Source organism: Sinohyriopsis cumingii, chromosome 2 (genome assembly GCF_028554795.1).
Source record: "Sinohyriopsis cumingii isolate HCF-2022 chromosome 2, ASM2855479v2, whole genome shotgun sequence".
Lineage (NCBI taxonomy): Eukaryota > Metazoa > Mollusca > Bivalvia > Unionida > Unionidae > Sinohyriopsis > Sinohyriopsis cumingii.
The window spans coordinates 112,294,207-112,366,295 of NC_142962.1; the positions used below are offsets into that span (position 1 = coordinate 112,294,207).

The 72,089-nt window shown below is 36.8% G+C and overlaps 1 protein-coding gene across 1 annotated transcript; it reads right to left on the reverse strand.

Moving 5' to 3' along the window:
- Nucleotides 1-8,316: 8,316 nt before the first annotated feature.
- LOC149805622 (uncharacterized) lies at nucleotides 8,317-40,619 on the reverse strand. Its single transcript, XM_089950260.1, has 3 exons — nucleotides 40,464-40,619; nucleotides 33,513-33,795; nucleotides 8,317-11,172 (listed from the first exon to the last, which is right to left on the reverse strand). The coding sequence occupies exons 2-3, from the start codon at nucleotides 33,785-33,787 to the stop codon at nucleotides 11,118-11,120; spliced, it is 330 nt and encodes a 109-aa protein (XP_089806386.1). The 5' UTR covers nucleotides 33,788-33,795; nucleotides 40,464-40,619; the 3' UTR covers nucleotides 8,317-11,117.
- Between the last annotated feature and the right edge of the window lie 31,470 nt (nucleotides 40,620-72,089).

The following is a 72,089-nucleotide window of genomic DNA, read 5'->3' on the forward strand; positions in this document are numbered from 1 at the left end:
ACGATATTATCTAAAATGATGCAAGCACAGCAAAAGATCTAGGACGAAGAATAATAGGGAAATTCACTCAAGGTGGAGCGTATGATCATAAACAACATCACAGTCGATTAATCATGGACAAGGCTGAATTGGATCTTGTTGTCGCTGATGCAGCCACGAACAACATGTTCTGTAACCGCGAAGATGTGTTTCTGTCAAACGGGGAAAAGCTAGGGACTGTTTTTAGTTATATCGACGGAGAATCATCTCAGTACACACATTTGAGATCTTCGATGCTCGCTTATGTATCCATAAATTTGTTGTCGATGATTAATAGATTCCCCGTTGACGCAGTAAGAGTTGCAACGGATTCATTTTATATTGATAAAAAACACTTAGCGGTGTTGAATAATGTTATATCGGATGATCCATCGTGGGGCTCGTGGAGAATAAAGAATGAAATGTTACACGGATATTGTGAATCAGCTGACGTTGAAATCGTGGATGAGTATCGCAGCGCAGAAATGTCTTCGACGTCGTTGTTGCCGCCGGTGCACGATCCTGTTACAAGACACAAAACAGTTTATCTGAACGGTCCCGGTGGTTCTGGTAAAACAACTCGAGCGATTGAATTATTTCGCGGTTCTGACTTGGTCGTGCTGACTCCCACACACAGACTTGCCAGGGAGATGAGACAACGGGATGTTAACGCGTGCACGTATCACAGTTTTTTCAAATACAGCGGCGGCACGTGGACACCTGAACGAATGGGAACGAAATATATTCCCGAGAAAATAATCTGGGATGAGATAGACACTGTGCCGTTAGATATATTAAAACAGTTTCTGGATTGGTTGCTAAAGAAAAATACCGCAGTGGTGATGTGCGGCGATCATGGTCAACCACCGCCATTTACAGGTGAATCTCCACACGAGTGGCTGAAAACTTTTGTAGATTATTATGAGGAAATAACTAACGATGTTAGAGCACTCGATGAAACGCTGAAAGAGTTTAAGGCGTTGATCAGGCTACAAACCAATAAAGTCCAGTGTGAGATAATGCGTGAAATAATTCCAGACACGGAGCTGAGCGACTTTTGGGAAACGTGGAAACCAGGTGATCTCATAGTGGCAAGTAGAAAGATAGTCAGGGACACGCTTCAGCAGCAGTTATTTCAGTTACATCAGAAGAAATTTCCCATGTTGCCAGTGCCGTTGTGTTATAGACCAGCTGATACGCGATTGCAGAATATTGATGTTGATATTCCAGGGCGCGGGACTGCGTCGGGTCCGGAGAAACAGAATTTAGTATTAAATGATATTGTCACAGTTGATGTTGATGCTGTTGAACAGGCACTGAAAATGAGCAAATCCCCGTGGACGCTAGGATACGCTATGACCATCCACAGTTCGCAGGGACTAACTATTTCAGATACAACAGTTTGGATTGTTGATGATCGCATCGAGTGGTCAAATTTAGTTTATTTAGCCGTGTCAAGAGTAAGAAGGATAGCTCAGTTACAAAGAATTGTATTAGATGATGTTATCAACGACAGCATCAACAGATCAATCGCTGATGATACAATAAGAAAGAAATTAGCCGGTTACAAACAGAGCGACAAAAAAAATGGTAGAGAGTTTGATCTCGACGAAACATTTATTATACAATTACAACAACAGCAGAATAATCACTGTGCGAGTTGTAATTGTTTATTGCTGTGGCAGTATTCGAAAAACGACCCAAGGCAATTCACCGTAGATAGAATAGATAGCAGTCGCGGTCATACGCGTGAAAATGTAATGCTGACCTGTCTTGAGTGTAATCGACGCAGAGGTGCTGCTGCAGTTATTTAAGTGATCGAGGTGGTAATTGTGTATCCGTGGGAATCACCTGAAGTTGCTCGCGTTTAAATCCACGCTGAGGAGCAGTCGAATCTAATCTGTAGATTGCGTTTCTCCCAGTTGATCTGGTTATGCTGGATATCTTATGTGTAGTAACACTCCATGTGGGATCGGTTGCTCTTTTTTTTCCTCCTTCTAGTTCGCCTGGTTCGTATAAATACCTAACGGTGACATTACCCAGCAGTGGGAACGCTAGCGTCCCTGGCTGCGTTGAAATATGTCCACGTTCGACGCCGGGTATATATTTTTTTGTGATTGCATTTACAGGTCTCATGTTTGTTGTTCTGGTAATTTCATTATTCAGCGCGGCTATCACGTTTGGCAGTCTTGCAACCCATTCACGAGATCTCGTATCGTAAATGAATTCCCTCGCGTACTGGTATCCGAATAATCTCTCAGCGAGTGTTCTATTAAATCGCTCAACAATTGCCTGATCCCGATGAATTTCAGTATGTCCTCGTCGTATAACAACGTTATGCTGCTTTGTCAGTGATGATACCGCGCCCTGAAATTCTTTACCAGGATCAACTTGTAATAATCGTGGCCAGTTTAGAGGTCCTCGTTGATAAATTCGTTTAAACGCAGAGGCAACTTCAGCGGCTGTTTTAGTCGCTAACGGTTCTGCTTCTTTGTATCTACTAGCAACATCAACTACTGTTAGCGCGTATTTGTATGTTTTTCTACGGACAGTATCATGAGGCAGGAATAGTATGTCAGCCTGATGAACTTCATTGGGGGTACTAACATCAAAATGTGCAAAATTGATTTGTCGAGGTGGTGGTAAGTAGATTTGCCATATTGCTTGTTTTGACAGCCATTTTTTGGCAACCTCGCGTGTTACTGATGCCGCGTTGGCGAGTTTATTAATTGCTGAGTTACCTCTCCAGTATCCGATTGGAGAATAATAAATCGCTTGCATTTTTATTTAATTATCCAGCGCCTAATACTAATTTAGATTTCATCGCTGATCTTACTAACCAATTAGCGAGTGACTCCTTAAATGATTTATTTTTTATGGCGCTTAGTGCATGAATTAATTTCACATCCGCGATATGCCTGTCTTGTAGATCTTTACTTCGATAAGCAACATCATGTATGTGACACGCTGCGTCGATAGCGTTTATCGGATACTCTCCCGGTTTTGGTTTAGATTGTTCATCAAGTCTGATATCTAGTCGGGTCCCTGGACCGCAGTAATTGTATCCTGGAAGATGTTTTTCTCCGGGATATTTAGCCCAAGGGGTACCTGAAAGTCGTCCGAGGGTTGCTGCAATGTCACCTCCGCTGACTTTGTCAGGCTTTTTTTTTGAAATCTAAATTTTTTTGTGCCACATCGCGCACACTTACCAGAGAGTGCTTGTCTGTTATTTTTTGTTGTAATGGTTGTTATGTCGTTTGTAGGGGTTCGTGCCTTACACTTTACACAATATAAATCCATAATTATTATTCCTTATATACAAATGGAGATCACTGATTTTTCTGCGACGCGAAGGAAAGAACCAGTCAAGCATAATTCCGTGCTACCAAATTCTATCAGAATGATCATCATAGGACCGTCAGGATCAGGTAAAACGCAACTGCTACTGAACATGATAATGAAGTGGATGAAATGGGACAAACTATACTTGATAGCTCCGTCTGTGGATGATCAACGTTGTTATGATGTTATAAAAGATTTTAATGAGAGTGCAAAAGCGCTGAGTGAAGACGGCGAGGATGTTGTTGAATTTATAACTGATATTGAAGAAGCTCCGTCCGTGGAAGACCTTAACGGGGAAATAAATAACCTAGTAGTGTATGATGATGTGATGCTGGACAAGCAAAAAAATCCTGCAAGAATATTTTCACGAGGTCGTCATAAAAACACTGATGTGATTTATGTTACTCAGCGTTATACACAAATTCCTAAAGTAATTAGAGACAACTGTAATCTTCTTGCGGTGTTTAATGGAGTTGATGTTCACACGCTGAGAAACATTCATCAGACATGGTGTAGCGGTGATATGGACATAAATAAGTTCAAAAATTTCTTTAGTCGCGCTCAAAGAACCCCGCATGGATTTGTGACAATAAATTTACACGACCCGCGGACACGATACCGTATCGGACTTGATACATTGTATGGTTAACGTAAGAAACTCGAAGAGAGCAGCCCCGGGCGGGCGACAACAAGTTGGGGGGGGGGGGTCGCGTTTTTTTGTCTCGTTGCTGTTGTAGAATCCCCCCCCCCCCTTTCTGAAGGCTTATTTTAGCATTTGGAAGTCTCGTTTTGTTGTAGGATTAGCTTTTTTTTAAGGCTTATTTTATCATTTGGTGGTCTCTAGACCTTTGTAGGATTCGCCCCCTCTGCTGCTGCGTGGGTTGCAAAATAAACGTTATTTGTTTTCCGATGTCATTCAAAGTGGTTTTTAAATACCTAACGTGCCTGCAAGATCAATTGTTAATCATCTGTCCTCCATGGCAGAGTGTACTGAAAGGACGGCTCAATGTATTTCAAAAGAAATCACGCTTGAAACAACATGAAACAATCTAAACGACTCCATTTCCAAAAGGTAGATCACTTGCATATTGCGGTGTAGTAGGTGAATATCTGAATCCGTAATGTTATGTAAATAAATTATGAGTAGTGCAATCTTTTTTTTTAAACTTACCAATCTTTGAGTTCTTGTCTCACACACCGATCTCATCTTTGTAATCATTCTTTTTCTTCAAAATCCGCGCTAAATTCGTAAGAAACCAGATTTATCTCCCTTTGCTATTGTCGTCTGCACACGTTCGAACATTATAAAAAACAAATGAAAAAAAACGTTTTTATTTTGCGGAAAGAATATATAAATTTATAAATAACGAAATATTGCGCTGTTCATATTTTGCTTGAGGGGGATGCTTTTTTAAAGTAATATATATATATATATATATATATATATATATATATATATATATATATATATATATATAATTTTTGAAAATAAATAAAGTAGTTAGTAGTCTAAGTTAATGTCATTGAAACATTAAATTAGTAATTCAAAGAGAATTTAAAAATAATTTATTTCGTAACAAACTATTTAATATGTAACACTCAATAGTTCTAAACAACTCTGAAACTATTTATCGCAAGAAGGACATTTATGTACCTTCTTATTAAGTCGTCATGGATTTAAGTCGTCATGGATTCAGGTCGTATTGGGTTTAAGTCGTCATGAATTCAAGTCGTCGTTGATTTAAGTCGTCATAGATTTAAGGTCTGTTTATAGAATATATTGCCTAGAGTGCAGTGTACACATTTCCATCCCTGCATTTCAAGGAACTGGAAAACATACTATACCCTAGACTGCTGTATACAAATAGGCAATTTTTTCCCTATGGAAATATAAAGCGTACTATTAGACAATGTTCAACGGAATTTTAGTCATTAACTTCATTAAATATACATTAGGGCTCTCAAAACGCACTTATTTCGACTGCAAGAACAAACTTAAAGACCCAATAATGTTTCCTACCTGAAATATTCTCAGCATGTTTTTTATACTTTTTAATGTTATGGTGTATGTTTTTGTAATAATATTATTATATGTTTTTTGTATATTATAGGTGTTGTCTAATGTTGTAAAGCTCTTAGAGCTTCTAAAGATTAGGCGCTAAACAAAGTCCTCATTACTATTATACTACACAAGTTTACGAAGTCCGGGCTGTCAGACTGCTAGTAACACTAATACGACACCAATATTAATGTGAAGACAAATACGAACACTAACGAAAGCAGCTTGTGGTATTTAAGAACAAATCCCATTAATGTATAACATGTTAAGTTTTACAGAAATGAAAAAAAGAAAAAAATCACCACAATCAAAAAACCGGAAAGTTGCAGTGTCAGACTTCAATGCCTTCAATTGAACAGTCCTTAACGCGTATAACGTGACAGCAGCACGGCTTGAACTCCTGCAAAATGGATCCGAATCTACTAAGGAAGTCAGGTACATAAAGTCGTATCATATGCAGATACTCCAACCAAACAATGTTTGATTCAGGTATCGAAAAGAATGCACGTAGAGGAATTGCATTCCACTGATTCATGTAAAACAACACAACATTACACGGTGATGATTTCGTGTAAATAACACGGTGTTACATGGTGATGATTTAATGTAAAACAGCATTAGATTACATGGTGCTGGTTTCATGTAAAACAAAACAGCGTTACATGGCGCTGATTTCGTGTAAAACAACACGGCATTACATGGCGCTGATTTCATGTAAAACAACACGGCATTACATGGTGATGATTTCATGAAAAACAACTCGACGTTACATGGTGCTGATTTCATGTAAAACAGTATTACATTTCACGGTGCTGATTTCATGTAAAACAGTATTACATTTCACGGTGCTGATTTCATGTAAAACAGCATTAGATTACATGTTGCTGATTTCATATAAAACAAAACACCGTTACGTGGTGCTGATTTCAGGTAAAACAGTATGATATTTCACGGTGCTGATTTCATGTAAAACAATACAACGTTACGTGGTGCTGATTTCATGTAAAACAACATTAAGTTAAATGGTGCTGATTTTATATAAAACAAAATACCGTTACATGGTGCTGATTTCAGGTAAAACAGCATTACGTTACTTAAACCGACTTTCTGAGTTGTGCAATCTTAGAAATAAGTGATAAATGTGTACGGCACATAGCATCAACATCAAAAGAAGGAAGCAAAACCTAAAGAAAACAAAAACACACAACCCTTGAAATATGTGAAGATGTATATGACCGGTCTAATTTATTCCAAGTCAAATAATGATTATTCTGCATATAATAAATTTATAATAAAAGGATGCGTAATTTATCTTTACGAATCGAAATAAATCACTATTTCAAACGCAATTCAAACAATTGGAGAAAACGAAAAAAAAAAACAAACAAAACAACAACATTCACAACTTAACGTTAAAATGACTTTATCGAAGTGACATCCCGCTCACATTACGCAAGCAAAATCGATATCTCACTATCTTAAAAAGAAATTCTATCGATATTTGATCAATTATTTTTACATCTTTTAATTTTTTCACTAACTTGCGCTGTTCCCTACTTTCAGATAAATGTCCTCTGCCCATTTCAAAACTTCATTATCTTTCCATTACTACCTCATGTGCTATTTTTATTATTTTATTGTACTAAAGTGTATCGCTGCGTATAAAGATTGTTATTGCAATTTATCTCGCTTGAAAAATAATGAAAATACGTTGTGACTTTTTTACAAATTTAATCATTGCAGTTACTGGAGGTTGAAAGACGATGAAGAAAAAAAAAAACGTAATAAATATTGGCCATCTAGAAAAACAGCAGTAATGTAGGGCCCGCTGTAAATCGGCTTCTTCAGTTCTTTTTGACAATACTGATGCTACGTTAACGAGTTTATCCTGGAGAAACATACAGCAAAATCAACATGAAATATGTCGCTTGTATGAGATGTCAAATCGCTTTTAATAATGTAATTTTGAGAAACTGTTTTAATGATTTATCTGGTAATATTTGAGGTGGGCAATATGTGCTTTACTCGCTGCACGGGTTCGATCCTTACTTTGAACAAATTCTAAATTTGTAGTCTGTCTGATTTTATTGGTATATTTCTATATATATTTCTTTCAAATAAACATGTATCCAAAACCTACAGTGATGGATTAGTGGATAAGCACTTTTCACTCTGTTTAAAGCTGTAGGTGAGAATATATCCCTTCAGATAATATGCCTTTATTCAAACGAACTTCTAACTTCGTAGGGTTCTTTTATTATGGGTTTAGACCGTTGCATTTCTAGTAATGTTCATTATATTTTCAAACAATAACTTGTGCTATAGCTAGGAAATATATATTTTTCAACATGCATAAATGTCATCCACGTTTGAAGAGACACACGCACATTCGAGTCTCCTTTATGATTTTTAAACTTTTATTTCCTTGAACAGTTGAAATTTTTAGGGTATAAAATTTGGACAAATATCGATGCTGGACAAACTTTGCATGCATATGACATTTGTGGCTCTCACCTATCTGTCTGTCGGTACGGCTGTATGTATGTATGTATGTATGTATGTATGTATGTATGTCTGCATGCATCCATCCATCCATCCATCCATCCATCCATCCATTCATCCATCCATGTATGTATGTATGTATGTATGTATGTATGTATGCATGTATGTATGTATGTATATATGTATGTATGCATTTATGTATGTATGTATATATGTACACATTTTTATGTGTCTCTCTGTCTCTCTCATTTCATCTGGTGCAATAGGTATGTATATGCTTGGATGAATGTGTGTACGAATACATATATTACATAGCCATACTTTTGTTTAAAAGACTATACAATAGTGGTAAGATAGAAAGAGAGACTGATAAATAAAGAAAACGTACATGAATATTTGTGTATATCCATTTATTATTGGCTTCAATAGCATATTCTTAACAACGGTCTCTTTTTTTAAAACTCATACTGTCTGCAATTTTAAATCTGGTGACGTGGATCAATATTGATTTAAAAGGTGAACAAAAATAATAGGACGGAATCTGTGAAATAATTGGGTCTTTTAAGCTTACATATTTGATGCAAGGGAAGTTAAATCGAATTAATATAATGTTAAGAAGGCTATTCTAGGTGAATTTCCTGGTGGCAATCATAGATGTTTTATAATTTCCCCAGCAAATTTGAGAGTTATTACAACGTGTCAGCATAAGCAAGGAAAAATCATGCTGAAAGTTATTGCATGCACCATCGGATACTTGCTGTTTCAAGTTTTGAGAAAAACAGCGAGGAATGTAAATAATTAAATATTAGGCTGAATGAATCAGGGCTATATTTGACTGGACATAGCAATAAAAATATGTATATTAGGAAATGCTTTTTAATTGTTTTAAGATGGGCGAACCCCTTCCCCTCCCCAAAAAGGAAAACAATAAAACAATTAAACGCCATTGGAAATGATAATTAATCTGAATATTGAATGATATTTGCACCAAAATATGAATAAATATGATATCTGTATTAATTACACTGTTTTTACTTTATTAAAGTTAATGCAATTATTGCTTTATTAAAGTTCCTCTGAATGCATTAATAGACTGTGATCCAGTTTTAAAAACTTTTACCGCTTAAAATATTCAGCAGTACTGATCAGGTGACGTATCGAACTCGTGCTATAAGTTTCTTATTGAACTCGTGCTATAAGTTTCTTATTGAACTCGTGGTGTTAACAAACTACTGACCTTTAGAAAATAATTGAGAAAGAAGGATATATCAACGTATGAGAAATGTAAATTGTTGAGATGATTTTCGTTAAAGTTAAGCCACAAAACAGTGCAATAAATGTTTAACATCGGAGAGCAAAGTGAAATTTTTCTACAAATGTACGTAAAATCTGAATCTGTAATTATGGATAACGAGTCTTTATTGTGTTGTATAATATAACTATGGACAGTGAGTTTAATATAATTATCTGACATAATGTAAGTGTGGACTGTGAATATTATTGAATTATCTGACATAATGTAAGTGTGGACTGTGAATATTATTGAATTATCTGACATAATGTAAGTGTGGACTGTGAATATTATTTAATTATCTGACATAATGTAAGTGTGGACTGTGAATATTATTTAATTATCTGACATAATGTAAGTGTGGACTGTGAATATTATTTAATTATCTGACATAATGTAAGTGTGGACTGTGAATATTATTGAATTATCTGACATAATGTAAGTGTGGACTGTGAATATTATTGAATTATCTGACATAATGTAAGTGTGGACAACGAATCTAATGATCTGATGTAAAATCTGTAATTATTATCCTAGTAAGAAGAAAGATGTTAGAAGAATTTAATTTCTTCATTAATTTAAAACATAACGATGTCTTGTACAGATAAGGTTCGTTTCTAAAGTTCGCTAATACAAAGAGACAGTTTTCATGTTTGCTTCCCGTAATACCCATTTCTTTCTTATTTCTCGTCAACCATCATGCTTATTACGATTAAAGTCAATATATATTCTTGATTAAGTTTATCATTGCATTAGGAAATTACTCTTCTTGAAACGCGTTTGTTTTTTAAGCATACCAATTGCTTATTTTTTTCAGACAAATAGGTTTACACGAATTTGCAATTTGTAATGAGATCCATATCTGCCTTTCACGTAATATGAGCAAGCATCAAACGGATGGTTGGCGATAGTATTAGGGAAGAATACAAAGACTTATTACGTCATTTCAACATGTGCATGCACAAAAGTCTGACACTGAAATAGGATTGATGTACGGCGTTGTATTTATGCACTTGCGTTAGCTTGATAACGATAACGTTGCGCCACAAGATTGATTATAGGTGTCTTTGATATTTGGCACCACACTTTTAGTTCTCTTTTTAAGCCAGAAACAGTCCACACAGAATAACTATACCTTTTCGATAATTAAATATTATTCGGAGTGGAAAGATTTCTATTATAAACCTGAAACATCACAAATAAAACATAGATGATCACAGTACATCCTGAGACTGTATTTATCGTCATGCAGATTAATGACTAGGATGTTTAATAAATGCAGCTAATCCCAATGACATGGCAACAACGAAAAGACTATATATGCAAGATGTGGCGTAGGCAATGTTTTCATTCTGACATTACTGGTATTTTTGTATCATCGAAAGTTTACAGAATTAACGCAGGCAATTATTGCTTAATGTCAAATGGAATCCGTTTCCTTTCCATTGAATATCAGTGAAATAGCACGCAATTAGTCATTCTGCAGTCCTATGTCCTGAAAAGACAGCGATAATGAAGACTTATTATGCTCTTTATCTATCCTAACCTTAACAGTCATGGTACAGAGCGGAGATGGTATAATCATTTTCAACAGACTTTGGATCAAGATTCTATCCATAAATCATGTTATTTGTTAGTGACTCGTAAATATCTGAATCGTGATATTTGTGTATGACTCGTACAAATTGTACTCATAATATTTGTTTGTAAATTGTCCATATTTGAATCAAGCCTTTTGTATGTGACTGGTACAGGTTTAAAAGGGAGAACGTGTTGTTGTAAAAACTAAACCTACCCTTAACAGTCTAACTGAAAAGGAACTTAAAATAAGATAGAACAAAAACTGATAATTCCGATTAAATAATGGGAGGTCCTTTTTATCCTTGGCGAAGATTAGTTACGTCGTCACTCTTCAAGTTCGTAACGGCCAATTGACTGGATATTTCTGAGAACGTCGAGCCTGCAATAAAAACGAGTTCGATATTTAACATTTGATAACATTTCAAATACATTTACCTACATTAATTGAGTTAAAACATAAAACGTGACTGTGCAAACATGCCATAATCAGTATCATTCTCCAGGAAGTAGATATACAAGCAATCAACTGCCGATCCGTACCAGAGGACAATGAGCCACTGGAAATAATATGATGTAGGTAGGCTTTTTCAAGAATTTCATATCTAATTTAAATGTGAAAATTGACAAGGGAATTAAATTATATTCCAAACAGGTCATTCTTATTTATGCTACACTAAGTTTATTTGCATGATATGGTTCTTATGAACGTTTGTACGTACCCTAATAAATGTTCCCATCTTAATGAAACATAACAAAAGCTAGGATAGTTTCACTTTCTAACGATATCAAAGAACAAATTCAACAGTCCCAAAGGAAGCCATCTTGTTGCTTGTATCATTGTGACTACGCCAGTTTAAACTATAAAACCGATGGACGCCCTGAGATTTAGAATAGGGCCAAAACTCTTTTAATTAATTAAATGTAAGAAGCATTTCAAAAGAACTTTGTAATGAAATCAGCTCGAGAAGTATCCCCGTTCATGTTTAAGTAGGTAAGTAAAGAGATACACACTCACAAACAAAACGTTCTTTGTCTCCTTAATCGCTGGAATAAAAGAAGCTATAGTCATACATACTTTGCTTTATTTTGTAAGACTGTGTTTATCATCTATTTATGACTAGCTTGATTAATTTTACTCCTATACGTACGGAGAAAATGTACAGAGACAATTATATATCATGCATTCACAGTTTTGTTTCTTCTCCTACATTCATTTAATGTACGAACTGGGCAGCATTCTCCCAAAGTGCACTGCGCCAAGCCAGAAAGTTAGCAGTGGCATGCGAATGAATATTGACTGAATTATTTGTAAAATGTTTATTTTCTTTTCTTCCGGGAAAGAAAAGAAACTATACTCATTGTTTTAAAGAGTGTTTTTGTTTCCCTTTTTAACAAATAATATATTGCAAATAGTTACATATTTCAATCAATAAATATTTGTTATCGATGCAACAATTCGAAATAATCCACTATAGCGACAGTGATGACGTAGGAATATTACCTCATAATATCATTATTGCTGGTGACAAGTATGGGTCTGAAAAGAGACATTTATAACAAACACTTCGTCACACGTGAATGGAAAATATGGACTTTTTGATGCGCTACTGCATTCTTGACGTTATACAATATCATTCAGAAAAATATTCGTTCATATTTTCCAATGCAAATGAATTGTCATGTATATACTGTAGTCCCCATTAACAAGAGAGTTTTCCATGTACGTTCTCAATGCGCTATGTAATTAAAATAATCCAAACTTTATTTTCGATTGGATTACTAATAATCCAAACTTTATTTTCGGGGGCCCTGAGTGGCCGAGTGGTATAAAGCGCTCTCTGTTACGGATCACTGCCATCTCACCTCTGTCTGCGTGGGTTCGAGTCTCAGATTCGGCCAATGTGGGTATGTGAGAAAGCCTTCTAGTAGCTTCTCGTGGGTCGGTGGTTCTTTCCGGGGGTTTTCCCCGGGTTCTTCCTCCACCATTAATACTGGCCGCCATGTATAGCCCATCGTGTGCTGAAAAATGGCGTTAAACCCTACAACAACAACAACAACCAAACTTTATTTTCGGATCCGATTTTAAAAAACAAACTTGAAAAGGGTCTTCGCATTAAGATGTTTGGTGAAAGATTAAAAAGATAAATGATGATATTGAGTGTTTAACATTTTGGAAATCAATTTAAATAACCACCTCTCTTGTAAAAAAATATTGAATTCATCCTCAAGACACCTGTTAAAGATTTTATTTTTCGTTCTTCTGTTAGATTTAATAATTGATAGTTCAAAAATGGTATATTTTTCTGTTCAGTTGATACTGGAGCAGAACTGGGTGAGATGCATCGTTAGCGAATAATAGAAATACTAGATATTCCGTCATATCTCATTATATTTTTGTCACGATAGGTATAATCTGACAATCGTATACTCATTATTCCAAGTATGAAAACAAAGTCATATGGACAGCGTTCTTTTGCATATCAGGGCCCAGCAACGTGGATAGAATTGCCCACCGAACTTAGACATAAAGACACAGTGATCACATTCAAGAGGGCTCTCAAAACTCACTTATTTCGACTGCAAGAACAAACTTAAAGACCTAATAATGTTTCCTACCTTAAATATTCTCAGCATGTTTTTTTAATGCTTTCTAATTTCATGGTGTTTGTTTTTGTAATCATGTCATTATATATTTTTATCTTATATGTGTTGTGTAATGTTGTAAAGCGCTTAGAGCTTCTAAAGATTAGGCGCTATACAAAGTCCTCATTATTATTATTTTTATTATTATTATAGGGCAGTCGCATTCAGTTCACACTGGCGTAAATAGACAATCATGCTTACTTCCCGTTAGATTTATTCATGACAGGCATAAATAGGTAGTCACGCCTAATGTCCGTTATATTTATTCATGACAGGCGTGAATAGGCTGTCGCGCTCAATTCCACTTAGATTTTCTCATGATACGGGTTCTTACTCTCCATTTCCTATGAAACTTTTCATTGTAGGCTAAACCAGGCATTCACACTCCATGTCTATAATAGTTATTCATGGTAGGCTAAACTAGGGATTCACACTCCATGTCTATAATAGTTATTTATGGTAGGCTAAACTAGGCATTCACACTCCATATCTATAATAGTTATTCATGGTAGGCTAAACCAGGCATTCACACTCCATGTCTATAATAGTTATTGATGTCGGGCTTAACTAGGCATTCACAATCCATGTCTATAATAGTTATTCATGGTAGGCTAAACTAGGCATTCACACTCCATGTCTATAACAGTTATTCGTGACAGGCTAAACTAGGCATTCCCACTCCATGTCTATAATATTTATTCATGGTAGGCTAAACTAGGCATTCACACTCCATATATATATAATAGTTATTCATGGTAGGCTAAAATAGGCATTCACACTCCATGTCTATAATAGTTATTCATAGTAGGCTAAACCAGGCATTCACACTCCATGTCTATAATAGTTATTGATGACAGGCTTAACTAGGCATTCACAATCTATGTCTATAATAGTTATTCATGGTAGGCTAAACCAGGCATTCACACTCCATGTCTATAATAGTCATTTATGACAGGCTAAACTAGGCATTCACACTCCATGTCTATAATAGTTATTCATGGTAGGCTAAACTAGGCATTCCCACTCCATGTCTATAATATTTATTCATGGTAGGCTAAACTAGGCATTCACACTCCATATATATAATAGTTATTCATGGTAGGCTAAAATAGGCATTCACACTCCATGTCTATAATAGTTATTCATGGTAGGCTAAACTAGGCATTCACACTCCATGTCTATAATAGTTATTTATGACAGGCTAAACTAGGCATTCACACTCCATGTCTGTAATATTTATTCATGGTAGGCTAAACTAGGTAATCACACTCCATATATATAATAGTTATTCATGGTAGGCTAAAATAGGCGTTCACACTCCATGTCTATAATAGTTATTTATGGTAGGCTAAACTAGGCATTCACGCTCCATATCTATAATAGTTATTTATGACAGGCTAAACTAGGCATTCACACTGCATGTCTACAATAGTTATTCACGACAGGCGTAAATAGGCAGTTATAATCAGTTCCCAGGATATATTTACATGATAAGTTGTTACACCCAATTTCCAAAAAGTATTCATTATCTCCCTAATTAGTCTGTTATCCTCCATTTTAAAGAAATATAATCTTGTTCTCCCTAATTAGGCTATTACCTCAAATCCAAATAAATGTATTCACGATCTCCATAATTGACTGTTACACTCAAATCCAAATAAATTTATTCACGACCTCTAAAATCAGACTGTTACCTTCAAATCTAAATAAATGTGTTCAAGATCTCAATAATTAGACTGTTACACTCAAATCCAAATAAATTTATTCACGATCTCCATAATTTGACTGTTACACTCAAATCCAAATAAATTTATTCACGACCTCTAAAATCAGACTGTTACCTTCAAATCCAAATAAATGTGTTCACGATCTCTAAAATTAGGCTGTTACACTCAAGTCCCAAGCAACTTAATCATATTCTCCCCACTGAGGCTGTTACACTCAATTCCAAATAAAAATATTCACGATCTCCCTAATTCAGTGATTCTCAAACTGTGTGCCGCGGGACACTAGTGTGCCGCGAGAGATTTGCAGGTGTGCCGTGTGAGTTTTTAAAAAATATTTAAAATTGCTAGCGTTTTGAAACTTTTAACATATCGAAAAATTAAATGATAAATCAATGTCGCAAAAGTTAAAAAGTAACATATATAAGTTCTGAACCAAGTTATTCAAGTTGTAAACTTCATCAAATCTCGAACACTTCAATCTCGACTTTTCTATCAACTCTGTGAAGCGATGGATTCAGACTACAAATGCCTGCTGTACCATACCGACGTTCGTTGGCTTTCAAGGAGAAACGTGTTAAAGCGTCTCGTCCATCGCAAGATTGAAGTGATTTCGTTCTTGGAGGTTGAGAAAACAGACTTTGGATTGTCTCTTCATGACGAAATCTGGTGGCTGAAGGTTCAGTTTCTCTCCGATTTATTCTACAAATTATATTCGCTGAATTTAAGTCTTCAAGGACCATCGGAAAACATCATCACTGCAACATCAAAACTGAAGTCATTTGATGAAAAGTTGTCGCTGTGGCAAAATATGGTCTCGAAGGGAATCCTCGACTACTTTCCTACTGTCACCGAATCTCATTCAAACAAGAAAATCATCCCCGAAATTCTGGACACACTGAGAGACCTACAATCGGCACTGCAGCATTACTTCCCATCACATGCAAGCGAGGAATATGGATGGGTGATCAATCCATTCGGAAACAACGAAACTACAAAATCTTACAACCGAAGAAAAACAGCTCGTTGATTTAAAAAAACGATAATTTTTTCAGTCAGTATTTCTCGAAAAGAGCATGGATGAGTTTTGGATCTCAATCAAGAAGTCATATCCTGCAATCAGTTCAAAAGAAATCAAAATAATCCTGGCATTTGTGTATTCGTGGTTTTTGTGAGTTTGGATTTTCAGCATTGATTGAAATCAAATAGAAAAAGAGAGAGAGAGAGACTTCTTAAAATGGACGATGAAATGCACGCTTGTTTGTCGACTTTGGATCCTCGCTTCAATCTGATTTGCTCTCGAAAGCAGGCACATCCTTCACATTAAATTTAAAATTAAATATATATGTAAATATAAATAACTAATTAGACTGTTACGCTCAAATCCAAATAAATGTATTCACAATGTCCCTAGACCAGTGTTTCTCAAACTTTTTTGCCTTGCGGCGCACAAAAAAGATTTAAATATTTTCACGGCACACCTGAAAAGATTTAACAATTTTTGTGGTAAGAACTTATTTATTTTTTACTTATATATTTAATTTTAAATTTAATGTGAAGGATGTGAGTGCTTTCGAGAGCAAATCAGATTGAAGCGAGGATCCAAAGTCGACAAACAAGCGTGCATTTCATCGTCCATTTTAAGAAGTCTCTCTCTCTCTCTTTTTCTATTTGACTTCAGTCAATGCTGAAAATCCAAACTCACAAAAACCACGAATACACAAATGCCAGGATTATTTTGATTTCTTTTGAGCTGATTGCAGGATATGACTTCTTGATTGAGATCCAAAACTCATCCATGCTCTTTTCGAAAAATATTGACTGAAAAAATGTATCGTTTTTTTTACATCAACGAGCTGTTCTTCTTCGGTTGTAAGATTTTGTAGTTTCGTTGTTTCCGAATGGATTGATCACCCATCCATATTCCTCGCTTGCATGTGATGGGAAGTAATGCTGCAGTGCCGATTGTAGGTCTCTCAGTGTGTCCAGAATTTCGGGGATGATTTTCTTGTTTGAATGAGATTTGGTGACAGTAGGAAGGCAGTCGAGGACTCCCTTCGAGACCATATTTTGCCACAGCGACAACTTTTCATCAAATGACTTCAGTTTTGATGTTTCAGTGATGACGTTTTCCGATGGTCCTTGAAGACTTAAATTCAGCGAATTTAATTTGTCGAAGAAATCGGAGAGAAACTGAACCTTCAGCCACCAGATTTCGTCATGAAGAGACAATCCAAAGTCTGTTTTCTCAACCTCCAAGAACGAAATCACTTCAATCTTGCGATGAACGAGACGCTTTAACACTTTTCCCCTTGAAAGCCAACAAACGTCGGTATAGTACAGCAGGCATTTGTGATCTGAATCCATCGCTTCACAGAGTTGAGAGAAAAGTCGAGATTGAAGCGGTCGAGATTTGATGAAGATTACAATTTGAATAACTTGGTTCAGAACTTATATATGTTACTTTTTAACTTTTGCGACATTGATTTACCATTTAATTTTTCGATATGTTAAAGGTTTCAAAACGCTAGCAATTTTAAATATTTATTAAAAACTCACACGGCACACCTGCAAAACTCACACGGCACACCTGCAAAACTCACACGGCACACCTGCAAATCTCTCGCGGCACACTAGTGTGCAGCGGCAAACAGTTTGAGAATAACTGCCCTAGGCTATGATACTCAAATCCAAATCAGTGTATTCACAATCTCCATAATTAGATTGTTACACTCAGATCCAAATAAATGTATTCACAATCTGCATAACTAGGCTGTTACATTAAAATCCAGGTAAATATATTCACTATCTCCGTAATTAGCCTGTTGCACTCCAGTTCCAAGTAATATAATCATAATCTCCCGTATTAGGCTGTTATACTCCAATCCAAGATATGTATCAGGATTTCCCTAATTAGACTGTTACATTCAAGTCCCAAGAAATATAATCATGTTCTCCCTAATTCGACTGTTACATTCAAGTCCCAAGAAATATAATCATGTTCTCCCTAAATAGACTGTTACATTTAAGTCCCAAGAAATATAATCATGTTCTCCTTAATTAGACTGGTACAATAAAATCTCAAGAAATGTAATCAGGGTTTCTCTATTTAGACTGTTTCCCTTAATTCACTTGTAATGTATTCCTGTTCTCCCTAATTAGGATGTTACCCTCATATCCCATGCTACTTATTCTTTCTTAACGATGGATAAAATACTACTTACAACACACTGTATAAACTACTTTCAACGCACTGGTAGGTATTTGTTTTAATGTATCGGATAATTTTATTATCTATTTGAACAAGTGTATTTATATATTCATACAAGAACGAAATGCCATTGAAATATAATTTTTTACTGATATAGTTCTTTGAAAAACAGGTTCCATTCTTTCACAACATATCCCCGTGCAATAATAGACTGGAGTACTGCTCCTTGCTCATATTTTCATAATAAAGACGCCATTCTTAAGAACAAAGTTAGTTAATATCTTTTCTTTCTTTTTTTCGTCTTTTTTTCTCTTCTTTTGTTTTCATTTTTTTTTTAACACCAGGGCAAACAATAAACCTTGCTCTAGTTTAACTTGTCAGACTGGACAATATATGATTATTAATTTTTTTAAATAACTTTCTAATTACACTACTTTTACTATTGAGAACCAGGCCATAGTCCTATCTGGAGGACCACGTACTATATGTAGAGAAGAGCAAACTAACGGCAATGAAAAGACAGTCTAACATCCACAGTAATATTTCTGAAACGAGTCAATAACTTGCACTTTTTTAATTCTCATTTCCTTTCAACTATTGTTTCGTTACTGAACATGAAATATCACACAGTGTTGTTAAAATCAAAACACAAAAAGTACCAATCCAAAAGTCCCCAGTGTCTCATCGGAAAATATTTCGACAGATGGTTTGACCCATATGCAAATGTTTGTAATCATTCCATTCTATGGCATTTTTTCCCCTTTTCTGACCCGTTTGTATTTCCATTATCGTTTTATGCGAGTTAAACAATGAGAGACGAAATATAAAGGGTAAAGGTCAATGATGTCAATCAGGGAAAATGTAGCAAATCTACATTCTTTAAATACATACTAGTTGTGTTTCTAGTCTAGATCATCTTGCCTGCCATGGATATATTGCGATGTTATGGAGTTATTCAATGTAAATATGCCTGATGGTATCAACGTTTTCAAATCAATAAAGTTTAAAACAAAAGAAAGAGCAATCATGACGCTCACATGGCGGGTTTAACTTGTTTGCAGTTGTGAGAGGACAGATGTAAGTAATTTAGGAATAGACTCTGATAGTGCTGAAGAAATTCTGGCGGAAGATGGAATGGAATCGAAATCATACTTAACAGTGAATATATGACATAGTTTGACCTAATAAAGTAAAGGGGAAAGTGCGGATTACACAGTTTGACATAATAAAATTAAAGTTACGGGTAGTGAAGAGATTGCATAGTGTGACCTAATACAGTTAAAGGGAGCGAGGCGATTACTCAGTTTGACATAATAAAGTTACGCGGAGAAAGGAGATTACACCGTTTGACCTAATAAAATTAGAGTGAGTAGATTACACAGTTTGACCTAATAAGACTAATGGGAGCGATGAGATTACACCTATTTGACCTACTAACGTTAAGGGGAGCGAGGGGATTACACTGGTTGATTAAATAAAGATAATGGGAGCAAGGAGATTATACATTTTGACCTAATAAAGTTAAAGGGTAAAGGGAGCGACGAGATTACTCAGTCTGACCTAAAGAAGTTCAGCAGAGCTACGACATTACACAGTTTGACCTATTAACTTAAGGAAAGTGATGCTACCACTCAGTTTGGCCTAATAAAGTTAAGGGGATTTAAGCATTACACAGTTTGACTTAATAAAGTTAAGCGGATTGAAGGATTACACAGTTTGAACATATAAAGTTAAGGTGATTGAAGGGATTACACGGTTTGATATAAAGAAGTTGCGAAGAACGAGATGATCACACAGACTGACCTAATAACTTTATTAGGAGCAAGAGGATTACACAGACTGACCTAGTAACTCTAAGCGGAGTAATATTAAAATATTTGCTATCTGAAAAGCTCTTTGCTTATTTCACTGTCATGATAAATAAATAATTCCCAGCAATACCAGAGTGTTGATGATTTTTAAACCTTGCTTGGCTCAGTTTAAGGAATGTTACGGCTGAGTGAGGCAGTCCTTACTGGGTTGTGTGGCACCTATTTGTTCATTCATGTAATATGGCCCATTGGGATGTGTGGTACTTATTTGTCCATTCGCGCAATATGTCCCATTGGGATGTGTGGTATTTATTTGTTCATTCATGTAATAATGTCCCATTAGATTGTGAGGTACCTCATTGTCCACTGATGTAATATTCCCAACTGGGTTGTGAGGTAACGCATTGTTCATTCATGTAAAATTCTCCATTGGATTGTGTGGCACCTAATTGTCATTTCATGTAATATTCTTCATTGGGTTGAGTGGCACCGAATTGCTCCATTATGTAATATTCCCCATTGGTTGTATTGTGTGGTACCAAATGTCCACTGATGTAATATTTTCAATTTGTTTGTGTGGTATCTATATGCTCTTTGATGTAATATTCCCCACTGGCTTGTGTGGTAACTTATTTCCTTTCATGTAATACATCCAATGGTGTTGTGTGGTACCTAATTATCCTTTCATATCGTATTCTACATTCGGTCGTGTGGAACCTAATTGTCATTTCACGTAATGAGCCTTTCTTTGGATTTTCTTCTTGTTTGTAGTTTGTAACCATATAATATGTTACTCTGGCTCCTAAGACTACGGTGTACACATATCTGAGTTAACTGGGAATACGGTGTATACAGATATGAGTTAACTAAGAATACGGTGTGCACATATCGGAGTTAATTAACACTACGGTGTACACAGATCTGAGTTAACTAAGAACACAGTGTATACATATCTGAGTTAACTAAGAATACGATGTAACCAGATCTGAATTAACTAAGAATACAGAGTACACAGATCTGAGATAACTAAGAATACAGTGTACACAGTTCTGATATAAATAATAATAATGTATAGACAGATCTGAGTTAGCTAAGAATACGATGTACACAGATCTGAGTTAACTAAGAATGCAGTGTACGCATATCTGAGTTAACTAAGAATACTGTATACACAGAGCTGAGTGAACTAAGAATACAGCGTATACAGATCTGAGTTAACTAAGAATACTATATACACAGATCTGAGTGAACTAAGAATACTGTACACACAGATCTAAGTGAACTAAGAATACTGTATACACAGATCTGAGTAAACTAAGAATATTGTATACACAGATCTGATTTAACTAAGAATACGGTATACACAGATATGAGTTGTCTACGAATAATGTATACATAAATCTGAGTGAACTAAGAATACAGTGTACACAGATCTGAGTTAAATAAGAATACGGTGTACACCGATCTGAGTTAACTAAAAATACTGTATGCACAGATCTGAGTAAACTAAGAATATTGTATACACAGATCTGATTTAACTAAGAATACGGTGTACACAGATCTGAGATAACTAAGAATACAGTGTACACAGATATGAGTTATCTAAGAATAATGTATACACAGATCTGAGTGAACTAAGAATACAGTGTACACAAATCTGAGTTAAATAAGAATACGCTGTACTCAGATCTGAGTTAACTAAGAATACGGTATACACGGATCTGAGATAACTAAGAATACAGTGCACACCGATCTGAGTTAATTAAGAATACAGTGTACACAGAGCTAATTTAACTATGAATGCAGTGTATATAGATCTAGGTTAACTAAGAATACAGTGTGCACATATCTGAGTGAACTAAGAATACGGTGTAAACAGATCCTAGTTAAATATTTGTTAAAATATATTCATCGCTGAAAGTTCTACTGAGATTGATGACGTGCAATATCATTGCCAGAGAGATACATGATTTTAATTTGAAGTCATGAGCATTACAAATGTAAGAGTCCCAACAACACAGTTAATTAGAAAATGTAAACAATTAAAGAGTCCCAACCACACAGTACAGGTTAATTATAAATTGCAAACAATTAAAGAGTCCCAAGCGCACAGTATATGTTAGTTATAAATGATAAATAATTAGAGTCCCAAAACCCCAATACACCTTCCTTATGAATTGTAAACAATTAAAGAGATGCGAGACACAAACCTGCCATATACTGGGCATTGAATGTAAATGTGATATAACATTTAAGACACACAGTAACTAAAAAAATTAGACTATTTGTCTAAGGTATCCGTTATATAAGGTGGCAAATATAATTTGTTTAGCTTCAGTTCGCAAAGAAATAATTCGATGACAAACACTTGTGCGAGCAGTGTAAAATGTAATAGAGCTACCAAAAGATACAGATCAGCGATAAATGGTATAAAGCTAGCAAAAGATACAGATCAGAGATAAATGGTATAAAGCTACTTAAAGATGCAGATCAGCGAAAAATGGTATAAAGCTACTTAAAGATGCAGATCAGCGAAAAATGGTATAAAGCTACTTATAGATGCAGATCAGTGTAAACTATTACAGAGCAACTAAAATATACCGATCAACATCAACAGAGATCGACATTTTGCATTGTTTCTGGAAATTTAGCCAAAGAGTAACATAACACTACAAAGATTGAATCAGAGTAAAAAATATACATATTTTGTTTTGCCATTCGTTAAACTTATGCATCCTTGAATACCCAAGGTTTATGAAGTCGCATGTGTTCAGATCGTATAATAAATGTTTGCAAGTTACAACATGCGATTTGAATGCGAGACATCAGTAAGCCTTTATGCACTGGTATAATATCGAAATCGTATATGTACGAATGCCGGGTCAATCATGGATAACGGAAAGGTTTTCTATTATCATCATCATTATTATTAATACTATTACTACTACTACAACTACTACCACTGCTACTACTACTACTGCTACTACTACTACTATTACTACTACTACTATTACTACTACTACTATTACTACTACTATTACTACTACTACTACTACTACTACTACTACTACTACTACTGCAGTTCCAGGCAATCGCAATATTACCACACATTCGGGGAATAGCAGTATCGCCATAGACAGAGGAAAAATATGACACCAGCTTTACGCGAAGGTGGAAGGCACTTTAGTAAAATAAAGGAATAATAAAAATGGTTGAGTTACCAATATAATATAAGGTCCTATTTCAGTAATAAACTACAAGAAAATAAAAGCGCAACATCAGACAAATAAGAGGAAAATGAATGAAAAATGGAATCAAAGACTCAAATAAAGGATTATTTATCTTGCAGTGGTATTTGTTCAAGGCAACCTATTATGCTTAACTATGCCACATCAATATTATTCGTGTTGTGCTCAGATTTCATTAATACATTTATTGTTGGTCATTTGTTAGCAAAATAAGTTTACTTAATTATTCATTTTGGTAATGCTCTTATTGGCAGGCAAAAATAATAGGTTTTTCTTCCTTTTCTAATGAGGACAATTTTGCCACCTGGATGATTGCGGTTCTTTATTGAAGTATATCTCCCCATAGTTCAACATGCATACATGCTTTTTAATAGTTTCACATCATCGCATGACTCACGCATGTTTTTCTATCTTTATGGTTGACACAGGATACTCACTGGATGAGCGTAAATATAAAATGTTTTTCGCAATCAAAAAATAAATGTGGTAAGGAAGCTACCACGAAAAAGAGAAATGCATTACAAATACTAACATGGAAAAGAGAAATGCAGTACGTTCGCTACCACACAAAAGAAAAATGCAGTACATATGCAACCACGCGATAGAGAAATGCAGCACAAATACTACCACGCAAAAGACAAATACGGTACAAATGCTACCTTGCAAAAGACAAATACGGTACAAATGCTACCACGCAAAAGACAAATACGGTACAAATGCTACCACGCAAAGATAAACGGAGAACAAAAGCTACCAAGCAAAAGAGAAATGCGATACATATGCCTCCACGCTAAAGGGAAATGCAGAGCAAATAATACCAAGCAAAAGAGAAATGCGATACATATGCCTCCACGCTAAAGGGAAATGCAGAGCAAATAATACCAAGCAAAAGAGAAATATAGTGCAAATGCTACCACGAAGAAGAGAAATGGAGTAAAAATGCTCCCAAGCAAAAGGAAAATACGGTACAAATACTACCACGCAAAAGATAACTGCAGTACGTTCGCTATGACACAAAAGAAAATGAGTAATATGAGACAAATACGCTACAAATGCTACCACGCTAAAGAGAAATGAAGAACAAATGCTACCACGCAAAAGAGAAATGCAGCACATATGCCTCAACGCTAAAGAGAAATACAGTACAAGAGCTACCTAGCAAAAGAGAAATGCGGTAAAAATGCTACCCCGCAAATGCGAAATGCGGTACAAATGCTACCACGCAAGAGAGAAATGAGGTACAAAAGCTACTACCCAATAGAGAAATGCAGTACGTATCCTACAAAGCAAAAGAAAATTGCGGTACAAGTACTACCACGCAACAGATAAATGCGGTACTTATGCGTCCACTCAAGAGAAATACAGTACAAATCCTGCAATGCAAAAGAGAAATGCAGTACAAATGCTACCACGCAAAGGAGAATACAGTGCAAATCCTACCAAGCCAAAGAGAAGTTGAGTACCAATGCTACCACGCAAAAGAGAAATGTGGTACAAATGCTACCACGCAAAAGAGAGAAATGCGGTACAAAAGCTACCACCCAAGAGAGAAATGCAGTCCGTATGCTACCACGCAAAAGACAAATGCGGTACAAATGCTACCACGTAAACAAGAAATGCAATACATATGTTACCACGCATAAGATAAGTGCGGTACAAATGCTACCACGCAGAAGAGAAATGAGGTACAAATGCTATCATGCAAACAAGAATGCAATACATATGTTACCACGCATAAGATAAGTGCCGTACAAATGCTACCACGAAAAATATAAATGCGGTCAAAATAATACCACGCAGAACAGAAATGCGGTAGAAATGCTACCATCCAATAAAGAAATGCAGTACGAATGCCACTACGCAAAGAACAAATGCGTTACAAATGCTATCACGCAAAAGAGAAATGCGGTACCTATGATACCACACAAAAGAGAAATGCAGTACAAATGCTACCACGGAAAAGTGAAATGCAGTATATATGCTACCACGCAAAAGAAAAATGCGGTACAAATCCTACTACGCAAAAGAAAAGTGCGATACAAATGCTACCACGCAAAAGTGTAATGCAGTAAAACTGCTACCACGTAAAAGAGAAATGTGGTACAAATGCTACCACCAAAAAGAGAAATGCAGTATTTATGTACCATGCAAAAAAGAAATACAGTACATATGCTACCACGTAAAAGAGAAATGCCATACAATGAAATCACGCAAAACAGATATACGGTACAAAAACTATCACGCAAAAGTGAAATTTGGTACAAATGCTACAACGCAAAAGAGAAATACAATGCATGTACTACCACGCAAATTGGAAATGCAGTACAAATCCTACCACGCAAAAGAGAAACGCAGGACGTATGCTACCACGCAGAAGAGAAACGTAGTACAAATGCTAACTCGCAAAAGTGAAATGCCTTACAAATTCAACCACGCAAAAGAGAAAAGCAGAAAAACTGCTACCACGCGAAAGATAAATACAGTACAAATGCTACTACGAAAAAGAGAAATGCAATACATATGTTCCCACGCAAAGGATAATTGCGGTACAAATGCTACGACACAGAAGAGTAATTCGGTACAAATGCTACAACTCAGAAGAGAAATGCGTTATAAATGGTACCATGCAAAACTAAATGGGGGTACTAATGCTACCACGCAAAAGAGAAATGCGGTGCTAATGCTACGACGTAAAAAGAGAAATGCGGTACAAAAGTTTCCACGTAATAGAGAAATGCGGTAAAATGCTACCATGCAAAAGATAAAGCTGTACAAATGCTACCAAGCAAAAAAGAAATGCAGTACATATGCTCCCACGCAAAGGATAATTGCAGTACAAATGCTACGACGCAGAAGAGTAATGCGGTACAAATGCTACCACACAAAAGATAAATGCTGTACAAATAATACCATGCAAATGAGAAATGCTTCCACCCCCACCCCCCACTCCCAAAAAAATGCAGTATGGATGCTACCACGCAAAAGATAAATACAGTGCGAATACTACCACGCAAAAGAGAAATGCGTTACAAATGCTATCACGCAAAAGAGAAATACAGTACAAATACTACCATGCAAAAGTGAAATGTGGTACAAATGCTATCATACAAAAGTGAAATGTGGTACAAATGCTACCACAGAAAAGTGAAATGCAATATATATGCTACCACGAATAAGAGAAATGCATTACTTATGCTACCAAGCAAAATAGAAATGTGGTACAAATAGTACCATGCAAAATAGAAATGTGGTACAAATGCTACAACGCAAAAGAGAAATGTGATATAAATGCTAGCGTGCAAAAGAGAAATGCAGTACAACTGCTACTAATGCGAGGTTTAATAATTCACTCGTGTCTAAAATCGAGGAGACCACACGAGGAATTTTCTCATTTGCGAAGTCTGTGGACTTTGGTCGTTGTGCATTATGAAAAAAAATTGAATTTTTAAAATCGCCTTGATCATCTATCAATAAGCATCCTTCCTCTCTCTTCTTCGTATATATATATATATATATATATATATAGAGAGAGAGAGAGAGAGAGAGGGAGAGATAACAATATATATATATATATATATATATATATATATATATATATATATATATATATATATATATATATATATATATATGTACAAACACAAACATTTTGGCAAAAAGAAGGTCTTCACGATGAAAGAGATTAATATCATAATTAGTGAAAATATTGACAGTCTATTTCTTGTTGGTTTTGTACAATTTATTTATTTTCTTATTTTACAGAGTTGTCTTTGTGCTGGTATCGATAAATAATTGGCTCATATTTTTGACTGAAATACATGGCTTACCGATGTACTAGAAATAAATATGTCTTATAGATGCAATCTTTTAGCAAAATGATTTAAAAAGAACATAGTCTGTGTCTTTGAAAATTTGGTGAAAACATTTCAGCTAAAGTGAAATATTTTTCTTGAGAAATTTCAAGTCATGTTGGAACAAGCCTTGTATAAAATAACCACTGTTGCCTCTAACTTTTCTTAGGTGTGTTTAGTGTATTAAAACACTCATGGCCTCCAGCAAGGACCTGATGGAGTCTGTACAATATTACGTTATCATCTAGCCTGTTAGGAACAATTTCGTAGCATGAGAACTCTAAAAACAACTTGTAATCATATTATCCACTTACACTGGTTTCAGCTCCAGTTCCTATTGCGCTGAAAAATTTAATCAGGAACTAATTTCAAGATTTATTATTGGGAAAGATAATTCTCGACAAATTTTTGCTGCTAACCATTAGTAATACGCAAATGTATCTTTAAGCAGGAAAGGAAAAATTGCATATCGTGAAAGAATTCCCATTTTCTATGAACTGTTTTCAATATTCTTTCTTAAAAATGAACAGTAAGGCCCGGAGCTTTCTAATTAAGAAGCTGCTGAACTATTTATGTTCGGTTGGGTGCGTGCCTGACAATACTAGATAGGTAGCTATATTAGGAAAGAGTTGGGTAATAGAGTTGCTATTCTAAGAGGATAGCGGCAATATTTAACAATTGGGTGAGAAGGCTGATAACTCAAAGGATCCTGCTTTAGTAAATAACTGGGTAAGATGGTTGATAGTTTAAGGGGGTGGGGGTGTCTAAATTAGTAAACAGTTGAAAAGACGGTTGATAGTTTAAGGGGGGTGGGGTATATAAATTAGTAAACAGTTGAAAAAGACGGTAGATAGTTTAAGGGGGTGGGGTATATAAATTAGTAAACAGTTGAATAGGATGGTTGATAGACTGAGGGCGGTAGATACATTAAATGGGTGAAACAGTTGACAATTTACGGGGATAGACACATTAGAAACACTTTGGCAAGACGGTTGGTGAAGGCTGATGTTGAATAGGTGGATAGTGATAAAACATTTTCTGGTTACGACGACAGTTTTAGAAGTTAAAAGGTAGATATAAATAGTTTTTTTCACGATCCGTACATACATACATACCAAATTTTCCGCATCAATTACGCTAAATTAGGTCTCTAATACCGCAGAGTTTGTGATAGTACCACTTTTATCTGCTTGAATTGAGTTATATTATTCATTAGGCTAGCGCATGATGTGTGTTAAATACACTGAATTTCGAGGTCGACCACGTTTAGATTGAAATTTGATGGATGGTTATGCGATAGTGCAACAGTTACTATGTCAGCTGTGCCTCACAAAGGTAGCGAAAAAAACTATTTGGGGTTCCAATGAGTAAAAGGGGAACGCAAAACGAAGCAAAACAAAACAACCCATCCCCACACACAGATAAGCAAAACCTTGTTTTTGTTCTTTATGTTTTCAACGATATCGTACTAAGTCATGATTGTGTTTATCACTTAGTTTTGTTTTTGTTCTTTAATCTTGTTTTTCAACAGATCAGCGGAAGCTTTGACGCAATTTTAATTTAATTAGTTGCCTTCGTTCTCTTAATCTATACTATGAAAGCATACCCAAACCGAAGTGATTATCTTTGTTGCTATAGTAACAAGCTATTTCTGGATAAACACAGTTAGAAGGAAAAAAACTCTTTTTAATTGTTTGATTATCGGCTCTATCATGCCCTTTCAAGACTGTATCTGTCCCATTCTTATCTCGTCTCTTTTGCTCAAAATAATGTTGACTACTACACTTATACTGCTGACTAATATATTCATACTGTTGACTAATACAGTGATAATGTTGACTAATAAACTAATACTTTCAACCAATACACTATGACTGTTAACTCAACAACTATAGCTTTTGACAAATACACTGATACTGTTGACGAATACACTAATACTGTTGAATAATACTCATAATGTTCACAAATACACTCATACAGTTCACTAATACACTCCTAATACACTCATACTCTTCACTAATATAATCATACAGTTCACTAATATACTCATAGTGTTCACTATTACACTCATATTGTTCACTAATATACTCATACTGTTCACTAATATAATCATGATGTTCACCAACACACTCATACAGTTCACTAATACACTCATACTGTTCACTAAAACACTCATATTGTTCACTAATATTTTCATACTGTTCACTAATATACTCAAACAGTTCACTATTACATTCATACTGTTTACTATTACACTCATACAGTTCACTAAGATAATCATACTGTTTACTAATACACTCATAATGTTCACTAATATACTCAAACGGTTCACTAATACACTCATACAGTTCACTAATATAATCATACTGTTCACTAATACATTCATAATGTTCACTAATATACTCATACGGTTCACTAATATACTCAAACAGTTCACTATTACATTCCTACTGTTTACTATTAGACTCATACCGTTCGCTAATATACTCATACTGTTCACTAATACACTCATACTGTTCACTAATATACTCATACTGTTCACTAATATAATCATACAGTTCACTAATACACTCATACTGTTCACTAATATACCCATCCTGTTCACTAATATACTCAAACGGTTCACTATTACACTCATACTGTTCACTATTGCATTCATACTGTTCACTAATACACTCACACTGTTCACTAATTCACTCATGCTCTTCACTAATATCATCATACCGTTCACTAATACACTCACACTGTTCACTAATATACTCATGCTGTTCACTAATACACTCATAATGTTCACTAATATACTCAAACAGTTCACTATTACACTCATACCGTTCATTATTGCACTAATACTGTTCATTAATATCATCATACTGTTCACTAATACACTCATGCTGTTCACTAATATAATCATACTGTTCACTAATACATTCATACTGTTCACTAATATAATCATACTGTTCACTAATACACTCATACTGTTCACTAATATACCCATCCTGTTCACTAATATACTCAAACGGTTCACTATTACACTCATACTGTTCACTATTGCATTCATACTGTTCACTAATACACTCACACTGTTCACTAATTCACTCATACTCTTCACTAATATCATCATACCGTTCACTAATACACTCACACTGTTCACTAATATAATCATGCTGTTCACTAATACACTCATACTGTTCACTAATATACTCAAACAGTTCACTATTACACTCATACCGTTCATTATTGCACTCATACTGTTCATTAATATCATCATACTGTTCACTAATACACTCATGCTGTTCACTAATATAATCATACTGTTCACTAATACATTCATACTGTTCACTAATATAATCATACTGTTCACTAATACATTCATACTGTTCACTAATACACTCATACTGTTCACTAATATAATCATAGTGTTCACTAATACACTCATACTGTTCACTAATACACTCATACCGTTCACTGTTATAATCATACTATTCACTAATACACTCATACTGTTCACTGATACACTCATACTGTTCACTAATACACTCATAATGTTCACTAATATACTCATACTGTTCAGTAATATACTCAAACAGTTCACTAAGATAATCATACTGTTTACTAATACACTCATAATGTTCACTAATATACTCATACTGTTCAGTAATATACTCAAACAGTTCACTAAGATAATCATACTGTTTACTAATACACTCATAATGTTCACTAATACACTCATACAGTTCACTAATATAATCATACTGTTCACTAATACATTCATAATGTTCACTAATATACTCATACGGTTCACTAATATACTCAAACAGTTCACTATTACATTCCTACTGTTTACTATTACACTCATACAGTTCGCTAATATACTCATACTGTTCACTAATACACTCATACTGTTCACTAATATACCCATCGTGTTCACTAATATACTCAACCGGTTCACTATTACACTCATACTGTTCACTAATGCACTCATACTGTTCACTAATATCATCATACTGTTCACTAATACACTCATACTGTTCACTAATATACTCATGCTGTTCAATAATACACTCATACTGTTCACTAATACACTCATGCTGTTCATTATTGCACTCATACTGTTCACTAATATCATCATACTGTTCACTAATACACTCATGCTGTTCACTAATATAATCATACTGTTCACTAATACATTCATACTGTTCGCTAATATAATCATACTGTTCACTAATACATTCATACTGTTCACTAATACACTCATACTGTTCACTAATATAATCATAGTGTTCACTAATACACTCATACTGTTCACTAATACACTCATACCGTTCACTGATATAATCATACTGTTCACTAATACACTCATACTGTTCACTAATACACTCATACTGTTCACTAATACACTCATACCGTTCACTAATATAATCGTACTGTTCACTAATACACTCATACTATTCACTAATATACTCATGCTGTTCACTAATATAATCATAGTGTTCACTATTACACTCATACTGTTCACTAATATACTCATACTGTTCACTAATATAATCATAGTGTTCACTAATACACTCATATTGTTCTCTAATATACTAATACTGTTCAATAATATACGCATACTGTTCACTAATACACTTCGTTTTAAAGCTCTTAGTCTTAGCTCACTTTTCTCAAAATGCCTGTACTTTGAAAATGACTCCTACTTTCCACTAACGCCAGTCCAACACAAATAGTACACTTTATCGACATGGAAGATGTTGACAGTGTACTCATTAGAGAATCACAAGTCGAGAAGTGTACGACAGATGCATTGTTTAAATACGCACAGGTCTAGACGTGTATGACAGTTGTATTGTTTAAATACGCACAGGTCGAGACGTGTATGACAGTTGCATTGTTTAAATACGCACAGGTCTAGACGTGTATGACAGTTGTATTGTTTAAATACGCACAGGTCGAGACGTGTATGACAGTTGCATTGTTTAAATACGCACAGGTCTAGACGTGTATGACAGTTGTATTGTTTAAATACGCACAGGTCTAGACGTGTATGACAGTTGTATTGTTTAAATACGCACAGGTCGAGACGTGTATGACAGTTGTATTGTTTAAATACGCAATGGTCGAAACGTGTATGACAGTTGTATTGTTTAAATACGCACAGGTCTAGACGTGTATGACAGTTGTATTGTTTAAATACGCAATGGTCGAAACGTGTATGACAGTTGTATTGTTTAAATACGCACAAGTCGAAACGTGTATGACAGTTGTATTGTTTAAATAAGCATAGCTGCAGGAACTGTGTCGAGATTTTCAATTTCATTGGGCAACAAGCTTTAAATAATCTATCCTAAGCTGCGTATAATCACTTCAAAAGCAGACGCTCTAAGGCATTTGTGCACTAGCTGCTTATTATTGTACTGTATTGTTTTTTTCTCGCCTTCTTTATCCATCAATATTAGAATAAGCTTGCTTGTCTGATATATTAAATTTCACGCCAGACCCATTGGCTTTCATTTCTTCCATGGTGAAAAAAAAATAATCTTGAATGATACCACCTGCTAGCGTATTGCCTAATATTTTGTAGTTGCTATTGTCGGATGAAGGATTGGTTTAAATAGCTCACATAAATTATTGGTGAAATCGTATTGCTAAATTGTGTGAATTTTGTTTTTTAAAATTAAAAAATCAAGGACCCACCATTGAGTCGTCTTTAAAATACCTTGAATGAATAACATGTTGAAATGACGCTGTATTATAACACAATGTTTTGGATTATCTTCATTATTTTGGTATCAGTGTTATGGCATATCAACATGGACGCATTCCATTTTATACGGACAACAACTTTATCATTGTTCCAGCATATCAACATATATGCATCCAATAGCTACGGACAATTGTATCATTGCTATGGCAGATCACCGTGTATGCATTCCAACTAATACGGACAACTGTATCATTTCTATGTCATATTAACATGTATGCATTCCAAATGATACGGACAACAACTGTATCACTGTTATAACATATCAACATGGAGGCATTCCATATGATACGGACAACAACTGTATCAATGTTATGTCATATCAACATGTATGCATTCCAGTTTATACGGACAACAGCGGCATGTAGTCGACATAAATTTAATATATATGCAGTTTTAGAATCCATTACATTTTCTGGAATTGTTTTCTTATAACATTAGTCACGTTTATTTTGATTAAAACCACTTACCCCGATTCGTCATATCTTTCTTGAGATGCGAAAGGTAAATCCCGTTTTCCATATCTAAATGGCAGACGGGCGGGAGAACGCGTTCGATAACCGTCTGGTGTTCTTTTACCCCATTCCAATTTGTCTGTGTTGGAGCACTCGCAATATACTGGTTTTCTGTATTTCTGCACCATGCATTCTACAAAACAGTTTCTGCGTGAGAAATCCGCCATGACAGTTTCCATAACCACTGCAATGGCAAGTCCACAGAGAAAACACAGTGTTAATGTTCTCATTTTCAAACCTGGAAATGGAGCAATGATAGAATTTGAAGTGTTACTTTAATTAATCTATACAACCTTCACGACTATTGTGAAATTCTAAAATCTCTCAGCTTGACACCATTTTATAATAATCGTTCATCTAAATTTTTAAGTTAAGCATCTGAGATAAAACAAATCAATAACACAAATATCATACATGTAAATGAACACTTTTGGTATTACTACAGATACTAACCTAGTTCTCGGGGAAAATACTAATACTAGTATTATGTATAAAATAGATATGGATACATTATAATACTAGTATGATGTATAACAATATGGATACATTATAATACTTGTATGATGTATACAAAATATTGATACATTATAATACTAGTATTATGTATAAAAAGATATGGATACATTATAATACTAGTATGGTTTATAAAAATATGGATACATTATAACACTAGTATGATGTATATAAAATATGGATACATTATTAAACTAGTATTATGTATAAAAATATATGGATACTTTATAATACTAGTATGATTTATACAAAATATGGATACATTATAATGCTGGTATGATGTATACAAAATATGGATACATTATAATACTAGTATGATGTATAAAAAAGATATGGATACATTATAATACTAGCATTATGTATAAAAAGATATGGATACTTTATAATACTAGTATGATTTATACAAAATATGGATACATTATAATGCTGGTATGATGTATACAAAATATGGATACATTATAATACTAGCATTATGTATAAAAAAGATATGGATACATTATAATACTAGTATGATGTATAAAATAACGTATGGATTTTTTATAACACTAGTGTTGGTACAATGTGTACAATACCATATGGATACATTATAATACCAGTATTATGCATAAAATATGGTATGGATATAATATAATATTAATACTAGTATTATGTATAAAAAAGATATGGATATATTATAAAACTAATACTGGTATAATATGGAAAATAAAAGAAGGAATGGATATATTATAAAAACTATTATTATGTATAAAAAAGATCTGGATGTAATATCATATTAGTAGTAATAATAGGCACATATAACATTTAGAAATATTTTCAAAGTGTGCGATCATACGCATGGTGTTTAGTTTAAACTCATTTTACTTCAGAAATTTGTAATTAGACAACACAAGAAGTACAATATAGATGGCAAAGGATTAGAACGGAAGCCAATGGTTTATGACGTTCTTCCGCTCCCCTTCATGGTATTTTGTATCCCAAAAAAATGCGTACATTTGTATTGTAAAACACTTCCATTTTATTTTTCGCATTATCTCCCCGATTGTAATTAGTTTAGAAAAAAGTTTTGGTTGTGTGACAAACATGACACAAATACATGACTCTGTATAATTGGAATGATGGCTATATATGCATTACCATAAATTCCTTACATGTATTTGGCATTCATTCAATAATAAATTCTCCAATTGCCCCTATCTATCATCAGCGTGCATTGTGACTGGCTAATGAAGTAAACATTGTGTCGGAAAGGTAATGAAACCTATACTAAATTCTCTAAACTAGCTATGATCAGATCAGCATGCAAAACGTCAATGCCACATGATTACAAGTGATACATATTTTTACGGAACTAGTCTGAATTATATGTGCCTCGGACGCTGGGGGTCAGGGGTTCAAACCCCAGCCGAATTATACCAAAGACTCATATAACTGGTACTTTCAGCTGTCTCGCTTGGTTCTCAGGAGTAAGAGTTTAGTGTTAGGGCTGGTCGCCCTGGTATCAGGATAATGTGACTGGGTTTGACATTGATGATACATGTCTGCAGCCCAGTGCTAGACATCACAGTAAACTGCCTCACTGCAGAAATCGTAGCGATATGACTTTGTTAAAGTTACGTTAAAAATCCAAATCACACCTGTCCACCCTCACACACAGGCACACACATACACACAGACAGACAGACAGACAGACCCCCCATATATATATATATATATATATATATATATATATATATATATATATATATATATATATATATATATATATAGCATTACTCTGCAATATGCATATTAAATATGATTACATAAATATGTGAATACATGTATTTGTAAATACAACACGGGCAATTCCATGCACTTATCAATTTGACCTGACATAAAAATTATGTGGGACATGCCTTTCATTGTTACATTTATGCGACAGTGTATTGGTATGAAAGACAGCTATGTGGACGAGTTTCTCCAGAAACTTGCACCACTTGGCATAATTTGCCTTTTGAAGCTAATGAATGTCAATAAATCATCCCCCACCCCTAAGTCTATACCCACAACAAATAGTGATACAATACAGACAACGTTTCTACCAGCGATAAATAAGAAAACATTATTTTCTGACTAGCTCTCCTCAGTACAAAATTCATTGCGCCGGCCTCTCAGATACTTCTTTTTAAACATCATCGGAGACACCGCGTACTCGATTTCATTCCATCCCACCTGTAGTCAAACTCCATTTTTGCTATGAGATCAACATGTCTTGTTTACGTTGTCACTGGACTGCTGCGTAGATGCACCATGTTCGCCATATCCCATCCGTCAAGCATATATTTTTTCAAACATCGTTATGAAAGTAGAATTTTACCTCAGTCATTCTCTAGTACTATCTGCTTACCTAGGGGTATCCACCTGTATGGACATGGGTCACGGTTCAGTTACCACGAATGTACTGCATGTCTATGTTTAGATCATATTTCCTCTCTCGTTTTGGTGTTGATTTTGAAGGAAATTGTTTTTGTTGTTTTTTGTTTTAAGAATTTGAGCATTATAGTTTAGTTGTCTGTTTGTATTTCGGCGACATTGCACATTGTTTAATGAGGCATAAACGCTGATCCGGAAGTGAAATATGTGACCCGTTACACGGTGCTTTATTTACAGTCCATGCTTTCAACAAAAAAAGTACGGTTAATCTATGATACAAATTTCACAGTGAGTCCAAGCCGCGGACAGGGTAGGACAATTTGGACCAAATTTCGGAAGCCCGCAAAGGTCAGAGAGCACACCGCCATCACCATTTGTAATTCAAAGGATCTACAGGAAAATTTTTCCCAGAGCCAACAGATCATGTTCGCGGCCATGCCGAGAGTCCGTCTTCCGGCCATGCTGAGAGTTCGTCTTTGAAGGTATTTTAGATTATTGTATGACTTTTAAGGATTTGGACAAAGTGGATATTTCAGTACTACCAAACAAATGTTGACACCATATGCGAAAACAAATTGTGATTTAAGTCCATTATAAGCATTATAAAAAAAGTTTTGAAAATGGTACTCCAAGTTTATTAGTAAGGCTAGACACATGCCATTTTCACATGTTGTGTATATTGACATTACAAATAAAACTATCAATTACAAATTAAAAAAATTAAATTGAAAAACAAACTAAGTGAATTTTAATTTATGCAAAAGATTGGACATGTGTAGAATATGTATGATTGATACTCATTATTATCGGTATGTAAGAATTGCTAAATCTTATACAAGATGCAATGGTGGATATTTGTGAAATTCTGTCAGAGAACTAATTCAAAGTCAGAATGAGGCCTTTATTAAAAACACAGGAAGGCTTATTTTTGTAGATATGGTTATTTAGACTATTTATACTATTTATTATGGGTCCACTCAGTTAATTTATACGTTTATGATAGCGTTATTATACGGTTATGACATGTACGTTCTATTGCTTTCAGTAATTGTTCTCACACATAGTTGTTAGGTACATAATTTGAGCAAATGGACAACAATTCTGTAGCATAACCCACTCAGGCTGTCTTCTAAGCTATTCTAAACTGTCAAAGAATAAAAAATGTCAAAAAGACATAAAATTTTAGGGATAAAATATAATTCTCCCAAGTGTATGTACCCCTGGATGTACGAAAACAGGAAAATGTTTAAATGTTTTGCTTTATTTATTAGCAATTAATTAATCATTATTATTATTTATCGTTAATTACTAATAATTATTGTTTATTGACACTCCAAACATTGCACCCGATACTTAAATTTAACTTTGTACATATTTATCTTCGCCACATCTTTTAATATTAAAATACTTTGGATACAGGAATAACACATTGTACTATGTCCGACGTACATTTGTAGCTACTAGCAATACATTTTATGTACCTTCGTTTATATCCGGATAATCTAGAATGGTTCGTAATTTAGCAATACCTGTAGTTAATTATCGGGTCACATAACACGGTAATGTTATACCATTTGATGCTGAGTCAAGATGATATGGAGATTTTTGTCGCACAAGCAAGTCGATTGATGCCGCAATCAGTCTGTCTCTCTCTCTCTACGTCTCCATGTCTCTGTCTCTCTTTCGATCTCTGTCTTTCTTTCTCTCTATGTATGTTTCTGTCTCTTTCTCTGTCCATCTGTATCTCTCTTTCTCTGTCTGTCTGTCTGTCTGTCTGTCTGTCTGTCTGTCTCTCTCTCTCTCTCTCTCTCTCTCTCTCTCTCTCTCTATATATATATATATATATATATATATAAAACTGGCTTCCAAAATATTTATTTTTTTACTAAACAAAATAAGACACACTTCGCCTTCATGTGAAATTTTCTAAATGTCCAAATATTTATTTAATCAACGGATCGCATTCCCGTTTTATCTAGAAGGAACATTTATGAAAAGTTGCATCCCTCTTTCTGCATGCAGTTTAGGCTTGTCTTTCCTCCCAAACGGTTATTGAGACTTTGCTAATCAAAATGTCTTAATTATTAGAATATATAATAATAATAATAATAATAATTTATAACTTAGTCCACCGGCCGAAATTACAAGCATGTATTAAATTATTACAGTGTATTATTATTATTATTATTATTATTATTATTATTATTATTATTATTATTATTATAAGACGAAGAAGAAGAAGAAGAAGAAGAAGAAGAAGAAGAAGAAGAAAAATAAAGTTGATAATTACTGAGATTGTATTTTATGAGCCCAAAAAGATCATGATGCTAGCCTGTTGTTATTATTAAGAATTTTTTTGGCGTCTTACATCCCGCTATTGACTTTCAGGCTTAGAAATTTGCATTGATTTCAATTTCATTGTTGATGAATAATGCAACATTATTTCAAACGAAATTGGAAAATGCTGATTTTAGCCACATTCCGTGACGTTAACGAATTCGATCTCTTCTCATTCGTTTCTTCTTCTTCTTCTACTTGTTCTTCTTCTTCTTCTTCTTCTTCTTCTTCTTCTTCTTCTTCTTCTTCTTCTTCTTCTTCTTCGTCTTATGATTATTGTTATTATTATTATTTATCAGTTACAAATTGTTCATCGTGCGTAAGACTATCTACCAGAATTAAGGCTTATCCATGACATAAGCGACTGTTGTATCAGAACCATTGACATCAATCAATCACTACTCCCCAGAGGAAGTCTGTTAAAGCTGCCGTCATAGACCGAAGATCTTATAAATGTTTGCAAACCAATTGACTGCAGCAATATAGGATCTACTCCGGACATTGAGGGATATTCGGAAAACCCGGATTAATTACAATGTAAATAACGTAAAGGTTATTTTAATGCACGTGTCTTACATTACAAAATGTGCGGTGCATGCCTTAACGTTGTTATACATTAAAGGTTATCCCATCATATAATTACATGAATGTTTGCATTTTCCACAGTAACCGCGTGTAGCCTTTATTAGTATCGCTCTGTAACATGTTACATTTAAACGTAAAACGAGTATTGATAGTGTCTATTTATATTTTTATAAATATTAGCCGATTTTCAAAGTTAAGGTTAAATGTAATGAATGACTCTAATTGAATGCCTATTTATAATTCTTTTGAAAAATGCAGCTTTATATTATTACAAATATTAAAAACAATTGTTAAATGTTTATTTATTATGAAGGTCACGTGCCGCATTAGTTATGACTACATTGCATCAATAGGAAGCAGTGAAAGTACGCATTGGTGCGTCACAAGTTAGATGCTTGGTTGTAATATGGAGAGAAGTGAAAATTACATGATAAAATTGCATTTTTAATCTTATATACAATTAAAATTCTAACTGCTAAATGCAGTATTGCTCTAAGGTGCATGGAGGTTGTAAGATTAATTACGGTTTGTTTAGTGAAGCGTGGTTACGCCAATATTTAGACAAACCACCCGACACTGCCTCCCCACACCACACCCACCTCTGCTAGCAGCAGTGGCATGTGTGACTCAACCACTGAAGTATTACAAACGAACAATTTTATTCTTGAAGAAGTTATGAAAGTGTTCATTTTGGTATCATTTTATTGCTTAATTTCTTTTTCCATATTTTGTAGAATTTTAGTTCATAAATAATAATGCAATTCAAATAAATGTGAAAATATTTTCACCAATTGATATGTCTATATATAATCATAAAAAAAAAATTGCATAATGGTATCAAATGGGTATTTGAATTAATGTTTGGACTGTGATTTCTAAGTTTATTTACAGTTTGGCTGTAAATAAATAAGGCAGACTTTCAAATATAACTGAGTGAAATTATATATATATATATATATATATATATATATATATATATATATATATATATATATATATGTCTCTCTCTCTCTCTCTGTGTGTGTGTGTGTGTGTGTGTTTGCTTGTGTGTCCACTTACCTAAAACGCAAATATCTTTTTCAGCTGGTGAAAACAAGTTTCCCTAGTTCTTCCAGTTCTACAGTTTTGAATGTATATCACCTTTTTCCAATACGCCAACTGATCCAGCTACCGCTGTTTAGCGGTTATGTTTATAAGCCTCACTCTAGAAAAGAGGCGGATGAGGATGCAGGTGACAAATTGTAAACGCCCATTACATCCGCGACAATATGTAGTGCCGTCATCTTAATTAGCCATCTAAAGAGCGATGCCGTGTGCGTTAACCGCGCTCTATTTTTAACTAGTCTCTGAGCCATACAGTTAAAGAGACCGCAGGTTTGATTATGCGTGACCCCCAAAGTTATACATTTATACGCTGTTGTTGCAAATACTGTACTCTTCTAATCAGTGAGAAAATAGTCCATGAATTTACAACAACGTACATCCATAGAAAGACTGACAGTATGTGTGTGTAAATGCTCACAATATTCAACGTAAATTCAACATCGAAAAACACGATTCAGGACACTGTCTCATTCTTGTAATTCTTTACCAGGCACTAACATTGGACTGTCATTAAGTCTCATTCGAGGCTGCGGTATGCCGTGATTTTTCCATTGTTCGTTTAGTATCGAATTTCATGTATTTCTTGGTTGCCGTAGAGAATAAATTTACGTTGATTATTATGTGCTAGTGGAAAGGGCGCTCTTTCTCATCCACCAATGCATATTGCGACAAATAGTTAATTGTTCACAGAACATGAAAAAATTATATTCATGAGGATAGTATTTAAACAACGGTAGGACAAGAAATTCGAAGTTTCCATCTAAACACTTTCCGATTAATTATTCTAAAAGCAATTGCCTTACGTGGTAAAATAAAACTTTCAATTGTATTCTTGGTTAAGTAGTCAATCAGATCTCAGCAATTATCTCTCCTCTAGGGAAATCTCTCCTCTAGGGAAATATACATTAAAATCACCCACAGTTCTTAAGATTAAATATATTTTGATATCCTTTGTTACTGGGGTTGGGTTTGGGATGGGCAAACAGATTATTCCTTGCCCGAGGGTGTGGTGCAGGCGCATTATTACAGGGGTATACAACTACTACAGAGAAATAACTAAATATCCAAAGTTCTATAGTAGACATTGAATATACTACAATGGTTTCACTACTGTTACAACTCTATGGTTTTAAACCAAGTAACAGAAAAGTATGAAACCCAAAAAGCAATTTAAATTCAATAAAAAAATTTCTTCCTTAGGTTACAAAGTGAAAAATAAAAACGAACTTAAAGTATTGACAATTAAATCCCAAATAGTTTTAAAAGTTATATTACAAATCCAAAAGTATCCAGTATTCCGAATGAAGACCAGCGGTGCCTTACATTTATTCCTATCTTGATCTACCAATATCCTGGAATTGTGTTGATGTGCTAATAGTTTTGATGTATCCCACTGACAAAATCCAAAATCACCTTAAATTAATTCACAATAACCCCAAATAGCGATTTAGTCCTAAATCAAACAGCATTTTGTAATTCCAGTGAAAAAATTAAATAAATAAATAAAATACTATAAACTGAGCAGAACTAATATTGGTATGTACAATTAATTTAATTGTTTGTCTGTTAGTTTTAATTTTTTTAATATTACATTTCATGCTATTGTAACGTGGCATTGCTTACTGGATTTGACATTGTTTAGAATTTTTTGTTGTTGATTGTAAACAATTAGTAATATAAACATTGTATCTAGTTGCTGGCCTTGTTCTAAAATCAGTGACAGATTTGGTAAACAACTTATCTTTTTTTTTTTCTTATCTTTCTCAGAGTAAGAATATTAAGCTGAGTAAAAGTCATAACTGGACTATGTGTGATTATGCATGCGTCAATTGGTAAGCAAACTTCCATTTGTTCCAGAAGGACGAACTTTAGACCCTCATCCGAGAATCTGTTTAATGTCTTAATTATATGTATAACAGATTTTCTGATAAAAGTTCTATCATTCCTGCTTTAACATCTGACACGTTAAGTTGTATAATGTTGTGATCAGTTTGGACTGAATATTATTTCCTTCAGATTATTAAATTCTCGTGATTATTGTCTTTGGAAATACAAAAGTGCTCAGATAATTCTTGGACAAAGACATTTACTGGAATTTATACGGAATTCAAAAGCTGGAATAATATTTTCTGTGATTCAACAAGACTACCGTTGACACATCAGCCCAATGTTGACTATTACAAACGTCATCGTCCTCCATCTTGAGTTTCATCTGAAATTAAACTGAGATTCACTTAGAACTTTTCATTGGTAGGATTTTTGGTTTAATTCTTGGATTACGAATTGGATTTAATTCGCAATACCGTATGCTAATTTTTCTTAATTGGCTTACTTTGTAGTCTAGGGAAATACATTATTTGTTAAAAGTTACACAGCTTGTTGTCTTCACTCATTTTTGTTACTTATTTTAAGAGCATAGACTCGTAACAGAAGATTAGGGGCCCCTCCTTGGGATACGAATTTTTGTGTATATATTTCAGAAAATTTTGATTTTGAAATTTAAATTCCCCTAGTTTCAGACATTTTTAATCTCAAGTATTATTGTGCGTTTTAGAAAATCTTTAGTGAAATCAGCAGACTTTTCTTTTTACAATGTCATCAAATGTGGGATCTTTCATTTCCTACCAGCTAGCAGTTAGTCTGTTTGAGAAAAGATGAATTGATTCAGCTTTCCAGAAAATATTATCTTTCTGTGGCAAAAACATTTGTAACGAAGCAAGAAATAAAAAATATTTTGGTCCAGTATTTGGTGGAAATGAGTGTTTTAATAAAAGTGCTCTGGTTTCGATCAGTAAGTCTCTAACAGACTCTGACATAAAAGTAAAGGAATTAAAATTAACATACAATCTGGAATTAGAGTTAAGAAGGCTTGAACTTTAGAAAGACAAGGAGGAAAAAAGATGCAGTTGGAAAAAGAGGAGAAAAAATGCAAATGCAATTAGCTAATGCAGAAAGAGAGACAAATGCAGTTGCAATTAGAGAAAGAGAAAGAACAAACGCAGTAACAGGAAGAAGATACACAGATGCAGTTGCAGCTGGAGAAAGAGGAGGGAGAGAGAAACAAATGCAGTTAAAATCGAAGAAAGAGGAGAGAGAGACAGATGCAAAAGCAAATGCAAAGAGATAAGGAAGAAAGGGAATTTCAATTTAGAATAAGAGAATCAGAGCTGGCAAGTGAAAAGCACGTTCCCACTTTACAAACAAATTCAAGTTTCGATGTCACTAAGAATATTAGGTTAGTGTCCACTTTTAGAGAAAAAGGAGTAGACAAATATTTTCCACATTTTTAAAAGATTGCTGAACATTTTAAATGGCCGAGGAAGCATTGGACTATTTTATTAGAGAATACACTTTTTGACAAAGCCCGATACATATATGCATCCCTGTCAGTACATCAAAGTGCTGACTATGATCTGGTTATGGAATGCCTCTTAAAGGGTTATTAGTTAGTACCTAGGCTTATTGGAAAAAATTAGGAACTTTGAAAAGGAAGCTGGACAAAACCATGTCGAATTTGCAAGAGAAAACGTGCAGTCATTTGATAGGTGGTGCTTGGCCAAGAAAGTTTATCAAGTATCCGAGCATCGCAGACAAATCTTGTTACTTGAAGATATAAAGAACTGTGTCCATAGTGACATTAAGCCTTATCTTGATGAGCGTAAGGTCGAAACCTGGGAAATGCTGCTGGTCCTGATGATGAGTGTTGTTTAGCTCATAAAGTTTCCTTTGTAAGTAAGTCTTCCACTCAGCGGTCTTCTGGTAGAAAGGCATTTCAGCCTAATAATGCCCTTCTAAATTCCCATCTGGCACAACTTTGAGAAATCAAGCTTGTGATAAACTTGATCAAACATTATTGTCTCCTACGTGTACCTATTGCAAAAAGAAAGGATATGTTAGTTCTTAATGCTACAAATAGAAAAATAAGAACAGAAGCAAAACAGACCTATTCCAAATGCTACGACTTATGCAAGGTCAAGGTCACTTTCCTGTATTGAAAGCAATACATATGTTGGGTCTAATAAACCTCAGTCTGATTTTATTATCGAGAATTATTAACCATTCATGTCGCAGGGTTCTATATCACTCAAAGGTGATTAAGCCAATCCCTTCCCTATTAAACTTTTTAGGGACACAGGAGCTTCTCAGAGTCCTTTATTATCAGGTACTTTGCCTTTTCTGAGAAGTCTTCTCCTGATGATTGTGTTCTTTTCCAGGGAGTGGAGTGCGGGTTTGTAAATTTTCCTCTCGATTATGTAAATTTGTCACCAGACCTACTCCCAGGACCTGTGATGGTCGGAATAGTGTTTTCTTTACCTGTTGAGGGCACTCATTGTTTATTTGGCAATGACCTAGCTGGATATAAGTTTGTGGTTAATCCACTTGTAACTGGCAATCCTTGTCTGAATTATAATGTCGATCCTATTGAAAACAAATTCCCTGTTTTTTACCCAGCTTGTGCAGTTACTACAGATATGGTAACGAAAGCTCTTGAGAATGATGTTGAACAGGAAGGTATTCCTTTAGCTGACACATGTATTGGTCAGGCTTTTGAAGAAGTCACATTCACTCCTTGTTTAGGTCAAACAAATGATATTGATCACAGTGATGCTATTTTAACTACGTATTCTCTTTATTTTAATCAGGGTGACAAACGACAATCACTTGTCGTCAAACAGAAGAAAAAAATAAACATGAGATCTCCTCTTTGTTTTAAATGGCCATTACTGTAACTTAAGCCACAAAAGTACATGTTTAATATTTCATTACAATTGGAATTCTTATGAGAAAATGGAAACCTCCCAAGGTAAGTGCTGGTGACGAGTGGTCAGTGAACTATCAAATTGTAGTTCCAAAACCATACAGACAGGAAATACTTATTCTGGACGATGAACTCCTTTTGTTGGTCATTTAGGGATTAATAAGACTTATCACAAGATCTTGAATCATTTCTATTGGCCAAAAATCAAAAGTGATGTTTGTAAATCCGGCAGATATTATCATTACTTGCCAAACGATAGGAAAATCCAATCAGAAGATACCTAAGGATCATCTGCAACATATTCCTGCATTTGACGAAGCGTTTAGCAGAATATTAGTAGACTGTGTTGGTCCTTTACCTAAGATCAAGTGAGGTAACCAATACTTGTTGACCATAATATGTGCGTCAACAAGATTCTCAGGGGCACTTCTTTTGAGGAATATTGAAACTAAAACTATAGCAAAAGCTTTGATAAAGGTTCTGTACTCAATTTGGCCTTCTTGAGTTTATCCAATCCGATCCTGGGTCAAATTTTATGTCTGGAATTTTCCAGCAAGTTATACTTGAACTCGTCGTCCAGCAATTCAAGTCAAAAGTGAAATTATGGTTTGACAGAACTTCACTGGAGAGGACTTTTGAGTCTGGTAATAGAGTTCTGCCTCTCTTACTCATTCATCAAAATTTTCTTCGTATTAGGTATTACGGCCCTTACAAAGATAACAAGAAAACGAATGAGTTAAATTTTAGTAACAGTACTTCTGGGATGTAAATAAATGAATAATCTGGAACAATAACTTTCACATTTGCTACAAGTAAAAAGGAATGAACATAAACCGTTATTACTTAAATATGAGCACTTACTTCCAGATGTTCCCACAAGAAGAAACAAAATCTTTCACGATGTTGAAAATGTAAATTCCACCCTATGAAACAACACCCGTACATTATGAAAGCTCTCAAACAGGAATAATTGAAAAAGGAAATTTCATGTTTTGCTGCAGGATGATTTCATAGAACCCAGTAAAATTGATTGAAGTTCACTATGTATACTTGTTCCGAAACCAAATAAAACAGATTATAGCAAGGTAAATAGTATGACAAAAACAGATTCATTTCCATTAACAAGAATCGATGATTGCATTGAAAACATTGGAAATGCGAAGTAAGGCACCAAATTTGACTTTGTGAAAGGATTTTGGCAAATTCCGCTGACGGAAAGGGCAAAGGAAATTTCGGCATTCGAGACACCAGATATCCTTTATCAATATAAAGCGATGCCGATTGGGATGAAGGGCTCGCCACGTACTTTTTAACATTTAATGAACATGATTACATCTGATCTAGATAATTATGATATTTACATCGATGATGCCATCATATACAACGACACATTGAAAGAACATTTAGCGACAATTCGGAAATGTTTTGACTCACTCACTGATGCATGTTTGACAATCAGTTTATCCAGACTTGAGTTTTGCAGGGCTTGTCTAACATTCCTGGGACATATCGTTGGATATGGACATGTTAAACCTATACATGCTAAGGTCAAGGCTATCTCTGAATTAAAATGAAACTGATGCGATTTTTGGGCATGCTACAGCTCGTGTAAAAACCAAGTATTTCATTTTCGATGTGATCGACATTTCGATTTTAATAATGCATGTCATTAACAAGTCTAACACCAGCAGCCTAATCTCCAGCTAAGTCATTGCCTAGTAAAAAAGGAATACCATCGATGGTTACAGAAACAATGTTCCGACTGTCGCTGTTCTTGAGACTAAATCTGAAAACAAATTTACTTAATGGAAAGGAGAATTAATAAAACCTTAATCTACTCCTGAATAGGAAAAATGTCACAAAAAACAATTTCACTGATCAAGGCAAAGGAACTGATAAGAAAAAAAAAACTCTGAGAATATCCCGTGTCGCTTAATAGTTTGAAAGGAATATGCGCTGCCGAATCACCAGCAAGTGATACAGAATCTTTCGACATGAATGGTTCATAGTTTTTCATAAACAGTCAGACTGGATGATCAACATCATTTTATCATGATTTATGAAACATTATCTTCTTGAATGACCGCTCCGTTGGCCTAGTGGTTAGAGCGTCCATCTCGAATTCGGGAGGTCGTGGATTCGATCCCCGGCCGAGTCATACCAAAGACATACAAAAATTGTTCTAACAGCTGCCTCGCTTGGCGCTCAGCATTAAGAGGACTGGTCGGCCTGGAGGTAAGGTAATGTGACTGGGTGGGACATCTTGCTACATGTCTGCGGTATGATGCCCCAGTGCTTGATATCACTATAAACTGTCACACTGCAGACATCGTAGCATTATGACTGAAAAATTGTTAAAGCTGCTTTAAAAATCCAAATCACACAAACATCTTCTTGAATCCATAATGCTCCAATCCAACATTACTTGCATCAATTTTCGGTTTAAATAAATGGCTTAAATTGGAGGCTTTAAGAACTGGTGTACTCCTAAGTATGGCCTTTAACTGATCAAAAGCCTTCTGATAGTTTTCAGTCCAACGAAACTTGGTCTTCTTGCTCAATTAAAAATTGTCAGGGGTTCAGCAATTATATAAAAATTGGAACAAAATTTCCGATAGTATCCAGCAATGCCGAATCAGACTTGGGTTTGTGTGACCCAACATATGCATTATAACCAACCGTGATATTGACCTCTTAGAGAATGGGGCATTTGCAATAGCTTTGTCATTTTCTGTCGTTTACTTGTCAATATGTAACAGTCATAAAAAATGTGATATTTTCACTTGCAATAGATGCAGGTTGGACGAAATAAGCTTGCTTCCTCAAAGTTGTGCCAGATTGAACTTTAAACGTGCTCGTTGAAGAATGAGTTGTTTTCCTTTGCAAAATAAAAACAATTCTGAGGGGAGGACTTACCGGAAAGTGAAACTTTGTGGATTGAAGAATAAATGTCAGTTATACGAGCAGCAGTTTCTAAAATTTAGACCTTTTGCTCAACAAGATCGGTTATGACGTCACTAATTCTTGAACTCATCGACTAATATGGGTTATCTGACCCTGATGAACTCTCTGGGCTGAGCGACACCTATTCAAATTGATATTTTCCCCATTGAAAATTCAACATTTGCTTGTCTAGTTTCCTTTCTACAGTTCCTAAACCTCTGCTGATATGGCTCAGGTACCAACTCATAACCCTTAATGATACTGTTCTTCTCCACATCATTATTAGTTTTTTGTTGTACCGACAGTGAAGAGCAGAATTTACGACCTTTGCCATGAAGTGCACATTACAATAAAAAAAAGTACGTTGTTTTCTTGGCCATTGTAGAAATTGTCTCAAAATCAGGAAAATATTTTTAAACTTCGGATGCTTTATAAAGGGTGCTAACATAACATTTATGGTAGTATCTAAAGATGAACTTGTGTGTAAAGGGGTGACGCTTTCCGTTTCGTTTACTTTCAGTTACATTTAACATTCTTTGGTTTCTCTTTCTGTCTGCATTTGCCTCTCTTCTTTTTGATTTTGGATTTCTATCCCTTCATTTTTATTTTGGATTTCTATCCCTTCATTTTGATTTTGGATTTCTATTCCTTCATTTCGATTTTGGATTTTTATCTCTTCATTTTGATTTTGGATTTTTATCCCTTCTATTCCATTTTGGATTTCTATCCCTTCATTTTGATTTTGGATTTCTCTCTCTTCAGTTTGATTTTGGATTTCTATCGGTTCATTTTGATTTTGGATTTTTATCCCTTCATTTTGATTTTGGATTTCTATCAGTAGTAAATGGGGTCACCCTAGGGACAATAGGACTTAGCATTAAAAACACCCCTGGGTCACTCTAGGGACAATGGAAATTTAACATGGAGAAAAATCGTGGGTCACTCTAGGGACAATGGGAATTTAACATAGAGTTTGGGTCTGTCTAGGGACAAGGGAAATTAACATGGGAATAGAGTTTGGGTTTGTCTAGGGACAAGGGGAATTGAATATGGGATTTTTTTAAAAAAATTTTTTTAAATTTAAATTTAAATTTAAAAAAGGGTAGGCAATTGAAAGGCTATCTCTTTTCGAGAAATATGGCTGGCCCTGAAAAGGGCCTTTGGGTTTATGTTAATATTAATATTAACATAGATGGCATCTGTCACATCTTCTTCTTCTTCTTCTTAAACTCCTTCTAACTGCCGGTCCATACACAAGTACCCTCTTGAGACATCCTTGTCTTTCTATGTAAACTGTCCTCATCCATTGGCTAGTATCTGTCCTATCAACAACAGTCCACTTGGACCTGACATACATGAGCATGTCCGTCCTAAACATCATGGAAGACACAAGCGTAGAAGATTGCACATCGGTCCACATCTTGAAGCAACGAGAACAAGTGAATCAATGCACTGAACTGCGCTTATTTATAGGTAGAGGTAGGATTGAAACGGATTGAGTTCATTCACCAATCCAAACACGCGTTACAAAATTCAGTCAGCCCGCATCCAATCCGGAGAGATTAGTCTGTGACGTCAGTTGGTCTATATAGATTCGCTAGCGCTTGTGTGCAGTCAATCTATGCGACAGTGATTCAACATGACGGAAATTCAGAAAACGATCCATTGGGGTGCACCAGCAGGGGAGACCGCCCAAGGGAACCCGGACTTACTTTCAGAAGAGGTACATTGGGATTTTGTGGATTTTCTTACCTCGCAAGAATTTGTTCCGGAACCTTCGTCTCATTCTTCATTACCGCAAGTGGAGAATTTTAGACAGAGACAGAAAGAAGAATTGGAGAAATTTATGCAACGACAAAAGGAAGCGGAACAAGCTTTTCTCCTACAGCAACAGCAACAGCAACAAGAAGAGGTAAGAAAAAAACAACAGCAACAACAGCAAGAAGAAGTAGCAGCAAAGAAACAAGAGGGTGAAAATCAAACGGCTACGGTACTGTTGGACATTTTAGCGGAGTTAAGAAGTCTGAAACAAATGTATCAGACTTCTTTATCACGACCGAAGAGAATACGACCTTCCCGAGCTAAACACGCCAACCCTGTGACTAAGCCTATCGTACCACCCTTAGTGATTTCAACCCAATCATCAGAAGTAGGTCTTGGCCGTGGCAAAGGCTTAAGGCAGTTAAAGTTGATTGGTTAAACTCACTCCTACACCATAAAGAAAAAAGGCCCTTTTCAGGGCCACCCACATTTCTCGAAAAGAAATACAATTTCAATTTGCCAATAACTCAAAAAAAAAAACCACCCATTTTACCCTTATAGTACGTGTCTGTGTATGAGTGCGTGAGTGTAGCTTCTTATTTTAAAATCACAACTCAAAGACACTTACCTTGTATCATTAATGTATTCTTTTATCCATAGTTACAATCCAATTCACAATTCACAACACTTCAATTAAAAGTTCATTGACTTCTTCTGTTTCCTTGTTTAGTCTCTCTGTTTTTTGAATTTTTTCACCGTCACACTCTTTTCCTCTTCTTCCTCCTCGCTTTCTTCCCTTCTTCTTTTTTTTCTCCTGTTTCTTTTTCTTCACCTGTCTTCTTTCTTCCTCAGAAGAATCCCTCTCTTCCTCTGAAGAATCCCTCTCTTCTTCTGATTCCTCTTGTTTCTTTTTTGGGCAATCTGGAGACCAATGTCCTTTTTCTTGACAATAATAACAGGTATCTTTACTTTTGTCTTTTTTAGCCCCTGTTTTCTTTCTTTTTTGACGGTCTGGACACTCTGAAGACCAATGCCCTTTCTTCTGACAGATATAGCAAGTATCTTCACTTTTATCTCGAAAGGAAGGAGAGTAGTCCGTCGGCTGGTCTGAAGAAAATTTTCTAATGACCCCTCGTAAAGCTCTGATGAAACGTTCCATCTGGGTAGTCTCTTCCATCGTTGTGCTCAGCTTGAGAGTGAAATGAATAGTGAAAGGACAAGACACGCACCCTTTTATATACGCTGGTCTGCCATGACTATAAATTAGTTTATGCTGTTTACACTTGAGTCATTTGACGTTTTGCACTCAAGATGAAACGATCCCATTCATTCGAGAAGAAAGAAGAAGAAGAAAGTAAGAGGCAGAAACGTGATCTATCGCCTCGTACCAGAGCTGAAATCTTGGCACAAATTCATGCCAGTGATTTTGAAGAGGACATGAGTGAACCAGAATTTGAAACCTCTAAACCAAGTTCGTCACCCTTAGTCAACCCTGAAAAATACTATTCCATTCGAGAGACGGAAAAGCGCTCCTCTAGAAAATTTAGAACCACGGCTTACACCTACACGGTGAAGTTTAAAGATTTCAAGGCCGACGTACCATTGGAGAAAGCAGAAGGGTTTATCACCGAGATGTGGGATTCTTTGCTCACCGCACTCAAGCGACAATGTCAACCCAAAGAAGACGATCGCTTGACACTATCCATAGATCACGACGGTTTGAAATCCCCTGTTTGGATCGAGTTTAGCAGACCCGCAGAACTAACCCCTTCCAAAATCATGGACAAGATTCAACACGTACAACAATCTAATGACCAGTTTGACATCACCGATGGTAAAGCCACACTGAAAATGGCTCACGTCTCTCTTCCTCAAGGGACAGGACGCAAAAAGGTCTTATTGGTGGACGACCTTCGCAGCACCAAAACAAGTCTCGTCCGAATTAACAACCCTCATGACCAGATGTGCTTAGCCCGTGCCATCGTGGTGGGACGAACCTATGCCAACAAGAACGACGCGGTAGAATGGAGAAGAACCTGGGAGAACATTCGAAAATCGAACCGAACCAAACAACGAAACGAAGTAGAACTCCTGTTGCAACAAGCTGGCCTGTCCAATGACACACCCTGTGGCATTCCTGAGATGCAAAAATTGCAAGATGCCCTAGCTCCACGCTACACCTTGAAAGTGCACCCTCAAGAAATGCGCGGGCCTCTGTTGTTTCGAGGCCAAGATTTTAAGGACGGAAAATACATTCATGTCTATCATCACGATGAACATTTCGATACCATTACCAGTATCACTGCATTCCTGGGATATGTTTATTATTGTGAGAAATGTGACTATGGTTATAATAATCGAGAACAACACAAACATTGTGGATGGAAATGCCCAGGATGTTTAGCCTCTCCACCCTGTCTGAGCGAAGAACCAGTGCCTTGTTCAACTTGTCTGCGCACGTTTGTCAGTCCTACCTGTTACCAACAACATTTGAAAACACAAGGTTCACAGAAGAAATGTGCTTGTCAACTGCTGAGAATGTGCCCTACCTGTGGATAAGGCATACGTACCAATAGTACCAAGGCACATGTATGTCGAGGAAAGAAAAAATGTCACATTTGTCACCACATCGTGGACTTGGAACACGAATGCTACGTGCAAAAATACCACCCCCACCAGAGAAAGAGGACGGTCACAAGAAGAAAGGCAATTTCATCTTTTTCGATATCGAATGCATGCAAGAGACTGGCATTCACATTCCTAATTTCTGCTTGGCTCATCGAGCGTGCGAGAAGTGCATTCAAGAACCTATCTTCAGTCATCGCCCTCACTGCAGCAAGATTCCTGGAGGACGTGAAAAAATCTTTCGGGGACCAAAGACGCTAGACGATTTTGCCCAATGGATCTTAGACCCCATCGACAAGACGTGGAGCCAAGAGGACATCGAACGTTACGGAGATTGTCATCGTCATGCCACGGTGATGGCTCACAATTTCTCCGGATACGATGGACAGTTTCTTTTGAGATACTATACGGAACAAGGCACCGAGCGTCCTAAAGTGACTTTGAACGGAGCCAAAATCATTTTCATGCAAGTGGGACAAGTACAGTTTAAAGATTCGATGAGCTACTTGGCCATGCCTTTGAGCCGAATGCCTAAAACGTTTGGAATGACAGAAATGGCTAAAGGGTACTTTCCACACTTTTTCAATGCGGAAGCCAATCAACACGCCGTTCTACCCCATTTGCCTGAGGCTCACTATTACGACCCCGACAACATGCGTACCGAACAACGAGAAGCTTTCTACGCTTGGTACCAGGCTCACGCCTCGGACCCTTTCGACTTTCAGGAAGAAATGCTAAAGTATTGTTGTTCCGACGTGGACATTTTACGACGTTGCTGTGGAAAATTTCGAGAACTGTTCATGGGACACGGAGGGGTCGATCCTTTGAAAGAAGCTTGCACCATTGCCAAAGCGTGTTCCTTAGTGTATCGACAACGATTCATGCCTGAAAACACCGTCGCTGTCATCAGCCTTCAAACGACCCACTATGTCAGGCGTCAATACTCGGTCAAAGCCGTACGCTGGTTACATTACTTGTGCGACAAGGAAGACAAATGGATTCAGCATGCCCGCAACGGAGGGAGTGAAAAGACCATCGGAACGTATTCGGTCGATGGCTGGGACTTAGAAAACCCCAAGATCGTGTACGAGTTTAACGGCTGCTTATTTCACGGATGTCCCGTCTATTACCCTGACCGTAGCACTAAAAATCAGTTTTTACAACGAACCATGGAAGACTTGTACCAGGACACTTGTCAGCGGCGCATAAAGTTAGAACAGCAAAGGATACCAAGTGGTGGAAATGTGGGAACACGAGTACGATCACCGTATGAAAACCGATCCCGAGTTTAAACGCCTCGTGGAAAGTTACCAGTTCATGGACCCGTTGAACCCGAGGGATAGTTTGTACGGAGGAAGGACCAATGCCACCTGTTTGCTGTACCAAGCCGACGAAGAGAAAGGAGAAGAAATCAAATACTTGGATGTGTGTTCGCTGTATCCCTACGTGTGCAAATATTGTCGCTTTCCTGTAGGGCACCCGCGATTGATGACGGAACACATCGACCTGAAAAACATTCGACAATACGAAGGCTTGATCAAGTGTAAAGTTTTGCCTCCCACGAACCTATACCATCCCGTCTTACCTCACCATTGTCAAGGCAAACTGATGTTTCCCTTGTGCCGTACTTGTGCCGAAACGTGCAACCAGGACCAACCTTGCCATCACAGCCAGGAAGAACGTGCCTTGACGGGAACCTGGGTCAGCGTGGAATTGTTCAAAGCTCTGGACATGGGATACCAACTGTTAGAAGTGTACGAAATTTGCCACTTTCCCAAGACACAACAGTACCACAAGGGTGACCCTACTCAGAAAGGCATTTTCGCCGACTACGTGGATGCCTTTTTGAAACTGAAACAAGAAGCCAGCGGCTATCCTTCCTGGTGTCACACTCCCGAAGACCAAATACAATTCAAAGAGAAATACTACGAACAAAAAGGCATCTCTTTAGACCACATCGAAAAAAACGAAGGCAGGCGATCGTTTGCCAAAGTGATGTTAAATTGCTTGTGGGGTAAAATGGCACAACGACCGTGTTTACCCAAGATGGAATATTTGACAGAACCTTCTCGCTACTTCCAGATGATTCACGACAAAACCAAATACATGAAACACGTGGACGTCGTTCGAGAGGATTTGATCTTGGTCAATTACGAAGAAGATCTGGACTTTGTACAAGACGACCCTTTTGGAAATGTCATCATTGCGGCTTACGTGACAGCTCATGCTCGCTTAAAATTGTACGAAGCTTTAGAACTGTTAGAAGAACGCGTCCTGTACTTTGACACGGACAGTTGCATTTACATCCATCACCCGATTCAACATCACCCTGACATCGCAGGAGACCGTTTAGGAGCCTGGACAGACGAGCATCCCGACGACAAGATTCTAAGTTTCGTCAGTGGCGGCCCCAAAAATTACGGCTACGAATACCGGGACAAACAAGGAGAAGTGCACACGACGTGCAAAGTGAAAGGACTGACTCTGAATCATCGTACCAGTCGAGTGGTCAACTTTGGGGTATTGAAAGAAGCCTTGCAATCGGGAGAGGATGGAAACTTTAAAGTGACCACCTATCAACCGAACAAGATTGTACGTTTACCCACTCACCACATCGTATTTCGACCCTTGGAAAAAGTCTATCAAATTGTATACCAGAAGCGAGTGCGACTTCCCAATCACTTTACGTTGCCGTACGGTCACGTCGGTATTGGTCTGTATATAAAAAGGAACCCTAGGCAAGATCGATAGTTCATTGTTCATTGAAGTAACTTACCATGTCGTTGACGAAGAAGAAACCAGATTGGTTTGGCTTGGACCCAAGAGGTGGCCCAGTATGCACGAGAGTTATTCAAGGAAAAAAGTTACTTTTCAACCCGTGTTAGTGACGGTGCCAGAAGAACCCGTCACCCAGGACGGGACTGTCGTGGACAGGCCCGAAAGACCCTTTCGGGAGGACACTTGTGTGACATTACCCCCTACTATAGAACTGGTTAGAACTTTACCCAAAACATGTTGTACAGACACTTGTGTTTATTCCACGTTCATGGTTATCATGTGCCTTTTATTCTTGTACTTAAGCCTTTGGCTTTATGTATTTTTGTCTTTCGTATTCATGTTTGAAACATTCAATAAACGTGTTCTGAAAAAGTATATAAACTCTTGTCTTGTTTGTTTTCGTGTCACAAGTGACATTTCTCACACAATGGCTACCTCTGCTGTCTCTGCTCCCTCTTCCTCTACTGTCAAAGTCATCGACGAACACTTAGATCGTGCCAGTTGGGAGGCTTTGTATCTTCGCCATCCCTTTAACATGCTCATTGCTGGACCTAGCGGTTCAGGCAAAACCGAATTCGTCAAACGTTTGATCGAACATAAACATCATTTGATCGATCGGCCACCTCAACGGATCGTGTGGTGTTACAAAGAGTGGCAATCGGCGTACAGCCTCTTGCGAGAAAGTCAAGGAGATTCCATCGTGTTTGTGGAAGGCATTCCTAAAGAAGACGACGGTATGGTCTCTGACTCCCGTCAAACCCATTTGGTCATTTTCGACGACATGTTAGGAGAAGACGAAGAAGAAATTAAACTGTGGTTTACGCGCAAAGGGCATCACCGTAATGCCAGTGTCGTTTACATCACCCAAAATTTGTTTCAACAAAGTAAAGCACATCGCACCATCAGTCTCAATGCGCATTACGTGGTCTTGTTTAAAAGCCCTCGAGATAAATCGCAAGTGCAAGTCTTAGCCAAACAGTTAGGAACGCCTTGGCTGACTCAGGCGTACGACGATGCCACTCAAACTCCACACGCCTATTTACTCGTCGATTTGAAACCTACGACTCCCGAGGATTTGCGATTTCGTACCCACTTGTTTCACCACTGGTGCCAAGACGGAGGGCCTGTCCTGTACACGTCTCCGTCCTCGACTTCATTTCACTCGCCATAAAAAAATCTATAAAAACCTCAGACCCTTTTCGTCTGTCTCACACAGTGTGAACATGACGTCCCTTCAGTCGCATCTTCCCGTCAAATTGATTCGTGCCTTGTATGACATCAGTCGAGAAAAAAATCCACAAACACGAGCTCGTGTCTTAGAAGCTAGTCTCAAAGAAGTCTTACGATGATTCACGGTGACGGCACGTCAAATACTCCAAGGAATCATTCAGATTCCTCATCAAACCAAACGCTTTTTCGATCGAAACAAAGTCGCTTTGGTCCAACTGGCTGATCCCCGCATCGACACTCAAACCAAAAAACAAATCATTTTGAAACCTGGAGGGAGCGGTACTCTAGGAGGGGTCATCATTCGCTCTCTCTTAAGATGGGATCCTAATGCCCCCAAAGTTATCCCCAAGACAAAAGTCCAACGAAGCCCCAAGAAGAAAAAGACCAGGTCCCCAAGGACAACTTCTCCAGTGGCAGGACCCTCCTCTGACCAGACACCACCACCCCGGAAAAAGAAAAGAAGCCCCCAGAAAAGAAACAGAGAAAAAGTCCCCAGAAAAAGAAAAGTCCACAGAAAACTAGTCGCAAGAGAGGCACTTCGGCCAGAACGCAACCTTACACTCGCAAACCACGACCTGCCACGGCGGTGACTGTGTCTCCGGCAGCCTCACGTTTGTCCACTTCTCCGTTAATGACACCCAGAACTGAAGAGTACTTGGAGACGTTGATCACACCAAGAACTTCTCCGTTGATGACCCCCAAAAGAACTTCCCCAGTGGCAGGACCTTCCAATTTAGTGGCAGTGGCTGCTGCTCACAAAGTACCTTCTCCCAAAATCAAAGTTCAAGAAAGATCGGGCATGTTACAAAGTTTACTGGATTTGTCCAAGCAAGAACTGGCTCGATTTAGTCCGTTACGTACCCCTGCACGACGTGTCATGCCTGTCCTCAAACGAATACGACGTAAAGACAATCAGTGGCGACGCGTTCCGGTATAAAAAAGGCCTGTGACCAAGTCGGGTATCAGTGTTTTTTGGTGCTCCTGAAGACTCAAAGATGTCACCCTCAAGAAAACCCCAAGGAAAGAAAAGGAAAGGACTGCCACCACGTTTAGCCAAACATGGGGACATGTTATCTGTCCTGTCCAAAGCTTCTCCACCCCTACGACAAAAACTCATTCAAACAGCCTCCAAAGAGGTCATCGATACCGTGTGCGAATGTTGTTTGAACGTTTTGAAAGGCACGATCCCTTTGTCCAAACACCAGAAACAATGCTTAGGCAAACATCGTCACGTTCTTCGCCAAATGGTTCAAAAGAAAATTCCCATTCGTCAAAAAAAGAAGATGTTAGTGCAACGTGGAGGTATTTTACCTCTCTTGTTAGGCCCCATACTGAAAGGAGTCTTGGGAACCATGTTGGGAGGACTGGTGGGAGCAAGATAAAAAGGCCTCGGAAGTTCCAAGATCTCAGAATCGACCCCTGACAACCGCATGGAAGGACGAAAACTAGCTTTAGTGCCTTACAAACGATGGATGGAATACCATCGGTGGCAAGAACAACACACCCCGCATTTACCTCCCAATCCCAATTTGAGCGAGATGTCCCAGTTACAACACGAATTGCAGTCCTTGATGGATCGCCAAGATTTGTCCGAAACAGAAAAATCGCAAAAGTACGGTCAACTCTTGCAACGACTGCAACTCTTTCACCAGAAAGCTTTAGACGAAACATCTCTACCCACTCTGAAAGATTTTAAGACCTTGATGAAAAGTCCAGCACCATCACCAGTACCAGTACCAGTACCACCAGTACCCGTGACAAAGACAGAAAAAGGAGAAGAAGAGGAAGGGTTTCAAACTCCACCAGAAAATGTACGCAAGTTAACAACACCACCTACCTCCAGAATTGGATGGATTAAAAAGATGATGGCCACCCCTTCTTCATCACAAGAGAAAAAGAAAGTGAAGACAGAAGTGAAGACAGAAGTGAAACAAGAACCGATATCCCCCGCTCAGACATCCTCCTCCTCTTCAACACCTATTGCCGGTCGCACACGCAAAGCATTGCAATCCAAGAAAATACCCCAAGAGAAAAAGAGTAGCATCCTCCAAGAGTGGGTGCCTTATTAACACACCAACCAACACAAAAAAATGGAAAAAGTCTTAGCCAGCATTTAGTACGATCCCTCCCATCCTGCAGGTTACGCAGGAGTTCAAAAATTGTATCGTGCTGCCAAAACGCGACTGAAAAGTCTCCGTTTACCTCAAGTGCAACGATGGTTACAAGAACAAGCTACCTACACTTTACACAAACCCATTCGATGCAAGTTTGCCAGAAGTCGCACCCGAGTGGAAGGCATCGATTATCAATGGCAAGCCGATTTAGCCGATGTCTCTCATTTGGCCAGCTACAATCGTGGCTACAAATATTTGTTTTGTGTCATCGACGTCTTTTCCAAATTTGCCTGGGTCGTGCCCTTGACTTCCAAATCGAGCAGCGAGTTAGTGCGAGCCCTGTAACGAGTGTTGAAACAAAGCGGTCGTCACCCTCATCGATGGCAAACGGACAAAGGCACCGAATTTCTGAACCAAGCTTTCCAAAAAGAATTAAAGAAACGTGACATTCATTTTTTTACCACCGAGAATCCCGAAACCAAAGCCAGCATCGTGGAACGTTTTCAACGCACTTTGAAAGAACGCATGTGGAAATATTTTACGCATCACCACACTCTGAAGTACATCGACATCTTACCGCACCTGGTGCAAGCGTACAACCAATCTTACCATCGAAGCATCGGACGTGCCCCGCAAGACGTGACTCCCGACAACGAAGTGTTGGTGTTTGAGCGCCTGTTTGGTACGTCCCCGACGAGGGCTGTCCCCAAGAAAAGTGGAATGTTGGCCGTAGGAGATTGGGTGCGCATTGGCAAAACCAAACGCACTTTCGACAAAGGTTACTTACCTAACTGGACGACCGAAATGTTTCGCGTCACTGGACGAGTGCATGGCCGTCATCCTGCCGTCTATAAATTGGAAGACATGAACGGAGAAGTGCTCAAAGGAACGTTTTATTTGCCCGAGTTACAACGTGTCACCAAAAAAGAAGACTACGTGTACGACATCGAAAGCATTCTCGAACGCAGAACCCGTAAAGTGGGCAAACGACGTGTCAAAGAAGTCAAAGTACGTTGGAAAGGATATCCACCCAGTTTTGATTCTTGGATCGACGCTTCGCAAGTCATCGACTATAAAAAGAAGTGACCATCATGCCTTTTCACACAGACGCAGCTACGTCGACCACTCCTCCTTCACCTAGTTCTTCTGTGCAAGATTTACAAAAACAACCCTTGTGGGTGTGGTGTGGAGAACGTGTGCCTAAAACGTAAATCGTCTTTTTCTGCCAAATCTTCGTGGTGTATTGTGTCATCGTGGCAGCCATCGCCAATTTGAGTTTGCAACAAGGAGACAAACAATTGTGGACCATTTTATTCAGCAGTTGCATCGGTTACCTGCTTCCTAATCCCTCCCTGAAATTCACCTCGATCGGGAACCCCGGGAACCTTGTGTCCAGTGCCAGTGCCAGTCACCACTTCAACCACAACCAGAACCCCATTTTAGACGGAGACACGCTTCTGACGTCCACTAACCCCTCGGACAGCCACAGAACTCTGGAATTATGAGTCACCAAAGCCAATTTTACTTAACTTTACCCAGTGACAGTTCCATGGAGGTGTTTCCCAAGAACACGTTGTGCTGTTACACGGCCAAATTACCTCAGGCCATCCAGTTAGATCACGAAGCCCATTGGGAAGTGGCTTTAGTAGAAATGATTCACCCGACCCAAGTCCTCAATGTCCTTCCCAATCAAAATTTTTTTGATGTGGATGTTCATGACGAGCAAATGCAACAGTGGATGGATAGCAATGTCAAATATGACAATAAAACCCGTACACAAAATCAAAAGTACACCACCTATCACTTGTTCATTCCCCAGGCTATTATTTTAGTGGTCAACATTTGGTCAGCACTATAGCCTCCAGGTTTAATGTCGTGTTTCTGAAAGCTTTGGAGCATGTCAACAAAAGTGTCACCATGGAGTACCACAAAGCAGCTCGTCGCTTCTTGATGAAATTTGAACGAAGTAAAATCATGTCCATTTTATTTTGTCCTGAATTGTTTGACATGTTGGGCGGAGACATGGACCTGAGAAAGGCCATGCTCAAGAAAAACGAATTACCCATCGTTTACGACAACGAGTCTTTTAGCAAGTTATTTCGTGCCCCGGTAGAACTGAACCAAGGACTGAATTTGATGTTCGTGTATTCCGATGTGGTGGAGTACAACGTGGTGGGACACACCTCCGTACCGTTACTGCGTGTCATTCCTTTCAAAGTGGATTCTGCCACGAACGCTGACGAGGAAGGTGGAAACACTTACCACGTCCACCTAGAATTTGTCCATCCTCACTATTTGCCTGTCAGTAAGTCGTATTTGGACACGGTCAACATTGCTATAAAAGGAGATCTGGGACAAAATATTCCATTCACCAAAGGAAAAGTCACGGTGAAACTCCATTTTCGAAAACGGTTCTCTCACGACTCGTAAGTAAGTCATGTATCCAGTGTACCGAGGGGTTGCTCGACATCGAGGACACGGCTTAGGAGACATGTTAAAATCGGCCTTTCGTTCGGTGGCTCCGGTGTTGAAACCGATGGTGACACGCGGATTGCACGCCTTGAAAGATGCGGCACTGACGCAAGGCAAAGAATTTCTCCAAAATGTCATCATCGACAAACAAAACCCTAAAGAAGCCTTCATGAGGGCAGGCAAAAATGTCTTGCTGCAAGCGGGCAAAGACATTTTAGGCCAACGAGAGACACCTATAAATGCCCTGCACGCTACCGAGTCAGGCATTCAGCAAGGACAAGGCAGAAAGAGACGACGAAGAAAACACCCTTTCACCAGACTTCAAGCGAGAAAGGCCAAGAAAAGAAGAACCGTTCGAGACTTAGACGTTTTCGATTATTGAGAAAAGAGACAAAAAAAATGATGCACCGAGAATCTTGTGCTTGTTCCAAGACGGAACTGGACCTGTTTGCCATGCCCCCCACGATGATGACCATGCAAGAATCCCAGTGGGTGGAATTTCACCCCGTCTCCTCACTGACCGATTCCACTCCCATCGAGTTTGAAATCAAAGGACAGCCCGAAGATTACATCGATCTGAATAGCAGTTACTTGTACCTGAAAGTCAAAATTCTAGATAAGACTGGAGGTGCTATAGACGATGAAGCAGTAGCTCCCGTCAACAATTTCATGCATTCCTTGTTCAGTGGAGTGGACTTGTACTTGAATAACAAACTGGTCAGTAGCAGCATGGATACTTACCCTTATCGTGCCTACCTGGAAAATCTCTTGACGTACGGAATAGATGCCAAGAACACTCATCTCAATGCCTGTGTGGTATGGGAAGCTGACGAACCTACCAAGTTTGAAATATTGGAAACTGATGAAAAGAAAGACAACAATGATGGATTTGTAGAACGAAGAAAGAGAATCACGGGAGCCGACACAAGTTTAGAACTGATGGATCGTTTGCATTTGGACATGTGGTTGCAAGAAAAGTATTTGCTGAACGGGATGGATGTCCGCCTGAGACTGAATCGTAGCAGTACCGCTTTCCATTTATTGGCTGATAGTGACGGTTACAAAACCAAAATCCAAGAAGCCAGACTCTACGTACGCCGTGTGGAAGTGTTACCTAAAGTGGGAAACGACATCAGTCAGACGTTGAGCAGAACGACTGACAAGTATCCCATACGACGCGTGGAAGTGAAAACCTTCACCATTCCCAAGGGACAGCGATCCATGATCGAAGATCATCTGTTCCAAGGACAGTTACCCAAACGTTTGATCGTTGGTATCGTCGAGAATACAGCCTTCAACGGAGCTGCCGAAAAAAATCCTTTCTACTTTCAACACTTTGGCGTGTCCAAAATCGAAGTCAGTCGCGATGGCAAGACCTTGTGTACCCGACCTTTCGAACCTGACTTTACCAAGAAGAATTACTTGAGATCGTACTTGTCCCTGTACGAAGCCACCGGACAGTTAGGAACCAATACCAGTCACGGTATTACGTACGAGGATTATGCAGGAGGTTACGCTTTGTGGGCTTTCGATTTCACTCCAGACCAAGGCAGCGACGAGGGACATTTCCACCCTATAAAATCCGGCCAGATTCGTGTGGAAATTCAGTTTAAAGACCGAGACCCTGATGAAGCGGTGAACGTCATCCTGTATGCAGAATTCGATAATACCATAGAAATCAACACTTTGAGAGAAGTCATCCTAGATTACTAGAAATCATGGAAGACTGTTATCCCTCTTTACCTAGTGGAGAAACTTTTAGTGTTGGATTATTGTTAAAAAATGTTAGAGTTGTTGTTGTTTAGTGTTAAGTGATTTTTGAATAAAAAATGTTGTGTTTTGAAAAAATTGTTTGATGTTATATTGTTGGATTATTGTTAAAAATGTTAGAGTTGTTGTTTAGTGTTAAGTGATTTTTGAATAAAAAATGTTGTGTTTTGAAAAAAATGCCTTTGTCTTTTGTTTAGCTATAAGAATGTTGGATTGATGCTCTTTCATTTCTTACTATCCCTCTCATGACACTCACTAAACGTTGCGACTCAAAAACCGTGTGGGGGATGTTTTCCTTCACGTCCGCGCTTTGACTTTAAGAACCGGGTTGTTTCCAGTCTAACCATCCATTTTCGACTCATCCTCCTACGAAGATGTGCTCCAAACTAGCTAAGATCAACGAAGCCTACGTGAATTTGCATAGGGTCAGACACAGTCTGATACCGAAGCCAGAAGAAATAGAGAATGTGAGAATGCTAAAAATCACTGAAGACCTGATAGAAGAGCTCTTCAGAGAAGAAGTGAACAGGGAGAAAGAAGAATGGACAGAGAAGTACAGACTTCAGAGACAGCAACAACAGCAGCAACAGCGGCAACAACAGCAACAGCAGCAACCTGAAGCTGACAGAGGCTTTGTCGATTGTCGTATCGACACCAAAGAGTTCTTCTTCTCTTTCCGAAGAAGCAGACCTATCGCCAGAAAGTCTATCCTCAGAGGACATCGCATTCTTAGAAACTAAAAAAGAATGCCATAGCAAACAAAAAAAAAAACAGCCCTTTTCAGGGCTACCGCAATACTCTAGAAAAGAAATAACGATCGATTTGCCAATGTGTGTAGGTAGAGTAGTTTGAAAATAAACACTAACTCTTTTCTTAAAAATTGTGAGGGTATGTGTTTGTGTGTTTGTGTTTGTAAGTGGTTAAGTAGGTTGGTATGGATAGTAGATTAAAATGATGTCTTTTTTTTTTTTTGGTGTTTGAGGTGTAGATTAGGAGTTAGATTGGATTGCTTTGCTTATGTGGATAGTCTATTGAAGTGATTTATAAAAAAAATTTAAAATAGTGATGGGTATCATAAAAAAGTGAGTGAGTGTTTCTTTTAGGTCCGCGCGTTGTTGTTTTTTGGTTATGATCTAGGTAAGATCAATTTTATGTTTTTAGGGGGATGTTTTCCATCACGTCCGCGCTTTCACTATAAATTGAAACTCGCTGGGCAGTCTAGCTACCCTTGTTGATTGATCAACACAAGAATGAATAGCAGAATAAGCAAACTTCTTGAACTCCAGATACATCTGGAATATGTCAGGCGCCTGTTAAATGAACTGGCCGCGGAGGCTATAGTAGAAGAGGAAAGAATGAAGAACGAAGAGGAGGAGAGAAGACAGAGGGAAGAGGAGGAAAAGAAACTAGAAGAGAGGATGTCGTACAATATTCCCGAGACAGAGGATTGGGGTGTTGAAGCGAATCATCCTCCCTCTGCGCTCCCCAGAAGAAAGGTGAAAGGAGACTGGGGAAGAAGATGCGTGTGTGGCGCCAGGCCAGGAAGATGTAACCATTAGATAGGTGCATCTGGAGTTAAAAAAAAACAGCCCTTTTAAGGGCTACCCAATACTCTAGAAAAGAAATAACTATTAATTTGCCAATGTGTGTAGGTAGAGTAGTGTGAATATAAACACTAACTCTTTATTGATAGTGAGAGTGTATGTGTTTGTGTTTTTTGTTTGTAAATGTTCAAGGAAGTTTGTGTGAATAGTAGATTATGGGTTTCTTTATTGTTTCTTAGCGTATGTGGAGAGTATAGTTTGGGTTTGATTATATGAAATGAGAAAAGTGGGGGATGTTTTCCTTCACGTCCGCGCGTTGCTTGGTCATGATCTAGGTAAGATCAATTTTACGTTTTTAGGGGGATGTTTTCCATCACGTCCGCGCTTTCACTATAAGAACCCACCACGTTCGTCATTAGAACCATTCTACGGAATAATAAAAAACGAAGATGGTGGTTGCAAGTGACTTGTTCAACAATTTGGTACATATATACAACTGGATAATAGATGGTATCTATGTAGTGGAGAGACTAGAAAAAGAATGGAAGATAGCAGAGTACCTGGACCACGCTAAATGTCTAAACATAGCAAAAGAACTGATAGCAGGAATGATAGAAGAGGAGGAAAAGAGATTGAGAGGTATGATAAATCCCACCTATGTCAGAGTGGGAAGCCTAAAGGAAGCACTTGACAATGCAAGCAAAGTCAGGTGTTTTCTTGAAAAAAATGTCACATGGGACAGAGTGCTCTTATGTGGAGAGAGGTCAGGAAAGACTTAGGAAAGGAGAGGAGTTGATGAGAAAAGTGATGGAGGTAGAGGTAAAGAAGATTAAAGAGAGATGGTATAAAGAAAGAAAAGATCAGGAAAACAAAAAGAAACAGGCTGATTTTGATAGGCTAAATCAGAATTGGATCAAAGTCCAGGAAAAGTTTAGAGCCTTGGGCCATCCAGACTGGATGCCAGAGGAGAAAAAGAAGAAGAAAGGAATAATGGAAAAAGTGAGGACTTGGTGGAAGAAGTTAAGGAGTTAGAAGAAGAAGAAGAAACCCAAAGACCCTTTTCAGGGCCAGCCATATTTCTCGAAAAGAGATAGCCTTTCAATTGCCTACCCTTTTTTAAATTTAAATTTAAATTTAAAATTTTTTTTTAAAAAAAAATCCCATATTCAATTCCCCTTGTCCCTAGACAAACCCAAACTCTATTCCCATGTTAATTTCCCTTGTCCCTAGACAGACCGAAACTCTATGTTAAATTCACATTGTCCCTAGAGTGACCCACGATTTTTCTCCATGTTAAATTTCCATTGTCCCTAGAGTGACCCAGGGGTGTTTTTAATGCTAAGTCCCATTGTCCCTAGGGTGACCCCATTTACTACTTCTATCCCTTCATTTTGATTCTGAATTTCTATCTTTTCTTTTTGAAAGTGAAGCCTTCCTTACTATATTTCTCTCCACATTCCTAACTTCAATTCTTTTATTTTCTTATTTTCACCTGACACTAATTAAACCCACTGCACTTTAATCAAAGGAATTCCGTTCCAACAAATATTGGACCAAAATAGTTTTATGTTTTGCTTCCTTAAAGAAGACAACGCGTCAGAAACGTATTGTCTGACAAGCAGTTTTAACAAAAGCTTTCTCAAATATCTAAAAATAAAACACCAGAGATTAAAAGAAGTCGGAAGACAAGCAGTTTTAACTAAAACTTTCTCAAATATGTAAAATTAAAACACCAGGGACTAAAAGAGGTCAAAAAAGCTAGTTTGAGTTTTAAGAACAAATTGAACTTTTCTGAAGTATTTTAAAGAAATTCATTCCTTGGACGAGCTTAAAGTTTCTGTAACGAGTATATGGTTTTGAATTAAGTAACATGAAAGAGCGAAAACCAACAAGTTTTGTAAACTTACATAAATAATTTACTTCCCGGAATATAAAGTGAAAATTAAAAAGAAATTAGTGTGTTGTGAATTAAACCCCATATAGTCCAAAAGTAAAAAAGCATTCCGAATAAATTCCAGTGGTGTTCTACATTAATTCCAATCTTGAAAGTGCTGATGTACCAATAGTATCGAGTGGTTGTGATGTGCTAACATTCTTGATGTACGACACTGATATAATCCAAACGTTCCTTGAAGGAATTCACGTAAAACTAATGATTTAGTCCTAAATCGATGGACACTTTGTAATTTCAATGAGTGATTTAAATAACTGTATTAAATCCTCTCAGCTGAATACAACAAAAACGTATTTCATTATGACTGATTTCCAAATATGGAATTAAAAATTATGGGTTTACTTCAAAGATATGTACATTCTGTCACCTGATTTATGACGCAAGGAAAGGCGCTGGACCTGGGTCATTTACAATGAAATTTGCCATCAAACTGAAAACAAAATTCGTTTCTTTAGTATTATAATCCTTAGAATCAAGACCGTATTTAAAACTCGGATCTACCATTAGGCGTGTTGGCCATAAGTTCAACCCTCAGAATGTGCATAAAGCCCATGATATATTAAATATACCTTATACATAAGGATAAACATCAACCAAGACACAAGACCAATTTACATGACGATATGTCAATGCCATTGTACTATATCAAGCAACGCGTAATACATTCTCACCCCAAAAAGGAATCGAAATCTTATCAAAAATAAATTATTGCACTAGCGTATATTAGATACCAACTTCTGACTGTACTCCTCGTTTCTTCAATTACACATGACTATATTTCAGGGAAAACACACAGCAAACACAGCTGACATTTTCATTCAGTGTAAATGCAAATTTTGTCATTGTCAAAGAAGACTGAGTTACAAAGATTTTTTTTTTAAAATCCCAAGCTGGCTGTGAAATATAGGTTTTACAAGTTTGCATATCTTTAACATAAACAGATATGAACGGAAGAAAATCGACAGTTTGTATTTATTTAAACAGTTAAGAACGGGTATAAAATATCAAATTTTGTTTCGTAGAGAAATCGTACGTATGAACATATGACAAGCTTTACTCCATATATGTGAGTCATTTGTGTTCCACAAAGACGTATACTGCTCCTCCACAAATCCCGTAATTGAATTCTTCAGCAATCCGATTTTAAACAGAGAAATGGACAAAAACATTAACAACGCGTTTAGCATCAAGATGGGCAAATAATAGAAATAAACTCAACTTCGCTTTCCACAATCTTCTCATTGGCCATTTGTATTGCTAGAAACATAAAAGATTAAAACCTCGGACAAGAACTGGACATACTATATTAGATTAATATGGCAACACTGTTAACTAACTTTTGTCTATTCAAATCATTTGTTTTAATGTTTTCTTGCATTTTTGTCTTCCTTTATTCCCATGATCGCCGATGTCATCACTGTCGTCATCAACAACATCAAAATAATATAGCTTTATCAGCCAAACCAACAAAAGCAACGAAAGACAACAAGAAAACCCAATGCAAGCACTCGTCTTAATTTTAGCGTTGTTTAGCAGCATATTTTATCTATACGGGGGCGAGTGGGCGGAGACAAATGATGGTCCCCACACCTCAGTGGAGAACTTATAGAATGACCTGCACAATGATGTGGGCTCCTTTTCTTAATACGTGACTTTGTCTCATCTTATGAAGTAAAATCAGTAATAAAAGAACTCTAATTGAAGCAGGTAAGAACTCTAATTGAAGCAGGTAAGAACTCTAATTGAAGCAAGTAAAGGACCATAGCTGGATAACTACATTTTACATAATATCCTTTTCTAAATAACACATTTCATTTGTTGTAAATGGGCGGATCCATTGCAGACAAAATGAACCAGTCCGCGTGGAGTCCGCTAAGAAGGGTTTTGCCGTATTCCGACAGTAGTGCAAAAGCATTAGCTAAAATGAGAAGATAACTCCTTCTGTTTCATCATTCTCTTCTTAGATCCCCATGTTACTGTGCACTGTAGAGGTCTTTAAGTGCAGATCTTTCCATCTTCCCTAACCCAAGCTTAATTAGGTGCTTAGATCGTATTACAAGAGGTTTTAGAAACTGATGTACACACCTTAATAGTTAATAGCGTTTCCTTGTAATACATTTGATGTATTTCAAAACACTGTAAGTGGCTCGTTGGCCAAAAATAAAATGTATGCAGGCTGTGAAATATTTGACATATGTCACTGTTACCTAAGCCATATTTATAATACCTGTTTTGTGTTAACACTGGACCTATTTATAGGAAATCCTCGGACGTCACAATGCAGGTAGTACTAGAATGGTATGGTTGGATTAAAACCAGAAAACATAAGTAACTGCCGTTTGTGACATTTTAAAAACAAATTTTCCAAAAGACTTTGAAATTGTTAGTAAGTGAAGCGATGTTGTCTTATGGTCATATTCATATTCATCTACATCTACATTCATAGTCATCTACATCTACAGTCATAGTTATCTTCATCTACATTCATAGTTATCTACATCTACATTCATACTCATCTACATCTACATTCATAGTAATCTACATCTACATTCTTAGTCATCTACATCTACATTCATAGTTATCTACATCTACATTCATATTTATCTACATTCACAGTTATCTTCATCTACATTCATAGTTATTTACATCTACATTCATATTTATCTACATCAACATTCATAGTTATCTACATCTACATTCATATTTATCTACATCTACATTCACAGTTATCTTCATCTACATTCATAGTTATTTACATCTATATTCATATTTTTCTACATCTGCATTCATATTTATCTATATCTACATTCATATTTATCCACATCTACATTCATAGTTATCTACATCTACATTCATATTTATCTACATTTACATTCATAGTTATCTACATCTACATTCATAGTTATCTACATCTACATACATAGCTATATACTTCTACATTCATAGTTATCAACATCTACATTCATAGTTATCTACATCTTCATTCATATTTATCATCATGTACACTCATATTTATCTATATCTACATTCCTATTTAGCTACATCTACATTCATGGTTACCTACATCTACATTCATAGTCATCTACATCTACATTCATATTTATCTTTATCTACGTTCATTGTCATCTACACCTACATTAATATTTACTACATCTACGTTCATAGTTATCTAGATCTACATTCATAGTTATCTAGATCTACATTCATAGTCATCTACATCTACATTCATAGTCATCTACATCTACATTCATAGTCATCTACATCTACATATTTCCTAGGTGATATACGGTTAAAATTTTCATAAATCAATAACAAATAAAAATACTGAAATATGATATGCCTTAACGTTATATCAATTTTGTGACGACAAGATGGCAAATAAAATGATGCAACTATTAAAAGAATTGTCATAGAAAAGAAACTAATATTTTAACCAGGAAATGACGAGCGTCTACAGACAGATAACATCATTTTTCAAAACAGAATCAGACGTAAGAAAAACTTTAAAAAGAAGTAATTATTATCTACACAAATAACAATTTTGAATGCTTAATTTTGCGAGAGTTTTTTTTAGAATTTGCAACTGCCAAGAGGGAATCAATAATAATTTTTCACGACTGGAGGTACAATATTTGTGACAGACGGATTATTCAACAATCGTAATTAAAAGTTATACCAAACATGTGAAAAGTGAGAACTAATTAAAATGAGGAAATGAACGCTTCTAAAAATGAAAGGAAAACAATAAAACGGATGCGTTTTGCTGAAATGAAGATTACGTAGGTATCAATAACATTCTTTTATCTAGCACAAGGAACACGGCAGACGAAACAAAGATAATAATTTATCAGTTGTAAAATGGATGAGGGAATACTAGTATGAAGTTAGGACCCCTTCAGGCAACAGTAAACAGAAACACTGACGTACTAGTATGAAGTTAGGACCCCTTCAGGCAACAGTAAACAGAAACACTGACGTACTAGTATGAAGTTAGGACCCCTTCAGGCAACAGTAAAACAGAAACACTGACGTACTAGTATGAAGTTAGGACCCATTCAGGCAACAGTAAACAGAAACACTGACGTACTAGTATAAAGTTAGGACCCCTTCAGGCAACAGTAAAACAGAAACACTGACGTACTAGTATAAAGTTAGGATCCCTTCAGGCAACAGTAAACAGAAACACTGACGTACTAGTATGAAGTTAGGACCCCTTCAGGCAACAGTAAACAGAAACACTGACGTACTAGTATAAAGTTAGGACCCATTCAGGCAACAGTAAACAGAAACACTGACGTACTAGTATGAAGTTAGGACCCATTCAGGCAACAGTAAACAGAAACACTGACGTACTAGTATGAAGTTAGGATCCATTCAGGCAACAGTAAACAGAAACACTGACGTACTAGTATGAAGTTAGGACTCCTTTCAGGCAACAGTAAAACAGAAACACTGACGTACTAGTATGAAGTTAGGACCCCTTTCAGGCAACAGTAAAACAGAAACACTGACGTACTAGTATGAAGTTAGGACCCATTCAGGCAACAGTAAACAGAAACACTGACGTACTAGTATGAAGTTAGGACTCCTTTCAGGCAACAGTAAAACAGAAACACTGACGTACTAGTATGAAGTTAGGACCCCTTTCAGGCAACAGTAAAACAGAAACACTGACGTACTAGTATGAAGTTAGGACCCATTCAGGCAACAGTAAAACAGAAACACTGACGTACTAGTATGAGGTTAGGACCCCTTCAGGCAACAGTAAAACAGAAACACTGACGTACTAGTATGAAGTTAAGACCCCTTCAGGCAACAGTAAAACAGAAACACTGACGTACTAGTATGAAGTTAGGACCCATTCAGGTAACAGTAAAACAGAAACACTGACGTACAGAAAAATGATATCTGAATGTTAGGTCTTATGAAACAAATTATTACCTTGTTATTCTTTACATACAAATTAAAAAGCAACATTTGGATATTTATAAGAGACATGACAACAGTGACAACAGCATGTTCCTTGACTATGACAGATCACAATGATCTCAGCAGAGCTACAGTAAATACTGAATACGTTTGCACTATCCTATTAACGCAAAATCATCAACAGAAGAAAGGAATTACAACCAAATTGAAATTATGTTCTCAAAAAGGCTACACAATTTCATAAAAGCACAATATATAGAGCGTTATAATAACTCCGGTAAAAGTCGCTCTGTGAAGCTCAGCAGCTTTCTTCAGGAACTGACGGAAACTTTTGCGAATTTTTAATTTCCCCATACTACGATTCCGGACTCCTCGTACTTTTCTAATTTTGCGAGGAACACACATAGACACACAAGCGCGCGCACACGTACACGATGTCATACACACACACACAGAATATATATATATATATATATATATATATATATATATATATATATATATATATATATATATATATATATATATATATATATATATATATACATGTGTGTGTGTGTGTGTGTGTGATTGCGTATATGTATATATATATTAGAGTGGGAGTGATCTTTTGCTGCAGATACACAGACGCAAAAAGGCTATTCAGCTTGCACAGACAGTGCTATTTAAGGTGTCACTATTCAGTTGACAAATGACACGGGG

What these genes read in the sequence shown, in the direction of transcription:
- LOC149805622 (XM_089950260.1), bottom strand. Translation starts at nt 33,787, where the DNA reads ATGAGAACATTAACACTGTGTTTTCTCTGTGGACTTGCCATTGCAGTG. An exon ending in GAAAGATATGACGAATCGGG is followed by an intron (nt 11,173 to 33,512) that starts GTAAGTGGTTTT and finishes TTTTTATTGCAG; the next exon opens with GCTCGACGTTCTCAGAAATA.